Here is a 66,838-nt window from a genome sequence, read left to right on the forward strand (position 1 = left end):
GAGCGGATTATATAAGGATCTTCCCAATACTTTTCAAGTCAGAAGAAAGTTCAATAGTTCCCCCGCCCCTAGATTTTTGATATTTGTTTTGTATCCTTACCAGGGACGATTTTTTTTTCTTTTTTAAATGGGAACCGAACCCAGGGGTGATTTACCACTGAGATACATCCATAAACTCTTAAAATTTAAAAAAAAATTTTTTTTTAACTTTTGAGACCGGGTGTCATTAAGTTACTCAGGGCCTGGCTAAATTCCTGAGGCTGACCTCGTGATCCACCAGCCTTAACTTCCAGGATCACTGGGACTACGAGTGTGTGAGTTTGTGGGCCGCGGGCCTCTGAAGGGTGCGTAGGAGTTGGGTGAGTAGATCAGCAGCTGTAAAGTTGCCCTTGAAGAGGACGGTTGGGCCTCGGGAGGGTGGAGGCTGGGTGCGGGTGGGGGCAGAGCAGGGCCGTTCTGAGGGCGGGGTCTGCGGCGGGACGACCTCCTGGGGCGCCTGCGCTCCGCCTCGCCAGGCGTTTCAAAACCCCTGTGGCCTGGCAAGTCGGGCGTAGTAGGTGCTGCCCCGCTGTCGCCCACCGCGGACCGACGCCGGCCCCCGCGGGATCCTGGCCCAGCTCGACATAGCTCTCTCTTCGACGCCCCACGGGCGGGGGGTCACCATGGTCCACTTCTTGCACCCGGGCCTGACACCCCGGAACCTCCTCCTACCCGACGCCCAGAAAGATGCCCCAGGCTGCTGCGTGGTGCAGGTGAGAACTGCGAGGCCGGGAAGCCGGCCTCGGCGCGACTTTCCGTCGGAGGTGCAGCAGAGGCGCTCGGCGGGAACTGGTACGCGCGCGGGTGAAGTCTCCAGAGGCCTACCCCTAGCCGGTCCCGGGATGGCCGACTGGGTCGTGCACCTCAGCCGCGGGCCGGCGCGCTGACTTTGAGCTGTCGAGGCGGCTCCTGGGCCGGCCCCTCGGGGCTCCAACTCTGACCTTCACCTGGCTCTGGCCGCAGGCACCTGGGTGTTGGCAGGACGCTCAGCCGGCCCGCGGCAGGTCGAGGCGATTTTGTCTGGCTGGGCCCTGGGGGCCTCGAACCTTGAGCGCACCTCCGCGTGCGCCCTAGACCAGGCGTTCCCCGGAGACCTACCCTCTAGGGCCGAGGGACCGTGGGGAGACTGTCGGAATTGCCGGAGTCCACCTGCCCGGGTCTTTCAAACTAAAGCCACAGAACGTGTATTTAGCACCTGTTGTGTGTGAAGCATCGCATTTCCGAAATAAGCGTTAATCTCCTGTCTTCTGTGGGCAATTACTAATCCCACTTTTATTGATGTAAAGTTGGAGACCCTAACATTTAGATTCATATTCTCTCTCTCTCTCTCTCTCTCTCTCTCTCTCTCTCTCTCTCTCTCTCTCTCTCTCTCCCTCCCTCTCTCTCTCTCTCCCTCTCTCTCTCTCCCTCTCTCTCTCTCCCTCTCTCCCCCCCTCCCCTCCCCTGCAGGGATTCATCACAGCAGTGCTCAAACCCAGAGCCACATCCCCAGCCCTTTAAGTGTTTTGAGACAAGGTCTCACTAAATTGCTGAGGTTGGCCTTGAATTTTAGTTCCTTCTTCCTTAGCCTGCTGAGCCACTATGATTACAGACGTGTAGCACTATACCCGGCTAATTTTATTTATTTCTTCACCAGTTTCTGACTGAAATTTTTTTTCCTGCTCATGTTTGATTATAATTTAATGTGAGCTGAACTTCATAGGTGCCACGTTGTGTATATTTTTGTTTTCTTCCTTATTAGGCACTGTATTTGTGATGCATGCATTTTTTTTTTTTTAAGGTGCAGGGTGTCACTGCATTGCCCAGATCAGCCTTGAACCCAGGTGATCTTTCTGCCTCAGCTTTCTGAGTAGCTGGAACTGCAGATGTGCACCACCATGCCCAGCTCTTTATTTGATATTTTAAAAATGGTATTGTAACTTAAACAAATTCTGTTTTCTATCTGATTGTTGATTGCCTATAGCAGTAGTTTTTTTTTTTTTTTTTTTTTTTTTTTAACCTTGTACTCATTTGAGCATTTTCTAGTTAACAACAGTCATATAGTGGGCTGGGGATGTGGCTCAAGCGGTAGCATGCGGCCTGGATTCGATCCTTAGCACCACATACAAACAAAGATGTTGTGTCCGCTGAAAAATTAAAAAATAAATATTAAAAAAAATTCTGTCTCTCTTTTTTAAAAAACCAGTCATATAGTATAATTATACTTTAACAATGGTGAGTCTTGTCTTATGGGTAGATAGATTGGAAAAAGAATTAGAAGTGAAAGTGGAAAAACTGATTTGCAGATTTGTAGTACGCTAGGTAAAATAGTAGTGACTTGGGTTTAAAACTTATGGTGGGGCTAGAAAGGAGGAGATAGTCTAGAAATTTATTTCTGCCATTTGCAAGCAGGAAACAAATGACAGATTCAAAATAGGGATAATCCAAGGAGAGTTTAAGGGGCTGTTTCCAAATATAATAAGGGTCAAGTATGGAAAAAGTCATACAGTATTTTTAATTAAAAAAAATTTTTTTTTGTACCAAGGATTTAACCCATGGGTGGTTAACCAGTGAACCACATCCTTACCCCTTTTTTATATTTTATTTAGAGAGAGAGGATCTCTCTGAGATGCTTAGGGCCTTGCTAACTTGTTTTTTTTTTTAAAATATTTATTTATTTAGTTTTCGGTGGACACAACATCTTTGTATGTGGTGCTGAGGATCGAACCTGGTCCGCACACATGCCAGGCGAGCGCGCTACCCCTTGAGCCACATCCCCAGCCCCCTTGCTAACTTGTTAAGGTTCGCTTTGAACTCCTGATCTTCCTGCCTCAGCCTCCCCAGCCACTGGGATTACAGGCATGTGTCTTCATACCTGCATATAGTATTCTATGCCTGGTAATAGCAGTTTACCACCCAGAGGACCTTACAAAAGGAAAAAGGGCTGAATTTTAGAGGACTGGTTAAGGGACACTGCCAACCCAGGGTAACTTTTCAGAGAGCTAGGGACATATGCTGTAGTGAATTGAATTGTTTCCCCCCAAATATGTCTACAATCCAACTCCTGCTATCTGTGAATTTGACCTTATTTGGGAGGGTCTTTCTTTATAGATGCTATTGAGGTTCTTTTTTTTTTTGCACCAGGAATTGAACCCAGAGGTGCTTAACCACCAAGCTATGTCCCCAGCTGTTTTTTAAATATTTTATTCAGAGACCGGGTCCCCAGCCCTTTTTAAATATTTTATTTAGATTTAGAGACAGGGTCTCCCTGAGTTGCTAAGGGCCTCACTAAATTTGCTGACAGCTGGCTTTAAACTTGTGGTCCTCCTGCCTCAGCCGCCTAAGCCTCTGGGATTACAGGTGTGCTGCACCCAGTTGAAGTTCTTGGTAAGATCATCTAAATTTAGGATGTACTCCAAATCAACTAAATACCACTTATTATAGTGATAATCTCATAAAAGAAAGGTAACTGGAGCATATCTTAGTGGTAGAGTGCTTGCCTCGCACACTCAAGACCCTAGGTTGGATCCCTAGCACTTTCTGATAAATGAATATATTATATATAAAAGCAAAGAGAGGGAGATTTGAGCAGAGATATGGAAGAAGGCCACATAAAGATGAAGGTGGAGAGCAAAGTGATGCTTCAATAAGCTGTGGAGAGCTAAGAGCCAACACAGCTAGAACACTCAAGGAAAATTCTCCCCTACAGCCTTCAGAGGGGAATGTGGCCCTGCTGACCCGTTGATTTTGGAATTTTGTTCTCTGAAATTGAGAAAATAGATTTCTGTTGTTTTAAGCTGCCAGTTTTGTGGTAATTGTTTATTGCAGCACGTGGAAACTAGAATACGTTCTAACTTTCTCCTCCGTTCCCTCATCTTTGAGTTTCTTGTGAATCTGGGTGGGAGGTAAGTGGTATACAAGGTAGAATACATGGGATTTGCTGATGCATTGGATACTGGCTGGCAGCTTTGGTCAAAGACCAGGAGGTGTGGTAGATTCATCAGCTGAAGATACATAGCACTTTTGGAGCTGGGAAACACTGGGAAAGTTCATTTTTGTGCAGGATGAGTTGGAAATGTTTTCGTAACACAGTTAAGTGATACATCAGTAGTAGCCAATTGGATATCCAAGACTGGCTGAAAGAGAAGTCTGACCTGGAGATAATAATCTGGAATTCATTGGCTTTAGAGAGAGCATTTAGTCAGACAATCAGTAGTTATATATTGTAGAAGCAAAGAAAGGGCCTAGCACAGTGCTGTCCTGGAAAACTTTCTGTGATAAAGGAATGTTGTATATCTGCACTACCCAGTATGGTAGCCGCTAGCCATATGTCTCTTGAAATGTGGCTTGCCCTGAAATTTTTATTTTAATTTGAATGGAAATAGCCACATGTAAGTACTGGCAATCAAATTGGACAGCACAGTTCTAGGATGAAACTCTGAATATTTCCAACATTTAAAGTCTTCAGATAAAAAGGAGCAAATAAGGTAAAATAGAACAGGAAAGGAAAGGAAGGTGTTGCTACAGAAGCCAAGGAAAGTGTTTGAAGAAAGGAATGGTTAGTTATATCTGAATCTGCTGAAGAGAGTCACTATGAAGAGTATCAGAAAGTATCTGTTAGGCCAGGCACGAAGGCACATGCCTGTTTATCCCAGTGGCTCAGGAGGCTGAGGCAGGAGGATCACAAGTTCAAAGTCAGCCTCAGCAAAAGCAAGCACTAATCAACTCAATGAGACCCTGTCTCTAAATAAAATACAAAATAGGTCTGGGAATGTGGCTTCATGTGGTTGAGTGCCCCTGAATTCAGTGCCCCCCCCTCAAAAAAAAGTATCAGATTTTGTAATGGCAAAGGCAATAATGTTCTTGGTGGAATATGGAAAGCAGGGGCTGGGGTTGTGGCTCAGCAGGGATTGAACCCAAGGATATTTAATCACAAAGCCATGTCCCCAGCTCTTTTTAAATTTTATTAAGAGACAGGGTCTTGCTGAGTTGCTGAGGCTGGCTTTTAACTTGTGATCCTCCTGCCTCAGGCTCCTGAGCCGCTGGGATTACAGGCATGTATCACTGTGTCCAGCTACATGCCCAGATCTTTTTATAAAGAATTTTTATTTTGCAAAGGGCTTTGCTAAGTTGCTGAACTTGGAATCTCCTGCTTCAGCCTTCCTGAGTAGCTGGGATTAGGCCTGTGCCATCAAGCCTGGTCCCCATGTTTCCCTGCACCCCTCGAGACACTGGAGTTGAACTCAGAGCCTCACACATTCTAGGCAAGCTCTGTATCACTGGAACTGAGCTACATGCCCACCCTGTATATTTTATTTTGAGATAGGATCTTGCTAAGTTTCCCAGGCTGGCCTTGAACTTGTGATCCTCTTGCCTTAGTCTCCTGAGTGTGTGCCATCATGTTTATTTATTATTAATTATTCTGTGGTGTTGGGGATTAAATCCTGGGCCTTGTGCATGCTGGGCAAGAGCACCATTTAGCTACATCCCCAACTTCCATGGAAGGAATTTAAGAAATTCAAAATGCTGTGGAGGTCAGAGATGTGTTGCATGTTGAAGTTTCTGAAAAAGTTAGCAATCTCCAGCATATTAATCTTTTGGGGTCTAATATAGTACCATATCAACCTATTTTGGATGAGAAAGGGACCATGTGCCTCTAGAGTCTCACCTCCCTTTCAGTTCTCCATTCTTTTTTTATAAATTTTTTTTACTTGTAAATGGACTTAATTTTATTTATTTATATGCAGTGCTGAGAATTGAACCCAGTGCCTCACACATGCTAGGCAAGTGCTCTACCACTGAACCACACAACCCTAGCCTCAACTCTTTTTAAAGCACCTTTTTTGGGGGTGGGGGGGGAAGGCGGGTTACCAGGGATTGAACTCAGGAGCACATGACCACTGAGCCACATCCCCAGCCCTATTTTGTATTTTATTTAGAGATAGGATCTCATTGAGTTGCTTAGCACCTCGCCTTTAATGAGGCTGGCTTCGAACTCAGGATCCTTCTGCCTCAACCTCCTGAGCCACTGGGATTACAGATGTGTGCTACTGCGTCTGGCTTTTTATTTTTTTTTTAACTGGCATCTCACTATGTCGCCCAGACTGGTCTCCTACTTAGGGGCTTAAGTGATCCACCAACCTCAGTAACCCAAGTAGTTGGGACAATAGGCACACACCATACATTTAATTTTTTTTGCTCTGTTGGGAGTCGAACCAAGAACCTCATGCATCTCATGCAAGTGCTCTGCCGCTGAGGTACATCCTCTAATCCTGGTTGTGAACATCTTTGAAAGTGGGAATAGGCCTTTTTATCCTTTGTCACAGAATAATAACTTAAAAAAATGTACCTTGGGACTGGGGATTTAGCTCAGGGTTGGTAGGGTGTTTACCTTGCAATAATAATGCCATGGGTTTAATCCCCAGCACCACACACACACACACACACACACACACACACACACACACACACAAAGAAAAAAAAATGCATCTTGAAGGAATTACTTATGTGATCTCTGCTTGAAAAATCCCAGATATTGAACTGAAATTGAGATTTTTTAAAATCTTTATTTGTTTATTTATTTAACGTGGTGTTGAGGATCCATCCCAATGCCTCATGCGTGCAAGGCAAGTGCTCTACCACTGAGCTACAACCCCAGCCCAAGGTGGTTCTATTACATGTAAATCATTATTAGAGTAGGAATATAGGCATGACCACTTTTATGCTGAATATTTGCAGATGTGTTCTAACAAGGTTTGGAATTTGTTTGCTAGGAGGAGGCATCACCCTATACATTGGCCAACATCTGCATGAATGTCCTGATTGCTAATCTGGAAGAATTGTGTTCTGAGAAACCTGATGGAACACTGTGCTTTCCAGAGCATTGGAGTTTCCCTCAGGAAATAGCTGATCGATTCCTTGGGATGATGGTTTATCAAGGTAATAAGGTTCCTCTATAGACTACTCTCACTCTCACAGCAATTTTTTTTTACTATTTGAAAAGCACCTTTACATACAAATTATTTGCATTTTACTTGTGTGAAAGTTGAGTTTCAGTCTTTCTCAGATACTATGATAGAAATTGTTTTGATTCTAAGTTCATTCTTCTCTTGGCTTACCGGGTAAATGGAAAACTAAGTTGTCACTTGTCCATCTTATATTTTTCAAAATGCTCTTGCTGTAGTATCATCTCCTATTCTTTACATTATGGATATGAACGTGTGTGTGTGTGTGTGCGCGCGCTACTGGGAGATTGATGCTGGGGATGCTGTAATATTTTTTAATTTTGAGACAAGGTCTCACTAAATTGCTGAACCTGGCCTTGAACTTGGAATCCTCCTGCCTCAGCTTTTCCAGTTGCTGAGATTACAGTTATGTGCCTCTGTGCCCAGCTATTGTCCATTTCTTTCTTTTTTTTTTAATTTATTTTTTAGTTATAGGTGGACACAATATCTTTATTTCATTTTTATGTGGTGCTGAGGATTGAACCCAGTGCCTCACACATGGTAGGTGAGCGCTCTACCTCTGAGCCACAATCCCAGCCCCTGTTGTTCATTTCTTAATCAGATTAGTATTAATTCTCCCTGTTGAGTGTTTTGAGTTCTTTATATAGTAACACCTTTTCAGAAGCATAGTTGCAAATATTTTCTCTCATTTGTAGATTTGTTTCTTTTGCTGAACCCAGAAGTTTTTAAGTTTGTTGTAATCCTATTTGCCTCTTTTTGCTTTTTTGTTTTCTGTACTTCCAGTGTCCTGAAGCATTTCGTCTAGTACTTTTATACTTTCAGGTCTCACATGTAAGTCTTTAATCCATTTTGCATTTTTTTTTGTAACTGGTGAAAGGTAGGGATCAAGTTTCATTTTACTGTATGTGGATATATATATCCAATTTTCCTAGCACTGTTTTATTGAAAAGACTGTCTTTCTCTATTGCATTTTCTTAGCTCTTTGGTGAAATATCAGGAGCTATAGATAGTGTGTGTTGACTACTAGGTTCTCAGTTCTATTCCACTGGTTTGTGTGTCTGTTTTTATACCAGTATTTTTGTTTTGTTTTGGAGTGCTGGGGAATCTAACCTAGAACTTGAAGCCTGCTAGGCTGAGTTCCCTACACGGAGCTATACCTCCTGTCCCCATACTGGTTCCATTACTGTAGCTTTGTAGTTTATTTGAAGTCATGTAGTGTAATGACTTCTGCTTTGTTTTTTTGGCTCAAGCTAGCTTTGGTTATTATGAGTTTTTTGTGGTTTCTTAAAAGTTTGAGGCTTGTTCTTTTTTTCTTTCTTCCTTCTATCCTTCCTTCCCTCTATTTCCCCTCTTCCCTCCTTGTCTCCTTCCTTCTCTCTTCTTTGTATTTTTTTGTACCAGGGCTTGAACCCAGTGATGCTACCACTGAGCTACATACCATTACTATTTTAATTTTTTAACACTAGGGATTGAAACTAGGAAGGAACACTTTAACCACTGAACTACATCTCTACCCTAGGCCTGGTTGTTTTGTTTTGTTTTTGTTTTTTGGTACAGGGGATTGAACTCAGAGGGCACTTTACCACTGAACTACATCCCCAGCACCCCCATTTTTTAAAAAAATTTTGCAACAGGCCTTAAACTTGTGATTTGCCTGCCCAAGCCTCTTAAGTAGCTGAAATTACAGGCATGTTGCCACTATGTGTGTGTGCTTTAAAGAAACCAGTTGCTTGTTCTGTAGAGTTTTATACAATCTGGATTTTGCCATTATTAACTGAGCACATAATATATATATATAAAATATGTGTTATAGGTGATTGTAATGTCTTTATTTTACTTTATGTGGTGGTGAGGATCTAACCCAGTGCCTCACACATGCTAGGCAAGTGCTCTACCTCCATCCATCCTTGTGTGCTCTGATATTGACATGTTTCTCTGATCCCTGTATTTAGTGTTAATTGGATGTTTGATCAGATTCAGGCTATGTGTGTGTGTTTCCTTGTACTTCATTCATGGTTCTATGAAGTTTTTCTGGCTGATTGTTGCTATGATTATTATGTCTGTAGATGGATTATCATTGCAAACACCCAAAAGCAGGAGTTCTTGAGGTTAGAATTGTTGTGTTCATTTGCTGTCGTTGACTTTTCTGACTTAGTGTGTTTCTGATTTCTTCTTGTTTTCTGAGCTGTTCCACAGTTAGCTTTCTGCTTGTATATACCATAAGTAAGGTTTTATTTTGAATACCTTCTTTTTTATATATTTTTATTTTTTTAAATATACATGACATTGAAAACCCTTCTTACTTTGCACACTTCTTGGGTAATTTTCCTAGGTTTAGTTACTACTACTAATTCCCCAGATTTCTCAGCTTAGTCCTTTATTCTGAGCTTCAGAACCATGTGTCCAAATATCTCCTTGTTTTCCTGTTTCTTTTCTGGGTTGCTGAGTCATGATATTCTTTTAATTTTGTTCCACTCTCAGTGGCTGCTGCCTAATAAGATTTCTACTTATTTGGCTTCCCCTTAAAGGCAGTAAGGATTAAAGATTTAGAGCTCTGGCTTTAGAACCAGACTACCTGGGTTTACATACTTTCTTGACTTCAGCCATGGCACACTTAACAATGGGCACATATTCTAAAAAAGATCTGCCAGATGGGTGGTACCTACTAGTAATACCAGCGATTCAGGAGGCTGAGGAAGGAGAATTGGAAACATAGTGAGCCAGCCTTGGAAACATAGTGAGCCCCTGTCTCAAAATGAAAAATAGATAGGGCTAGAGATGTAGCTCAGTGGTAGAGTGCCCTTAAATTCAATCCCTAGTACCAAACAAACAAACAAACTGTGTGAACATCATAATTTACTTACACAAACATAGATAGATGGTAAAGCCTGTTGCTTCTAGGATATACACCCATATATCATGTTACCCAATTGAGTGCTATAAGCAATTGTGACATAATGGTAAATATTTGTATATCTAAACATAGAAAGATGCAGAGAAATTATTAGGTAAAGCAGGGAGGCACGCTTGTAGTTCCAGCTGCTCAGGAGGATTGTTTGCGCCTCGGAGTTTGAGAGGGCAAATCCAAGGCCATCTTGGGCAACTTAGCAAAATGTACCTCAAAAAAAAAAAAAGATGGATGGAAGGCTTAGTGTTCCATCCCCAGTACTGGGGGAGGGGGAAAGTGATCAGTAAGCAAAGAGTTATTTACATTTATATGTCATTTACATACCTGTTTGGTTTCATTTTTCATTTCTATAAATAAGTTTACTATAAATATCACTTTGGTCTCTGGAGTCCAACTTACCACATATTTTAAACTTGCAAGTTATTTAACCTCTTCAAGCTTCAGTTTCCTCATCTATATAATAATAGTAGTAGTAGTATATGTTAGTGCAAGAGTGAGATGATCTTGGTAAAGAATTTAGAACAATGCCTAGCACAGAGTGAGTGGTAAATGTAGTCTTTATTATTCTTAGCATCTGTCCGTCTGTTCATTCCACATTGCATCTTGGAAAGACATGAGATCTCATTGTCATTACAAGCTAGCTCTGCTTCTCTTATAGGCAAGCTGACTGATAGAACAGCAAGTATTTTCCAAGGCAACCAAATGAACCTGAAGATGGTAAATATCCAGAAAGCTAAAATCTCTGCAGCTGCCTTCATAAAAGCCTTCTGCCATCATAAGCTTGTTGAAGTAGATGCCACTGCAGTGCACTCTGACCTTCCAATCCCAGATATCTTAAGTGGACTCTGCAGCAATAGCTGGATCCAGCAAAATCTCCGGTGTCTGCTATTAGACTCGACAAGCATTCCTCAAGATTCAAAACAGCTGTCCTTTGGTCAGCTCACTGGACTTCGTATTTTAAGTGTTTTCAACGTTTGCTTTCATACTGAAGATCTGGCTAATGTTTCTCAGTTACCAAACCTGGAAAACTTGGACATCTCCAATACTCTGGTCACGAACATCTCTGCACTCCTTAACTGTAAGGATCGACTCAAGTTTCTTACAATGCACTACCTGAAATGCCTGACCATGACCAAACCACAAATTCTTGGAGTCATCAGAGAACTTCAATATCTGCGTCACCTTGATATTTCCAATCACAGGCAACTCAAATCAGACTTAGCTTTTCATTTGTTACAGCAGGAGGATATCCTGCCAAATGTTGTGTCCCTGGATATTTCTGGCGGCAGTTGTATCACTGATGGAGCTGTAGAGCGATTTATACAGCAGCGACCTGAAATGCAATTTGTTGGGCTCTTGGCTACAGATGCTGGTTATTCTGACTTCTTTACTACAAAGCAAGGCTTGAGGGTTTGTTCATAGAAATAAGTTTTGTTTTATTTGTTCAGAACATTGTTAAGTTCTTGCTGTTCACCAGAATGTGTACTTGGTGTTAGTTGCAAAAGCAACAACAACAAAAAAAAAATCCTTAAGATTTAACAGTTAATAATTATTGTGCACCCACTATGTGATAGGTTGTGATATAGTGGGTGCACAATAATTATTAACTGTTAAATTAAGATACAGTTACATTAAGATACACTTCCTGCTTCCATGTCTCCCAGTCTAGCTTGATAATAATTATAGCCATTATCGATTACCTCCTATGTGGCAGTGTTGTGCTTGCCCATTGTTATCTTCTTTAATCCTCCCATTTTACAGATGAGGAAAGGGAAGCTCAGAGAGATTTAGCTACTTACCATCAAGGAATGAACCATTCAATTTTAAAGCTGGTACCTGCATCCAAATCCAAATCTTTGTGACTCTTAAAACTTATGCTCTTTACCTCTCTTAAGAACTGAGGAGGGTTCTGGGGTTGTGGCTCAGTGGTAGAGTACTTGCCTTGCATATATGAGGCACTGGGTTCCATCCTCAGCACCACATAAAAATAAATAAATAAAAATGTGTTCATCACTAAAATATATATATATATATATTTATTATTTATTTTTTAAAGAACTGAGGATAGCCAGGCTTGGTGGGACACACCTGTAATAGTGCTAGCCATATTGATCATCTGCCTCTCAACTACATTCAGTTGTGTATGTGTGTTTGGAGGGGGACGTCCTAGGGATTGAACCCAGGGTTGCTGTTCCTCTGAGCTACACACTCAGCCCTTTTAATTTTTGTTTTGAGACAGGATTTTGCTAACTGGTCCAGGCTGACCTCAAACTTGTATTCCTCCTACCTCAGCCTCCCAAATAGCTAGGATTATAGGTATGTGCCATCAGGCCTGGCTCCTAGCAACACCAAAAAGAAATGTTTTGAGCATTGCCAGAATAAGTTTATAACTTTGGGCTGGGAATTGAACCCAGGGCCTTGCACATGCTAGGTGAACACTCTACAACTGAGCTGTATCTTCAGCCCATGGTGACAGTTTTTCTTTTTTCTTTTTTTTTTTCAGTTGTAGTTGGATATAATACCTTTATTTTATTTATTTATTTTTATGTGGTGCTGAGGATTGAACTCAGAGCCTCACACATGCTAAGCGAGTGCTCTGCCACTGAGCCCCAGCCCCAGGCCCAGTCCCTCTTTCTTTCTTTTTTTTTTTTTTTAAAACAGTGTAACTTTCTTTTCTTTCTTTCTTTCTTTTTTTTTTTTTTACTATTTTGTTTTTAGATGTTGATGGACCTTTATTTATATGTGGTATGGAAATTCGAACTCAGTGCCTCATATGTTAGGCAAGTGCTCTACCACTGAGTCACAACTCCAGCCCCACCCATGGTGTTATTTTGAAAAGCAATATATATATATCATATATATGTCATGTATGACAATAGAATGCACTTTTTGTTTTTTAGTGCCAGGGATTAAACCCAGGGGCACTTGGCCACTGAGCCCCATCCCCAGCCCTATTTTGTATTTTATTTAGAGACAGGGTCTCACTGAGTTGCTTAGCGCTTTGCCATTGCTGAGGCTGGCTTTGAACTTGCCATCCTCCTGTTTCAGCCTACCCAACCGCTGGGATTATAGGAGTGTGCCACTGTGCCCAGTTTAGAATGCACTTTGATACATCATATATAATGGAGTATAAATGTATATGTTCAGAAGTGTATTGTGTGTGTGTGTGTGTGTGTGTGTGTGTGTGTGTGTATGTGTGTGTGTGTGTGTGATGTTGGTGATTGAACCCAGGAGAGCTCTACTACTGAGCTATATCTATATCCTCTTTTCATTTTTTAAAATTTTGAGACAAGGTCTCACTAAGATGCCCAAGCCGGTCTTGATTTTGTAATGATGTTGCCTCAGCCTCCCAAGTAGCTGGGATTATAGGCCTGCACCACCGTGCCTGGCTGTGTAAAAGTATTTTGTAGAGTCACTAACTATGTTCACATTTTCTTCTTTAGGTGTTTGTGCCTGGGATGAACATGTGTACATGCTATACAAGAGTTTGACCACTGAGATACACCCTGAGCCTCAACCACTGAGATACACCCTGAGTCCCCTAGGTCTTTTCTGTCTAGACAGTTTTCTAGGATGGTAGTTTCAAGTATTTGTTCATTTTTCCTACAGAAACTTGTCTGTATAGGTTTGATATTCTTTCATTTTATTCTGTAATGATTCTCTAGATCTTTTTCTGCTTCTGCTTTCTGTTTTAAGTTTTTACTTGTTTTGACTGGGAATGTAGCTCAGTGGTATGGTGCTAGCCTAGCATTCATGAGGCCCTGGGTTGGATCCTGGGCACTGCATAGGATACAACTGTTTGAGCTGGATACATTTGGTACATACCTCTAGAGGCCAAGGCAGGAGGATTGCAAGTTTTAGGCCAGCTTCTGCAACTTAGTGAGACCCTGACACAAAATGAAGAGGTATAACTCAGTTGGTAGATTGTCCTTAGGCTCAATTCTCAGTGTTGGAGTCGCGGTGAGGTAGGGAAGAAGTCAGTTTTCCTGCTATATTCTTCTTTCTTACTCATTTTTTTTTTTTTTTTTTTGAGGAGAGGTACTTGGAATTGAATCCAGGGGTATTTAACCACTGAGCCACATTCCCAGCCCTTTTTATTTTTTTAGACAGTATCTCACAAAGTTGCTTAGGGCCTTGCTAAATTGCTGAGGCTAGCCTCAGAACTTGTGATCTTCCTGCCTCAGCTTCCCAGATTTCTGGGATTAGAGGCAAGTAGCACCATGCTATTCCCCATACTACATTTTTTTTTTTTAAAAAATTAAATCTATTCTTCCTTGTGTACCATGTAACTTAGTCTATTTGGTAAAATTTTATCTTTTTCTTTCCAGAATTTAATAAACCCTTGCTTTAGCTCCTTGATATTAATGATTTGTTTTGGCACTGGAGATTGAACCCAGGAGTGCTTTACCACTGAGCTACATTCCCAGACAGTTTTATTTTTTATTTTGAGACAGAGTCTCTCTAAATTGTTGAGGCCGACCTTTAACTTTTGGTACTTCTGCCTCAGTCTCCCAAGTCATTGGGATTATAGGTGGGTGCCACTATGCCTGGATGTATATATATATATATTTTTTTTCATATACCAAAATGTGTGTTAAGAATATTAAGTTTACTTAATATTCATACTTTACCTCTCTGACTAAAAATAAAGATATTGTGTCCATCTACAACTAAAAAAAAAGAATATTAAGTTTGGAGTGCTGTGCTATGGTATAATTGTCTTCTGATTTATTTTTCATTTATGGAAAGATTTTTTTAAGCCAAAATATGTAGGTTTTCATTTTTCTGACATTCTCAAAAATGTTTTATATGGAATTGGTTTTAATTTTTTCATTTTTGGGCATTTGGTTGATAAGGTTCCTAATTTAAAAGCAGTCTCTTGTCAATTTAGTGGAGTGAGATCATCCAATGGGTGATGATGTTATTTGTCATGGTAGAATGGTGAAGGTTTTCTTTTTCTTTTGCATGATCCTTAATCTCCCCTCCCCCATTTCCTTCTTTTTTCCCCTCACTACCCAGTAATGCTGTAAACTGTGTCATGTCTAGTTTGTTTAAATTCTTTGTTGATTTTATAGTTTAAAGAGATGATATGAGGGTGTTGGGAGTAGGGGTGGTTTGGAGTCAGGTGAACACCATTATTTTCCAGATCCAAAGTCTTCATATTAACTATTTAAAATGTGTTATTCAGGGATAGCATGGAAAATTATGATACTATATAAATAAGAAAGAAATGCTACTCAAAAAAATTAAAATCAATTCCTTTTTCTTTTTCTACTTTATGTTGCTGGGGATTGAATATAGGGCCTCACCCATGGTAGGCAAATACTCTACCAACTGAACTATATCCTTAGTCTTTTTGTATTATTTTACATGACCATTTTTCTAATTCTATAGGATTATTTGAGAAACATTATATTCATTCATTATTTTTGGTTGTTAAAAAAATTACACATAACTTGGGGCTGGGGACGTGGCTCAAGCGGTAGTGCGCTTGCGTGTGTGCGGCCTGGGTTCGATCCTCAGCACCACGTACAAAGATATTGTGTCCGCCGAAAACTGAAAAATAAATATTTAAAAATTCTCTCTCTCCCTCTCTTTAAAAAAAATAAAATATAACTCTTCAATTAATTATAATCTGGCTTTCAATAATTTAACATTAAAAAATTACACATAACTCATTATATATTAGTTGAGTATTTTTCTCTTGTTTTGCATTACTGAGGATTGTACTCAGTTGAAGTATCAATTGTAATATAGTTATAGGGAGATGGTATTTAATTTTGATTTCTCCAGTTTACTTCTTTGTTAAATTAGCAGCATACTTTACCTCTCTGACTAAATGAGAACAACTTTGTAAACCACCTGGAATATATCATTGAACAGCTCTTAATATTGTTTCAAACATTGGAAGCTTGGGCATGACTGGTAAAACCTATTAGTAATGTGCTTCTTTTTCAGGTTGCTGGAGGAGCCAGTATGGGTCAGATTTCCGAAGCACTGAGCCGATATGGGAACAGGTCATGTTTTATGAAGGAAGCTCTTTACAGGCTCTTTACAGAGACATTTTCAATGCATGTACACATGCCTGCTATTTTAAAGGTAACTATACCCTAGAAAGGAAGTTTTTTTCAGATTACTTGGTTCAATTAGATAAGTAATTGTATGTTTGATTTCTTTCCAGAAATGAGTGCTCCCTCCATATCTATCTCAACATCACTTATTTGCATGTCTTTGATGAGGCTTTTTTTAGTTTCATGTTGTTGGAATCCCTCACAGTGTTTGCCTGTGTGCACTGTTGCTCTTACAAGGCTTTACACTAAAGAATAAGAATAAGATATAAGTCTGGTTCATATTTGTGTTCTCTGAAATGCCTATTGGAATACCTTGAATGAAGTGAGGCCCAAGGAAAGATTGTGAAATTAGTTTTAGTGTGAGGAAATGGGAGGTCCAGAGAAAGGAGGCGACTTGTCCAAAGTCACACAGAAAGTTAATGACTGCCTTTTAATTAGAGAGTATTGATATAATACCTTAATGTCCTAAAAGAGTAAATGCTGAGGATAAGGAATATCTGTTACTGTTACGATAAAGAGCAAACATTTTGCCAACCAGAACAAGCACAAGGCAGTAAAAAGAATGTTGATGTTGTTCTATACTCTCAAACCATGTTTATCTTCAGCTTGTGGCTGTAGGAATGAGGAATCATCCAATGGATTTACCAGTGCAATTCACAGCTAGTGCTTGTGCCCTCAACTTAACACGCCAGGGTCTGGCCCAGGGAATGCCTGTTCGCCTATTGTCAGAAGTCACTTGTCTACTTTTCAAGGCTCTGAAAAATTTCCCCCATTACCAACAGGTAATTTTGATTGAAATTTTAATTGTGCTTTTTAAGATCAGGGCAAATACTTTACTCTCACCAGGTGCCCACACTGACAAGATGAGCTGGGTTCTAAAGAGCTGGCTGCAACATTAAACTAGGAAAACAGTGAAGAAATCACACAACATAAGGACATGAGTTTCTCAGATCTAGGGTGGGACTGATCTGCCACCTTAAGGGTCAGCTTCCACACTGGACAGCTCTGGAAAGAGTGCGCACCCAGACACACACACACACACACACACACACACACACACACACACACACAGGAGCTTCAGTGGAATGTTCTTCACCAAATAAGGCAGGGGATAATATTTCAGAGGTGAGTCTTATTTTGCGATGTCTTATGTTCAGCAGGTTGATTGACATCTTGGCAAATCACACCCATCTCAGGTGCTGTGTGCAATCACAGGCTGAGCAAGAGGAAAGGTGTACTTGTCGCACAACCCAGTCAGCGCGTAATGCCAGACCTGTCCCCTCAAAATATCGCTCCAATGAGCATAGCTCACACACACAGCCCATGGATGACTTGCAAAAAATACAAATGTGTATTTTTTAGTTCTGGTTTTTCATTGTATCAGAGAGAGAGAGAAAGAGGGGAAGAGAGGGAGGGAGAGAGACAAAATAGATAAGGAGTATATGATGTTTGGTATAGAAAAATAGGAACTACAGATAAGCAATGAGGTTAATTTTTTTTTTTAAAGAGTGAGAGAGAGGGAGAGAGAGAATTTTAACATTTATTTTTTAGTATTTGGCGGACACAACATCTTTGTTGGTATGTGGTGCTGAGGATCGAACCTGGGCCGCACGCATGCCAGGCGAGCGCGCTACTGCTTGAGCCACATCCCCAGCCCAGGTTAAAATTTTTTAAAAATGCATGCCTGTAATCCCAGCTACTCTGGAGACTGAAGCAGGAGGATTGCAATTTTGAGGCCAGCCTGAACAGCTTAGTGAGACTGTCTCAAAATAAAAAATAAAAGGGTTGGAGGCAAATAGCTCAATGTCAGAGTGCTTGCCTAGCAGACAAGATTCTGGGTTCAATTTCCAGAACCTCGTAATTTTTTGGGGATGTGTGTGTGGATTGAATCCAGTGGTGCTTTATCATTGAGTACATCTACAGCCATTATTATTATTATTATTATTATTATTATTATTTAATTTTAGGACAGTTTTTTGCTAAGTTTCCGGGCTAACCTTGAACTTGTACTCTATCTCAGCCTCCCAAGTTGATGGGATTACAGGTGTGCACCATTGGTATCCAGCTACAATACTCTTAGTTACCTGGGAAATTCAATTTAAAGCTACAGTGAGATACTGGTACTCCTTCTAGAAACTACTGCATACCCCTTAGACTGGACAATAACTAGAAGGCATCAAGTGTTGGCAGGGTATGAGACAATTGAAATTCTCATTTGGTTGTAAGAATGTGAAACGATACAACTACCAGTTCAACTGTTTGGTAATTTCTTTAAAAATGAAATGTACACTTTTATTCTACCCAGTTATTCCCACCTACGTGTTTAGCAAAGAGAATAAAATTATATGTCTATATAAATGTTTATATAGGAATGTTCATAGTACTTTGTTCATAATTACTAAAAAAAATTGGGTGAATAAATAAATTGTATATTGATATAAGGAAATACTGTTTGGCACAGAAAGAAATGAAGTTCTGATACATGCAACAGGGATGAATCTTAAAAACATTTGCCAGGCAAAATATTTTAAGAGTAGATACTATATGATTCCATTTGTGAAACCTTAAAAGAAAAAAAAAACTATAACTGTAATTTTCTGGGGTTGAAGCTGCCAGGATGGGGCATAGTAGAACTCTTTGGGGATGATAGAAATGTTTTTTTCTTGATTTGTGGTGGTGATGGTTACACAGGTGAATAAATTTGTCAGATCTAAATGAGTCTTTATGATAGGAATTGAGAGAGGGAGATAGATATACTTTTCTTTTTTTTTTTTTTTTTTGGTATTGGGATTGAATCCAGGTGTGTTTTGCCACTGAACTACATTCCCAGCCCTTTTTATGTTTTTATTTTGAGAGAGGGTCTTGCTAAATTGCTTAGGGCCTTGCTGAGTTGCTGAGGCTGGCCTTAAACTTTTGGTCTTCCTGTTTCAGCTCCTGACTTTCTAGCATGACAGATATCTGCTACTGTGCCTGTCCCAGTGGGAGTTGATATTTAAAAATATAATAAGGAAGATGATCTTTCTCATTTAAGAAATCTGTATTTTCGCCTGTTCTTGAAAAGTTAAAAGATCTGGCTCAATTAGTCTTCATTCCTGCATGGCAGTCATCAGTTGTAGGTTTAAAGGAAAAACTTGAAGAGAGCTAGGTACAGCAGTGAGCTACCAATAAGAAAAGCTCATTTTAACACCATCTAAACCATCTAATACATTGGAACCTGTATTTAGAATGGAGTATTACATTTACTCACAATTATTTTCTTTTTTTACTCAAAAGTTACAGAAGAATTGTCTTCTTTCCTTAACCAATTCCAGGATTCTTGTGGATGTTCCGTTTGACAGGCAAGTATAAATAGAAGTTGGTCATCTGATTGGGGTGCTGGCCAGTGTTCCTCTGAGCACTGTTGGCATTTGATTATTATTTGGCCAAGGCCTGATTAAGGCTCAGACAAGTTGTTTGTGCAGAAGGCTGTTTTGAGCCTAACACACAGTAGTGATCGGTGGTACTGTATTTGTAAATGTTCTCTCCCAAAGTGATTCCAGGACCAGGCAGTGGGTAAAAAATATGAGCTCCAAAGAATCAAATGCACTTGGACTCAAGTTCTAGCCCTTCCATTGTCTCTGCACATGTTTCCTCTGTTTGTAAAATAGTAACTCTTTTGAGGATTTGATATGATAATGTTTATAAATTATCTATCACAGTACATAGTTTAAGAGGTATTGGCCATATGAAGAATCTTAGTCATTTATTTTGTTATTGATTATTTAATAATAATTTAAAAAATCATTATCATCCTAGATGTTATAGAGGGATTCTTGGGATTCTTTTCAAAGCCTTTGTGATCTTCCAGATTCACGAGTTTAAAGCATTTAGATTAGTTAACTGCAGAAAGCAGAAAAATTAAGCACAGGCTGATACGAGCTTTTTGGCACTGTCCACAATTCAGATTACAAATTAATACCTCTTTGGAAACTCTTTAGACTCATCATAGTAGAAACTAAATGCTAAAAAGTTTTTTTGCTAGGCATAGTTGCACAGGGCTATAAACCCAGCTACTTGGGAGGCTTAGGCAGGAGGATCACAAGTTCAAGGCCAGCCTAGGCAACTTAGTGAGGCTCCATGTCATAATAAAAAATGAAAAGGGCTGGGGATGTAGCTCAGTAATAGAGCATTTGCCTACTACTATGTGAGATCCTGGGTTCAGTTCCCAGAAAGGATAAAAATAAATCCCCAGAAATAAATAAAAATTAAAAAAGGTTTCTTTGGATCTGCTTATCCAGTGTTCTGTTTTTTAAAAGGATATGTTTTAGTTGTAGATGAACACAATATCTTTATTTATTAATTTTTTAATATGGTGCTGAGGATCGAACCCAATGCCTCACATGTTTGTGTGAGGCAAGCTCTACCACTGAGCCCCAGCCCCAGCCCCAGTGTTGTATTTTTATTCTTTTTCTCTCGCTCTTTTTATTACCCCTTGGTTCTGATGATTGAATCCAGGGCTGCTACTTTCATGCTCTGCAGGTACCCTTCCTTTGATCTGCACCCCATTCGTACTCATTCTATTTGTATACTCTCCTATTCTATCTTATCTCCTAAATGCTCATTTTCATAGTTGAGGCTTTATAAGTTCAAAACTATTTTTGTTACAGGATTTGTTGGGGGAGGCTGAGTGATTTGCCATGTACAGTTTCACAAACTATGTAATATTGAGAAAAATAAACACTTCTTTTCAGGTTTGATGCTGCCAAGTTTGTTATGAAATGGCTCTGTAGGCATGAGAACCCCAAAATGCAAACTATGGCAGTGAGCATCACCTCTATTCTAGCATTGCAGGTATGTGACATTTAGGTCAAGATCGTGCTCTTCCTCCTCATATAGCTTGGATACTTCACTTTTTGCTTTTTACTTGCCTTTAGCTATCACCAGAGCAAATCGCACAACTCCAAGAAGAGCTCTTCATGGCAGTTAAGGTGGGTTGAGTTGATCTTCATTTAACTTTTGTAAAAATGCAGGTATTTTGTGAATGCAGCTTAAAAAAATAAATAGGTCTAAAGGCTCCATTAAAAAGAAATTGTAGGCTGGGTATATAGCTCAGTTGTTAGAGTGCTTGCCTTGCATGCACAAGGCCCTGGGTTCAATTCTCGGCACTACAGAAAAGAAAAGAAATTGTAAAACTTGTTCCCCAAGAGAAATTTCTATTCTTATAGCTATTTATTTACTTCTACTTTTCAAAATATAATGCTTAATTGCAGTTTCTTGATTTTTGCAGTTTTAGATATTTATTTTGTTACTATAATAAATAAAAATTTGGTTCTCCTACATATATTTCTACAGATTAATTCTTTCTGCAGTTCCCAACAAGTTTATAGCACAATTAAATCTGTAATCTGTATTTACATTAGGATTATGTGAACATTGCTCATTCAAAACATTTTGCGTCACTTTATTCTGCGTCACTTTATTCTGCACTTTTTTTTTTTTTTTTGATACTGGGGATTAAACTCAGGGGTACTCAACCACTGAGGCACATCCCCAGCCCTATTTTGTATTTTATTTAGATACATTTCTTATTTTATGCCTTTTGCATTGCCGTTATCTGTGGATACTTCAGTGTTTGATATCCAACCAATACATTTTTCCATTTATTGATGCATGTTTATAATAGTGATAAAGTCAAGGATAAAAACTTTCTTTTGGGCCTGTTCATTTCTGCGGTACTTGAGTTGTCAAGAAGGTGATATGAAGGCTGGGAGTGTGGCTTAGTGGTAGAGTGCTTGCCTTGCACATAGGAGGCACAGGGTTCAATCCTCAGCGCTGAATAAAATAAAATAAAGGTATTGTGTTCATCTACAACTAAAAAAAAAGAAGGTGGTTTGAAGCCAGGTGCAGTGGTGCATGTCTGTAATCCCACTGGCTCAGGAAGCTGAGACAGGAGGATCATGATTTCAAAGCCAGCCTTACCAATAGCAAGGCACTAAGCAACTCAGTGAGACCCTGTCTTTAAATAAAATACAAAATAGGGCTGGGGATGTGGCTCAGTGGTTTTGAGTGCCCCTGAGTTCAATCCCTGGTACCCACCCCCAAAAAACCCAAGAAGGTGGTTTGAGTTCTGGGATGCAGCTCATAGTGGTGGTTAGGGGTAGAGAAATGTATTTTTTTCATCAGTTGTGGATTGGATGGGATTACCTAGAAAGAATATGGAGTGTATATAGAGAAAAGAAAAGGATATACAGAAGTTCATTGGAAAATTAGGAGAAGCAAAAAAAGGAGTTTGAGAAGGAGCATCCAGAATGTGCTAGGAAACAGGAGAGAGAAGTGTCTTAGAATCCAAGAGGAAATATTCAAGAAAACTCAGGCAGTTGTGTCAGATCTAACTGAGTAGTTGAGTGAGATGACAATGGAATTGACTCTTGAATTTGGCATTATGGGAGTCATGAGACATCTTGGTAGGTCCTGTTTTCAGAGAATGCTGGGCCAAACAAGTTGAATGATGAACAGAGAAATGGAGAAAACTTTTTTATGTTGATTTTAATGAGAAGGAAAGAGAATGGTACTATGTGGAGTCAATAGTAATTTTTTTGTAAGATAGATATTTTGTAAAATATTAAGATATTTTGTGCCTATGAACAAGGGAAAAATTGCCCTAAACAAGACAACTTTTAAAAAATTTTTAAGGGGCTAGAGTTATAGCTCAGTGGTAGAGCGGTTGCCTTACACTTGTGAGGCTTTAGGTTCAATCCTCAGCACCACATAAATCATGAATGAATGAATGAATGAATGAATGAATGAAAGAAAGAAAGAAAGAAAGAAAGACAGGGTTTCTAAGTTATTGAGGGTGGGATCTTACTTAGTTGCTGTGGCTAGCCTCTAACTTTGCATCCTGCTGCTCTATTCTCCCAAATTCCCTGGCTTGTGCCTTGGCACCCCATTGAGAAAATAATTTTGATACCAAATCCTTGAGTTTGCAGGAATAAGATTTAGAGTAGGTATAAAGATGTTGGCTTTAGTGGAGTAGGAGAGAAAGCAGAGTACATTGATGCAAGTGTAAACATGCCAGTTTAGAAGACTTTGAAAGATGATATGAGCTAGGCATCGTGGCATATACCTATAAACCCAGATTCTTGAGAGATTGAGGCAGAGAAATTGCAAGTTTGAGGCCATCCTCGACAATATAGTGAGAGTCTGTCTCCCCACACTCTGCATTTTTTAATTGGTGCATTTTAGTTGTACATAATGATGGGATTTGTTGTTGTATTTGTACTTGCATATAATATAACAATATAACTTGGCAGTATCACTCCCTAGCACTTTCCCCCTGTCTCCCTACTCCCATCCCTTGGTTGTTTTCTGATGTCCCTTTGATTTTAATGAGATCCGCCCCCATCTTTCTTTTCGTTTTTCCTCTCTGGCTTCTACATAGGAGAGAAAACATAGAACCCTTAACCTTCTGAGCTATACTTATTTCACTTTACTTAATGGTTTCTAGTTTCATCCATTTTTCTGCAAATGACATAATTTCATTTTTCTATATGACTTTTGTTATGAATTGTGCTGCTATAAACATGGGTGGCATGTAACATTGTAATATGATGATTTTAATTCTTCTGCAGAAATACTAAGGAGCGGTATGGCAGTTCCATGCCTAGCCTTTTGAGGAAAGACCCTGTCTTAAAATAAAAATAGGGCTGTGAATTTGGCTCAGTGGTAGAGCTCTCACCTAGTTTGTGATAGGTTCTGTGTTTGTTCCTCAGCATAACCAAAAGGGAGAGATATGAAGGGATCAATGAGTGTAAAAATATGGTAATTAAAGTTTGAGGAGAAGAATTAGGAAATAACAGTCTTTGGAACAAAATATAGTTGAATGCCCTTTTAAAATTTATGGGCAGATATTGAAAGCACAGACTTTTTCAACCTTCAGAGTTTGGGGGAGGCATGAAGTGGACTGATAGTTAGGTTTAGCATTTATCCTAAAGTAGAAGTTGTGAAAATGTCTAGAAATGGTAACAGGACTGGATGCAAATAGAGCAAGGACTCCGAGCAACATAATGGGAGGAAGAACAGTGGATTTCCTAGAGAGACAAGTTTATTTTGTTTATTTAATACTGGGCTTTACATACACTAGGCAAGTGCTATATCCTGAGCTACATTCCCAGCCTTATTTTTTTTGAGAGAGAGAGAGAATATCTTTTTTTTTGTAGATGGACACAACACAATGCCTTTATTTATTTATTTATGTTTTTGATGCTGAGAATTGAACCCGGGTCTCGAGCATGCTTGGCGAGTGCTCTACCGCTGAGCCACAATCCCAGCCCCCAGCCTTATTTTTTTAAAGTGCATATTAATTGTACAAAATAAAGTGTTTCATTGTGTTATATTCATACTTGCATATAATAATGATATTTTCTACTAGAAAGACATTTTAGGTAGTGATAACAAGAGCTCAGGAATCAGATTTAGGCAGACAAGGCCCAACCAATTACTAGTCATATGACCTGGGATAAATCTCTGTGCTTTGACTCTTCATCTGGAAAACTGTATTAGCAATTAAAAATCAGACTTCTGTCATAGTGATACTACCTCATCAGTAAAGCCTGGGACCATGGCTTTGCCACAGTTAAATGTTTCAGGGATAGCCTCATTTCACTGCTCCCTTTCTTCCTTGCCTTTCCCTTATTCATAACCTGTTGACTGCCTAGGTGAATATCTTCTTCCTGCTACTCTTAGCTGTCACAACTTTATTTATTTTTAAAATTTATACCACTGGGCCACACCCTCAACCCTTTTTATTTTTTGAGACAAGTTCTTGCTAAATTGCTTAGGGCTTTGCTAATTAGCCAATATTGTTCTGGAACTTGTGGTCCTCCTGTCTCTCTACCTGCCCCTGCCCAGTTGCTGGTATTATAGGAGTGCCCTAGCTTACATATTACCTATATTGAAGGTTTCCCTCTTACCCTTTATATAAAGTAAAATTTGAAGCTTTTGTGTATTTCTTTAAGAGCATTTGACAAAACTAAAATACATTTTTTTTAAAGATTTGAAAACTTATTATTTATTTATATGTGGTGCTGAGGATTGAACCCAGTGCCTCACACATGCTAGGCAAGCACTCTACCATTGAGCCACAACCCCAGCCCCATTTGGAAACTTTAAAGAATATATATTTTTAAGTTGTTGGTGGACCATTTATTTATTTATTTTTAACTCACAGTTGTGGAGGCTGAAAGTCCAAATAGCATGGTGCCAGCTCTGGTGAGGGCTCCCTAGCTGCATCATATGATAAATGTCATCCTAGTGGGAGCTCATGCAAAAGGGAGAGAACACATGGCAAGGCAGGATGTTTGAGAGTGGGATTATTTATTTATTTTTATGTGGGGCTGAAGATTTAACCCATTGCCTCATACATGCTAGGAAAACACTCTACCACTGAGCCACAACTTTAGCCCCCTAAAATTTTTAGTTGAGGAAAAACCAAGTTTTTTTTTTTTTGTCTGTCTCTACTACCTGAATGAGTACTTGACTTACAGATGGTGTTAACTAAATGTATTCAGTCAATAAAAAGTAGAATATCTGATATATACTTGATAATGCCCATTTTTTGTGGGGAGGGGTACCAGGGATTGAACCTAGGGTGCTTAACCACTGAGCCACTTCCCCAGCCCTTTTTTGTATTTTATTTAGAGACAAGGTCTAACTGAGTTGCTTAGGACCTTGCTAAATTGCTGAGGCTGGCTTTGAACTCATGATCCTTCTGCCTCAGCCTCCTGAGCTGGTCTACTGAGATTACTGGCAATAATGCAGTTTGTTTGTTTATTTGTTTGTTTGTTTTTACCAACTAAGCACACTTATTAAACTTTTATCCTTCTGCCCTTTTTTTTTTTTCTTTTTTTGGTTATACTGGGGATTGAACTAGGAGGCCTCATGCATGCCAGGCAAGTGCTGTACCACTGAGCTACTACCCGTCTATATTTTTGTTTTCTTCAGTTAATCACAAAAAATCATAGGAGATAGTTAAAATATATTTTACTGAAAAAATGGATCACAAAGCTATTAAGTGATGAAACTTGGGTTTGAAACAGGGATTTGATTCTAACATCTTCTTTTTTCTTTTTTTTTAAGAGAGAGAGAGAATCTTTTAATGTTTATGTTTTAATTTTTCGGTGGACACGACATCTTTATTTTTTTAGTTGCCTGTGGTACTGAGGATCGAACCCAGCACCCCATGCATGCCAGCGAGCACACTACCGCTTGAGCCACATCCCCAGCCCCTAAACACTCTTCTTAATTTTGCTTTTCTTGTAATGGAAGTGGGCATTCAATAGGGCATCTAACCTCCTGTCTCTTTGTGTTTTAGGAACTTATAGCGATAGTGAAACAAAAGACTACTGAAAAATTAGATGATGTCACCCTCTTGTTTGCTTTGAAAGCACTTTGGAATCTTACAGATGAATCTCCAGCTGCCTGCAAACACTTCATTGAAAACCAAGGATTGGCAATCTACGTTCAAGTTTTAGAGGTGGGAAGATGGGATTGACTTTATATGTAAAAATTCTTTTCTTCATGATAAAGTAACCTATTTATTCTTTTGACAGACTTTTTCAGAGTCTTCAGTACAAAGCAAAGTACTTGGTCTCTTGGTAAGGTGAATTGTTTTGAGTTAATTTTAATTACTTTCAGAAAATTAACATGGATGTAGTACCTACCATGTGCTAGCAAATGTTAAAATCTATTTACATGTATAAACTCATTTAATTTTCACATTATCCCTGTAAAGTAAATAGCATTATATGTCAGCCAGTTATTGCTGTGAACAAACTGCAACTTAGTGACTTAAAACAATAGCCATTTTTTTTTACTTAAGAATTTGTGGATCAACAGTTTGAGTTCAGATCAGCTCTACAGTTTTTCTGTTGGTCTCCTGGGGGAAATTCATGAAACCACAGTCATCTGGTGACTCAACTGGGACCAGATGGTCTAAGGTGGCCCGACTTTCATGTCTGAAGTTGGGACTGGTAGTTGACTGGGCCTTGTGTCATCATGGGCTTCTTTCTGTGGTAGTTTCAGGCCAGCAATAGAGGGCCAAGTCCCATCGTACATATACTTTCCAAGTTCAGTTTACATCACACTTGTTAATATCTCACCAGCCAAAAGCAGATTCTATGGTTAAGCTCAGATTAGACTGGCCATCCTTTCATGGAAGGTAACAGCAAAATCACATTGCTACAGTGATAGGAAAAATTATGCTATGACTATACCACACAGTTATCATCCACATCTTAGACACAAACTCTTTGACACATGAAACTAGCATTTATCCTAAGTCACTTTAGTATAGAATCAAAATTCAAACTCGAGCTGGCTCTAGACCCTCTTGTATTAACAATCTTAACAATAATACATCTTTGTCAAGGTGATTTATATTATGTTTATATATATTTTTTCCCAATGCCTGCCCAGCCCCAAGGCAATCAATTTTTTAGAAATTTCTTTGTTTATATTTGTGTATTCTCTCATTCAAAATATTCCATAATTGAGAAATTTGTTTCCTAAAGATTTACAAAAATTAATAAAAATGTACCATGCACACCTTTATTTTGTCATACTGGGTGCAGTGGGAGATACAGACAAATAAATCTTTCCGGCTGAGTGTACATATACTTTCCAAGTTTAGGAGGTAGTGTTAGACCTGTGTACACAGCTCTCTCCTTGAAGACTGCATCTTGTATTGCTAGAAGAGAAGCATAAGTCCTGTGGGAGCCTTTGCTTCTAATCATAAACTTCTTGAAAATGAGGATTGTGACTTATGCTCTTCATGTACCTGGCACCTATAGGACTCACAACACAGTAGATGTGAAAGCCATCACAGAGAGGGATAAATGATTATTGTTGGAAATCAAAAAGTTACAGAAAAGCAGAAGGTAGGGACAAAGGTCATTTTTGGCTAAAGACAATATAATCATTAAAGAGATACTATGAAACAGAAAATTTCAGAATTGAAATTTTGGGAGAAACTGGAAAAGAGACTAGCAATGGGAAATAATACCAGAAAGTTGGACTAAAGCCTTATATATCTTACTAGCTAGTTAATAGCTAGCTCAGTGACAAGAGTACTTGCCTAGCATGTTCAGGGTCACAGGTTTGATCCCCAGCACTGTCCAAAGATGGGGGACAAGGAAAAAAATTTAGATTTTCCATTTTTTAAAATATTTTTTTTTGAGCCTTTCAGACTTCCAAAAGATTTATATTGTTTGGATTTAATGTCTAATAGACCTAACTCTTAAACTATCCTATTTACAAGGGTCATATCTCATCTCTGGAAAAAAAGGAGCTGAGGTTGAGGGGATTCTCAAAAACAGTACAATTTCAGCTCTACTTTCCTTTGTTCTTTTCAGCATACTAGTGTCCATGGTGTACTTTCTAGGAAGTTGCTGAAGCAATAGCAGAAGTTAGCATTGATTTAAAGTAACTGTTCTATTTACTTTTTTAAAAAAATATTTATTTTATTAGGTGTAGATGGATACAACACAATGCCTTTATTTTATGTGGTGCTGAGGATCGAACCCGGGTCCTGCCCATGCTAGATGAGCGCTCTACCGCTGAGCCACAATCCCAGCCCCTATGTTCTGTTCTATTTACTTTGACTGTTGGTTCTATCTCTTCAAACCTTTGCTTTTTCAGTTGTGTGGTTAGACCCCAAATGACTGACCACACATTTCAACCTCCTGTATTTGTTTCTCTTTGTAATGTCCTCTTCTCCTGGAGTGTGAGCAGGACCTGTTAACTTGCTTCTAACAGCTAGAATATGGCAAAGATGATAGATTATCACATCCTTATTATGTTACAATATATTTATGAATCCATCTTGCTAGTAAACACACTTTAAGGACTCTTGCTTATAACTTGAAAGGAGTAAAATATATTGAAGTTAGTAGTTGGAAAAGGGAGAAACCCACATTTCAAGGAACTGGGCAACCTCTTGGAACTCAAGGTGGCTTTTAGCAAGAGACTGGATCTCTCAGTCCTGCAGCCACAAGAAACAAATTCTGCCAGCATCAGTGGAGATTGCACTTGAGAAATTCAGCCTTAGGAGATCTCAGAGTAGAAAGAGGACCCCACCCAGATTCCTGTTCCACAGAAACAGTGAGGAGGTAAATTCATATTATTTTAAGCCACTAAGTTTATGGTAATTTGTTACACAGTATTGAAAATTAAATAATGCAACATAATAAAACAAATATTACCTGCCTATTGTTAAACTTGTCAAGATAATGTAACATCTAGCAGACCCCTGATTATGTTGTTTGTCAAGCCTGGTTTTGAGTTTTAATTCATGCAGTTATGAGTAATGTGAACCTGATTCTTGTATTAAATGAGAGATAAGGCAGTTAGAAAAAGACATTTACCTAGTAGTATGCCTGGTACTGAGCAAGTGCTCATCTGGTGATTTATTTGTAATGATCATGCTCATGCTAAAGGGGTGGGATTTGGGGATTAGGCTGTTGAGCCGGATTTGAGATGAGCAGTAGGAAAGAGAGAAAAGCTAATTCCTTACTCTCCTCCCTTCCTGTCCCTGATGTTCACTGCTTCATGTGACCTGTAGAACAACATAGCTGAAGTCAGAGAGTTTTCTTCCAAGCTGGTGACTGAAGATGTGATGAAGCATATCAGCAGTTTACTTCATAGCAAAGAAATAGAAGTGAGCTATTTTGCTGCAGGTATCATAGCCCACCTGACTTCTAACAAACAGCCCTGGCTCTTCCGTGACCTGCAGAGGAATGCTCTTCTCCAGGATTTGGTACAGGAACCATTCTTCTTTACAAAACAGTGTAATCTTTTCTTGTATATAACTTACTTTTATAGATCATTATAAAAAATGGGAAAAATACATATAGGAAAGAAGAAAATGGAAACTTACCCATGCTCTTTCACCTAAAGCTAACCTCTTGAATGCAAAATTTTGTTGCATTTCTTTTACTGTTTCTTTTTTTTTTTTTTATAAAAGTTACACATGCAAACAGTTGTGTATGGCTTTATGCAAATCCCCTTTCTCTTTCAGCTTTTTAAAAGTTATTTCTTTTGGTATTTACTTCCATATCTCTAAATAAGATATTATGGGTTTTTTGTTTGTTTTGGTTTTTTTTTTTTGCGGCGGTGGTGGTGGGGGGGTGAGGGGAGTGGGGGGGGTACTGGGGATTTAACCTAGAGGCACTTTTCTACTGAGTTACATCCCCACCCTTTTTAAATTGCTGAGGCTGGCCTTGAACTTGTGATCCTCATGCCTTAGCCTTTCAAGTAGCTGGGACTTACAGGTGTGGGCCATGGTGACCAGCCTTGTTGCTATTTTTTACTTTTAAGCATCTTCTGTCCATTAATTGACCCCAAATAGGAAAGAATGATTCTTATTCTTGCTATTTCTTGTGTCTACTCTTTCCTATACTCTAGCTATAAGTTTTTCAGTACATTTCAGAACTGTTCTATCCACTTCACCTTCTCAAGAGCCTTCTGTGTCTCTTCTATCTGGTCTGCTTGTTTTGTATTATCTGGTATACCTTTGTTACTGTCGTCCTAGGATATTCCTTTACTATCATCCTACATATTCCCATCGTCTCTCTTGTGTTGCTTCCCTATTTTCTGGATTACATGCCTTCCTGTTTCTTGGTTTACTCGCTCCCCAGCATATCTTCCAGTAGTTTCCTAAGAAGAGATGCATGAAAGTGAAATCTCAACTGTTTCTAAAGGCCTTTATCTTACTCTCACATTTAGTTGGTGAAATGGCTAGGTGTAGAATTTTTAGCTTTCAAATATTTTTCCTTCAGAATTTTTAAGTCTTTGCCAGGCATGATAGTGCACACTCTAATCCCAGTGACTTGGAAGCCTGAGACAGGAGGATTGCAAGTTCAAGGCCAGACTCAGAAACTTAGAGAGACCCCATCTCAAAATTCAAAGAGCTAGAGATGTAGCTCAGTGGTAAGGTGCCTCTGGGTTCACTCCCTAGTACTGGAAAAGAAAAAATTTCCCCAAATGAAGGAAACAAACTTCCAGAGTAATAAGTACTCAATGCAGTATAAGAAAATGAACCCTTATCAAGGTATATCCCTATGATTCCAAACTTTGAAGGTAAAGAGCTTTCTTTTTTTGCAGTACTGGACATTGAACCTAAAGGGTCACAAGCACTGAGCCACCTCCACATCTCTTCTTATTTTTACTGACACTGGCCTTTGAACTTGCCATCCTCTTGCCTCAGCCTCTGGAGTTGCTAGGATTACAGGCGTGTGTTCCTGTGCCCAGCTCTCTTTCTTTCATCCTTTTCTTTCCTTTTTTCCTTCCTCCCTCCCTTCCTCTTTTTTTTTCTTTCCTTTCCTTTTCCTTTTCTTTCTGATGTTGGAGAATAAACCCAAGACCTTATACATGCCAGGAAAGCACAGTACCACTGAGTCATGTGCCCAGCCCACTTTTTCATCTTTTAAAAATATTTGTTTTTTAGTTGTAGTTGGACACAATACTTTTATTTATTTGTTTTTATATGGTGCTGAGGATCGAACCCAGGGCTTCCTTGCACATGCTGCGTGATCACTCTACTGCTGAGCCATAACCCCAGCCCCCACTTTTTCATTAAAATTTTTTTTTTTTCTTTCTGGGGATATTGGCCTTCCCCAGACTGTGTTTTCTGCTTTCTATGTTTCCCTGCCTCAGTACTGGGGATTGAACACAGGGCCTTACACAAGTTACATAAGCACTAAGCTACATTTCCAGCCTTTTAAAAAAATGTGTGTGTGTGTGTGTGTGTGTGTGTGTGTGTGTGTGTGTGTGTGTGTGTGTGTGTGGTGCGTGTGGTGCTGGCTATAGAACCCAGGGCCTTGTGAATGCAAGGCAAGCACTCTAACAACTGAGCTATATTGCCAGCCCCATTCTTTAATCATTTCAGCCATCCTCCTGTTTTGAAGCCCATCTCTAGTTTCATTTTGGAAAGTAGCTTGTGTGAAAAATTTTAAATCTCCTAGGGATTGTGTTCAAATTGGGTTTTTGCGGCATTGGAGATTGAACCTAGAGGTGCTTTTAGCACTGAGCAACATCCCTAGCTTTTTATTTTATTTATTTATATTTTGGTATCAAGGATTGAGCCCACGGGCTTTTAACCACTGAGCTATATCCCCAGCCCTTTTTATTTTGACATAGGGTCTCACTAAGTTGCTGAGGGACTCATTAAGTTGCTGAAGCTGGTTTTGAACTTGGGATCCTCCTGCTTCAGCCTCCTGAACCTCTGGGATTACAGGCATGTGCCACCACGCCCAATTCTTTTTTTATTTGTAGACAGTCTCACTAAGTTGCTGAGGATCTTGCTGAATTGCTGAGACTAGCCTTGAATTTGGTAATCCTCCCAAGTTGGGATTATAGGCATGCACCACTGTCCCCAGGGGTTTGTTTTTCTTACCACACTCAGTTATTATATCTCCCATCTACTTTGTTCTTGGTGTTTGATTTCTTCTCTTATTTTTATTTATCTATTTATTTTTGAGAAAGAGGAAAAAGAGGTTTATTGCTTTGCTAGCAAAGGAGAAACACAGGGGACTTCTTGTCCCAAAGGCTTTTTCTATCCTTCAGCAGGAACAGAGGGCTTTTAAAGAGGTGATTCAAAATTCATTCCACATGTTTTCTGTTAGAGTGAGTTCTTCTGTTTTAAACCATTCTTACTATTCAGTGAGTGGTATTTAAGGATGTAGTGTAATTTCAGTTCAGTACCTTAAAAAAGAAGCCTTTATTGCATTCTTTTCTTCATGTATCTACATATGTAATAGTTGTCAAATGATTTGGTAAGTAGGTATGTCTAAATTTTGTCATTCCCATGTTTTGAAAATTTATTTTTTGTTTCAAATGTATTTAATTATAAATGACATGAAATAATCTCTTTTGACCTTTTATAAATGATGGAATATAATAATTGAATCTTTGTTTCTCCCTGTCTTTTGGGGAAAAGCATGCAACCATGAAGAATTGGCCAAGTCCAAGTTGTAAGATGTCAGCATTGGTAACATACAGGTAATTTCATTATGATGTGATTTTCTTCAAGCCTGTCCTTAGTGTGCTTGATTATATAGTAATAAAGTCTCAGTATCATTTAGCCTTGTGTTCAAATCCCACTTCTTTTCTGTGATACTGTGAAAGTCATTTCTAGAAATGATTCCATTTTCCTTAATTAAGAAGTGAGGTGGACAGTGTGCCAGATTGAGGAAGAAATGAACTATTGAATGTGTAGAGCATCTGACAAAAAATTCAGTTTAAATGATAGCTACCAAGGTATATTGCATAGTATATCTGGTTTGGTGAGGAATTGACTATGGGGGAAATGTTAAATTATTTTCATATTTCTGAGTTGTGAATTCACATCCTTGTACTTTTTAGATCTTTCAAGTCATTTTACTCACTCCTTGGCAACTTCTCTCAACCAGTGGTTCAGCTCTGGGGACTATGGGCCATGTGTCACGTCTGCAGTAAAAATCGTATGTATTCAACATATATTTAAAACAATAGCCCTCAGCTGTTTTTCTGAATAATGAATAAGTTCCATATGGAGTTTGAAATTTTTTTCATCTGTGTCTTTTGAACTTAGCTTTTTAAAAAGAAAGTGAAGTTGGGTGACCCAGAAGGCTGAGACAAGAGGATTGCAAGTTCAAGACCAGTCTCAGGCATTTAGCAAGACCCTCTCTCAAAAAACAAAAAGGGCTGGGAATGTAGTTTAGTGGTATAGAACACCCCTGTATTGGATCCCCATTATTGGGGGAAAAAAGAAATAGAATTTTTTTTATTAATATCAGCTATTTTAAGCCTGAGGCAGGAGGATAAGTTCCAGGCCAGCCTAGGGAACTTAGACCCTTATGCAGACAGACAGACAAACAGACACACACACACACACACACACACACACACACACACACACACACAGGCTGCAAAATTAATGATTTAGAAGTGGATATCCAACAGTTTAAAAAGTGGAAGTTATTTCCCCCATTCCCAATTCCTCAGGCAAGCACTGTTAACAATTTGGTAACTAGTCTTTCATCTATTTTTTAGTATATGCTCTACTAAGACTATGCTATTTATGCCAGGCATGGTGAAGTTTGCCCTAATCCCTGTTATTCAGGAGGCTGAGGAAGGAATGTAGCAGGTTTAAGCTCAGCCTCAGCAACTTAGTAATACCCTGTCTAAACATTTTTTAAAAGGGGCTGGGGATATAGGTTAGTAGCAAAGTAACCATGGGTGCAGATCTCCAGTACCAAAACAAAACATAAACATAAAATAAACATTTTTAATGAAAACAGACTTATTCTGTGCATGTCGTGCTATAGCTTGCTCTCTTTATCATTAACATTCTTATAACCATAGAACATTCTCCTTGTAATGAATGGTCTATAGGAGGTTGGGAGGCCAGGAGTCAGGTTGTTTTCCAGGTAGAGTAAATATTTTTGCATGTTTTGCTGTTAATCCTCCCTGTGGCAGGTTTGGTGGCGCACAACTGTAATTCTAATAGCTCAGGAGGCTGAGGCAGGAGAATTGCAAGTTCCAAACAGTCTCAGCAATTAAGGGAGACCCTCAATAACTTGATAAGACCTTCTCTCAAAAAAAAAAAAAAAAAAAAAGGACTGGGGATATAACTCAGTTGTAAAGGGCCCCTGGGTTCAATCCTGGTACCAAAATAAAAATCCCCTCTGAGACATTTTGGTCAATACGTTTGCTCAGGATTATTATAAAAATTTTGCTTTCATTACAAAAAAATATAGGCTATGATTTTATACTAGAAAACTTAAGAGACTATTTTTAGGAGTAAAAATGTAAGTATATTGATATATGTCTGTGTGTGTGTGTGTGTGTGTATAAAGTAAATACATAAAAACACAGACATTTTTTAAATACCATTGAAAATCTGAAAGCTAATTAAGGGAAAAGATATAATTCATATTGTCAACAAAAGCATAAAGTACCTAAAAGTGACTTCAATAAGTAATAGAAAACTATGAGAGATAATTTAAAATTCTGAAATAATTGAGATATACCATGCTCCAAAGATGGAAAGACTTATTAAAATATAGTCATTTCTAACTTGTGGCTATCATACAATTCAAGTGAATGGATGAGAGATGTGGGGGATCTGAAAGTTATTCTAAATTTCACCTGGCAGAATAAATAGGAAAGAATTAACAAAGAAAAATTATTTTTAGGAGCTTGTTGTAGCACTTCTATTAACCTGATTAAAAAGGTAATGTGCATGGTGCCAGACATATGAAAGTCAGGCAGATCAGTGGATCAGAGTGGTTCTGAAACACTCTAGTTTTTTCCTTTTTGGGTGTGGTACAGAACATTGAACACCTCACACATGCTAAGCAAGTACAATACCACAAATTACATTCCAGACCTAGTATTTTCAACTGTGACAGTAGCAACTATGACAATAATTAGAACTTTTGAGTTGTGTGACAGATAGTATTGTAAGCACTCAAAACTATTTAATCTTCACAACACCTAGAAGGGGGGTAGCATTAATATCATCAGCCATATATCAGATGAGAAAACTGAGGACCATGAAAGTAATTTACCCAAGATTAAAATATCTAACATGTCCCAGCGACAAAGTTCTACCCTAGATCTATACTGTAGGATGTAGTAACTTAGGTAACATTTCTTTGGAGGGTACATTGTTTCTCGTCTGCCTATTAAATACCGCTTCAATAAGTAATGAAACAGAAAAAGAAAGATGTACACTTGCAATAGTGTGGTAATTAAAACACAGACCCCAGAACCAGACCATCTGTGCTTTATTCCACGTTTTGCCATTTACTAACTGAACTTGAAAAAATTACTTAGTCTCTCTGTGCCTCAGTTTCCTCAGCTATAAACTGGAGAATGATACCTGCTTTACAGGGTTGTTATCAGAATTAAGTTGATTATATTTGTAAAGCATTTAGAATAGTGCTTGGTTGATAGTAAAAAAGTGCTAACATATATAGCATAGTATTTTTTTTTTTTAGAGAATTTTTTAATACTTATTTTTTAGTTCTCGGCGGACACAACATCTTTGTTTGTATGTGGTGCTGAGGATCGAACCCAGGCCGCACGCATGCCAGGCGAGCGCGCTACCGCTTGAGCCACATCCCCAGCCCCTATAGCATAGTATTAATACTAGCATAGAAAATAGTGTTTGTTAAAATACATCCTTTTGCAAGTATGTGAATTGGTCTACAGAACTCTTAGAATTGCTGAGTCAGAAGGTTATAAACATTTTAAAATTTGATAGGTGTTGCTAAACTGCTCTCTAGAGAGTTGATTACAAACATGCCTTCCTTTCAATAATGTATAAGAGCTTGCCCAGTTTTCCTATAGGTTTGTTTGTGGTGCTAGGAATTGAACCCAGGACCTTATACATGTTAGGTCAGCACTGTACCACTGAGCTGTCTTCCTACCCTATTTTTTGTTTGTTTGTTTTAATTTTTTTTTAGTTGTAGATGGACACAACACCTTATTATTATTATTTTTTAAATTTTTATGTGGTGCTGAGGATTGAACCCAGTGCCTCCCACATGTGAGGCAATCGCTCTACTACTGAGCCATACTCCCAGCCCCATTCCTACCCCATTTTCCTACCTTCTTGAAAAATTATAATGTTAATTGAACTTTTCGACTTTTCCCATCTAAGGAGAAAGTAATAGTCTTAGTTGACATTTCTTTTAAGTGAGAGTAGTCATTTTTCCTGATGAGAGTCATTTCCTTGTCTGTTAATACCATTGTTTGCTTTTTGTCTATTTTCTTTTTATTTGATTAGGTCTTTGTGATAATCAGTTGATATTTTTTCTGAGTTTATTGTCTGATTTTTTTTTTAGTTGCAGTTGGACACAATACCTTTATTCCATTTATTTATTTTTATGTGATGCTGAGGATCGAACCCAGGGCCCGGTGCATGCTAGGCGAGCGCTTTACCACTAAGCCACAATCCCAGCCCCTAATTTTATCATGTTTACAAATCAAACTTTTGTGGTGTATAGCCTTTGGGTTTTAGGTTTTGGTTATACTTAGGTTATAAAAGAAGTCTTTTTTTTTTCTTTCTGATATGGTTTCCTTTTAACATTGATGACTGCTCCATTTGAAACTTCTTGGTATGTGGTCTATTATAAATCTTGTTAAATATTCCATGTTTTCTGTACTGATAAGGAAACTTTTTTTTTTTTTGTACTGGGGATTGAACTCAGTGGCACTCAGCCACTGAGCCTCATCCTCAGCCCTATTTTGTATTTTATTTAGAGACAGGGTCTCACTGAGTTGCTAAGTGACTTGATAAGTTGCTGAGGCGACTTTGAACTCTCAGTCCTCCTGCCTCAACTTCCCAAGCTGCTGAGATTATAGGTGCCACCATGCCTGGCTTTTTTATTTTTATTTTGAGACAGGGTCTCACTAAGTTGTCCAGGCTGGCCTGGAACTTGTGATCCACCTGTTTCAGCCTCCTGAGTTCTTGGGTTTAAAGGTGTATGCCTCTACACCTTGCTTTGTTTTCATACTCTTAAAGACAGTTTAGTTATTGTTATTTTATGCATCCAATGCTTATTTCACTTTACTCAAATGTTTATCATTTTCTTTGTTCACCACTGCTTCTTTTACCCACCAACTTTTTTTCTAGGTTCAGGGTTTGATGGTTTATTAGAGATATAATCTCTTTAACTGAAATATGTGGGTCCTCCCTCCTATTTTTACTATTAAATAATGGTATAAGGATAGGTATAGAATTCTAGAATGACAGTTATTGTCATTCAGCCTTTGAGAGAATATTTTCACTGTCTTGTGTTGTTGCTATTATGTACTGCTATTAGCCTAATCATCTTTTTTTTTTCTTGTGGTACTGGGGATTGAACCCAGGGGCGTTTAATCACGAGCCACATCCCTAGTCCCTTTTTTAAATATTTTATTTAGAGACAGGGTCTCACTAAGTTGCTGAGGATGGCTTTGAACCTGCAATCCTTCTACCTCAGCCTCCCTAATTGCTGGGATTATAGGGGTGTGCCACTGCACCCACTTTGTTCTTGTGGCACTTCTATCAGACATGGATCCATCTTTGCTTCTTTTTCACATTTTCTTATCCTTTATTCTTTAAAAGTTTTGTGGTCTGTATCTGATCATCTTGTGTGCGTGTTGAATGAGGCTTGATTTTCATGTTTGTAGTTTTTTGATTGTGAGCTCACTTTTTAAAATATTTATTTTTTAGTTGTAGTTGGACACAATAACTTTATTTCACTTATTTATTTTTATGTGGTTCTGAGGATCGAACCCAGGGTCTCACGCATGCAAGGCGAGCACTCTACCACTGAGTCACAACCCCAGCCCCTATGAGCTCACTTTTTTTTATACTAAATTAACATATTCCTTCAGCATAGTTTTGTATTTGCACTTGTGAAGTACTTCAGAGGTTTTCCTAGGCTTGGGCGGATTTTTACATTAATTTTTTTTTTTTTTTTTTTTTTGTGTGTGTGTGTGTGTGTGTGTGTGTGTGTGGTGCTGGAGCTTGAACCCAGGGCCTTGTGCATGGGAGGCAAGCACTCTATCAACTGAGCCATATCCCCACCCTTTACATTAATTTTCCCAGTGACATTCAGGTAGTAAAATTCAGACTAGTTGGGACTGTAATTTTGCATTTTCGGGAAAGACTTCTCTTTTCCCTCTCCTTTACCCCTAAATAAAAACCAAGATTCTTCTCATGTCTTGCCCTTTGAGGGACCAACTTTATGTTCTGATTTTATAAGTTAAAATTTAAATTCCTAGATTGTTAAGACCTACAATCTCTTTCTGCTCCAGGTTAATAGTAGGTTGGCTTATGTGAGCTCATTCTGACTCTGAAAAATTCCTTTTCTTTGTACATTCAATCATGCATTTAAAATGCCAAAAAAAAAAGCTTTAAACCAATATGTTATTTTGCTCAGCATGTTGCCTTAACTTAAAGTGTGTATTTTTGTAAAAAAAGAAGTTTGATCCTCCTTTTTTTTTGTTTTTTTCCTGTCCATACAGGGGATTTCACACAGGGGTGCTTTACTACTGTGCTACATCCTTAGCCCTTTTTAAAATTTTTTATTTTGAAATAGGGTCTTGCTAAATTGCCCAGGTGGACCTTGTATTTGTGATTCTCCTGCCTCAACCTCTTGAGTAATTGGAATTACAGGCATGTGCCTTTGTACATGGCTAAATTTGCTTTTATTTTTTTTTAAGTTTTTATTTGTTTTAATTAGTTATACATGACAGTAGAGTGCATTTATACACTTTTATATATCATACATAGATGGGATATAATTTCTTATTTTTTGAGTGTACTTGCTGCAGAATCATATTGGTCATGCAGTCATATATATACATACAATAATAATGTCTGTTTCATTCTACCATCTTTTCTATCCCCACATCCCCTTTCCTTCCTTCCCATCACTTCCCTCTACCTAATCTTAGGTAATGCTATTCTTCCCTAGTACCTCCCCGCCTTAATAAAAGTTAAGATTAAAGATGTCTGAAGCAGGGCTGGGGTTATAGCTCAGTGGTAGAGAGCTTGCCTGGCATGCCTGAGGCTCTGAGTTCGATCCTCAGCACTACATTAAAAAAATAAATAAAAATAAAGATATTGTGTCCATCTACATAACTATGCTTTAGACATCTTTTTTTATTTATCTAGATGTAAACATAATAAGATGATCATCTGTTTTCTCATACAAACCAAGCATTATTTAAATTTTTACAGATTACCCTGAAATTGACTCATTTTAACTATTGATTCCTGGTCCAAAGGGCGTCAACCTTTATATATTGTATTTTTGTGTGTGTGCAGGGGCACTAAGGATTGAATCCAGAGGTACTCTTCCACTGAGCTACATCCCCAGCCCTCCTTAAAAATTAAAAAAATTTTAAATTTGGGGCCTTGCTGAGTTGCCAAGGCAGGCCTCAAACTTATGATCCTCTTGTCTCAGTATTCTGAGTCACACTATAGATGTGTGGCACTGTATCTGACTATACTCTTCTAAAAGGTGAATATGGTGATTTAGGATTATTTAAAATGCTGGATGTCTACAGAGTGTCTTTCATTTTCTTTTAGCTAGCAAATACTGCAAAATGTTAGTTGAAGAAGGAGGATTGCAGCTTTTGTATGATATCCAGGGGCACAGTCAGGCAAATCCTCAAGCACAGCAGATGGCAACTTCCATTCTAGAGGACTTCAGGATGCATTTCATGAATTATCGGAGTCTCCCTCTGAGTTGAAGACCCTTCTTAATCTGAGGGCTTCCAAGGTGCGCTCTGTTCCTCGTAACCAGGTCTTCCTTCCCTGTCAGTAACTGAATGTTGAAAATGTTTGTTGGTGTTTGTGTATTAGGTGTCTCATTGACCTTTCTTGTTGATTTTTTTGTAAATTATAAAAAAGTTAGATTTACATGCTAGTCATAATCCCTAATCAAGTTGGAATCATTTTATGGAAACCTCTTTAGCAGTAGTGTTGAAAAACCAGTTATTGTGGACTTTGTGGGGAGACTTGGGAGCTTGTGTTGGAATAGCTATGTTAGTTTTCTCTGACCCTGAACAGTTTTTCCACTTTGGGGAGTTTGTCAGTGAAACAGGACCTCTTTGCTGGGAAGAGGAAGGACAGACCTACAGGGAAATTTGGTATTTATGTTAAATTCCCTCATTTGTTATTCCTGGTATGTGAAGCTACCAGAAAAGAAGTATCTGAAGATGGGAAATAATATGTTTTCAAATGTTTTTTTGGCCAGGCACAGTGGTGCACACCTGAATCCTAGCTACTTAGGAGGAGGAGGCAGGAGGGTCACAAGTTTAAGGCCAGCCTGGCCAACTTAGTGAGATCCTTTCTCATAATTTAAGAAAAAGTGCTGGAGATATAGCTCAGTGGTAAAGAACCTCTGGGTTCAATCCTCAGTCCTCAAGAGATGGGGGAAAATATCTAGAAAACGGAACCTGTTGGAAGGGGAGAAAAGATTTTCTTTTTTTAATCCCCCCCCACCCCACCCCAGATACTAGAGTACTTTCCATTTGAGAGGTAGAGGGAAAAGAATATATATTTTATAGTTTGGGATTTTTTTTTTCCTTTTCTTAAACTTTTTTATGGGTGCTCTTATTCAGCATGGAGTCAAAGGGGTCACTTTTCTGAAATCAAGCCTCAATTACAGCATAAACTCTATCAGAAGCTTTTGTTTGTTTTGTCTTCAAAGCTGCTCTGAGGAATAAAGTATGAATTCCTTCCTTGTCTTATTATTGACAACTGATGAATTTGCTTTGTCATTCATCTGCTTAAGTTTTCGTTTTTATTCCCCCATAACAGGGATCAAACCCAAGGCCTCGCATGCTATGCAAGTACTTTACTACTGAGCTATATTCTCAATCTTCTGTTTAAGTTTTCAAATAACTAAACTAAATTCCTGTTTGATTATTAGCATATTTTAAGACTAGAGTTTTGTGCTTTTAGCTGGATTTACCTCTTAATTGAAGTATTGTGTGCCATCTTTGGGACTCATTGAGTATGTCGTTTTTAGTTACTCTAAAACACATTACATACTCTTACTCACCAGTTTCCTCGCAGATAAGTGTAATTTGTAACCGAATCCTTCTTCAAACTGCACCCTTTATCTCACACTCACTCTTCTTCTTCGAGTTTCTTGATCTAGTTTCCAGGTTTCCAGTACCTTGGAACATTGTGTTATTAGATTCTAACTTTTGCTAAAGGATGTGTCATGGGAACCAGTATCTTTTTTTTTTTTTTAGAATTTTTTAATATTTATTTTTTAGTTTTCGGCGGACACAACATCTTTGTTGGTATGTGGTGCTGAGGATCGAACCCGGGCCACATGCATGTCAGGCAAGTGCGCTACCGCTTGAGCCACATCCCCAGCCCGGGAACCAGTATCTTTTGAGATCCAACTGTGCACCAGATATTCTTCCAGTTTTGTCTCTTTCACAGCCATTTTCTGGGGTACATAAATTATTCTCCTCACTTAACACATGAGAAAAAGGAAGTTCAGAAAGGTTGTTACTTTCCTGAGTGGTCATTCACCTGGTGAGGCTGGTGCTGATTCTAAGGATTCAACTCCTCTGTGCTGTTCTTCGTACCAGAACACACATATAACCTTGGCACATTTGTATTTAGCAGCAAGTAGCACTGTTAGTGGTATGTGTCCCTGCCAGTGTTTAGTGACTCTGGGCCAGAGTATGTGCTAAGAATGCTCAGCCAGTTATAGGATGACCATGAGGTCACCTTGGTAGAAGAGGAGGAGAAGGGTATTGAGACTAGTGTGGATTCACGAATACTAGGTCTCCCCCAACCCCTTTATTTTCCAAGTGTGTTATCCTCTTGCTCACCTTTGCCCATGCTGTTCCCATCAACCTTCCTGATGGTTTTTTACCTCCACCCTGTACTGGGGTTTCAATCCAAGGCCTTGTGCTTACTAGGCAAATGCTTTACCACTGAGCTATATCCCCAGCCCTCAGCCTTCCTCTTATTCAAATGCCTGTTACTCCTCCAGGCTCATCTTCCATGGTTGCCTGCTCATTTCCCAACTTTCCCTTCTGTTCATCAGAATTAACTGCTCTCTTCTCTGTGCTACTGAAGGCCTGGAAAAGTCTTCGTGTCATTCTGTAGTTTATAAAATGCTTTCAGAGTAGTGATTTCACTTGTTCTCACTAAGTATTACAACATATATTTTGAATATGAGGGTTTTTACAAAAAATTTTTTTAGTTGTAAATAGACAACAGTACCTTTATTTTTATTTATTTTTCTGTGGTGCTGAGAATTGAACCCAGTGCCCCACACATGCTAGGCAAGTGCCACTGAGCCACAATCCCAGCCCTGAACATGAGGGTTTTTAAATCTTCACAACAGATTCATTTTATAGAAAAGGAAGCTGAAGCCTATAGAGGCTAAATGGTTTGTCCAAGGTCATATAGCAAGAAAGTGTCCAAGCTGGAATTGGCAGTCTAACTCCTGATACAGTGTTCAATCAATACTAGGATTTATTTATTCTTTCTTTTCCAGAGGAAAAAACGAGGGCCTTCTTAAAACCCCTTGCTGACTCTAGTAATTACCTGATCACTGAAAGCCAGGGATTCTCCAAAGTAAATCCGATACTAATCATTATGTAGCCAATGTGAGTAATAAGGAAAGTGGCAGTAGACACGTGATTAGCACCTTGGTATCAGGCACAACCCTAGCCATTTTATGTCCATCATCATCCTTGTGAAGAAACTGAAGGCCAAAGAGGTGAAGTGATGAGGGTCATCCTGCTGCAAACTTTCCATCTGGATCTTGCTCAAGGCATGCATGTCCTATACTTAAGGTTAAATGTCATTTGCCAACAAACTCTGGGGGCCTTTTCTCCCTGAAGGCTGCCATGCCCTCCAGCCGGTCCTGGGTTGGGATATTCTGCAACAGTGTATAGAATATTAGTTTTGGAGAAGCAGAGCCAGAGGCCAAACAGCTGCTTAAGCCTGTCCACCCCTAACAAGGCCAGGGTCCAAATGTTTCCATTATTTTTGTACTTGGATCTTGGATTCCTGGTCTCCTGGAGAAGACAGGGCAGTCTCTGGCACCTGTGCCTGCCCACCATGGGCACCTCTTGTGCACTATGCACATGCATGCAGAGAGGTCACCACCTCTTGTAGCAGTGTGAGGAGGCTGCTTGCAGCAAGAAGTCTAGCAGTGTAATTCTCACTAGGTTATACTGGTCCCAACACCCTGTTTCAGAGGATTTTGATATTTTCCTGAAAATCAGCATATTTTACTCACCCGAGAGTCAAGCCAAATAGGTCAGGCTCAGGTTTATAGCCCCTGCATTGGGCACAGTCTGTAGGTTTTAACCAAGCCTGACACCTTAAATCCAGCCTTGCCCCTATAGTGGTGACTGGTGCTGAGGATCGAACCCAGTGCCTCACACATGCCAGGCAAGCGCTCTACCTCTGAGCCACAACCCCAGCCCCTGTGTGGTCTCTTATAAGTCTATGGGCACTAACTGGGCAGAATGTACCACCATTAGGTAGTTGAACAAACAGTCTTAAGGGGTTTCCCTGGAAATACCTTAGAGTCAGACTGTTTGGGCTTCTTGCTTGGTCATGTATCACCCAAGGCTCCCCTAGTCTGGCCCACTGTCCACTAACAAGTGTTTGTGGACTAGCAACAGACACATACCTGGGCATAACACATCCCTTCAATGGCCATCCCTGATGTGATGTCCACCTGAAAGAAAGAAGTGCTTGCTGGATCAGCCTGGCTTTGTCCAGCTCCATCCACATGCACTGACAGCCAGCCCACTCTACTGCGGACACCAGCCTCTGGGAGCAGAGGGAACTCTATCTGGAGAAGGAATACCATTTATAACAGTGGCAAAACAGTGCTGAGAGAAATGGGGGCTGAGAACCATGGGGAGAGTTGATGATTCTTCAAAGAAGGGGGAGCAAGAGCTACACAGTCAAGCCAGAGTCCTTTCTTCCTTCCTGGCCACCTCACTATGCCCCTACCCTCACCCTGTCACCCCTAGGAGTTAACTGTTGGCTTCTTCCCTTAGGAAGGAGCCCCAGGCCTTGACCTGGTACATTCTCTATCCTCTCTTGTCCACTGACCTGTACTGTCCTAAAAATACTACATGTGTAGTCTCATTTACTTTTCACAACCAAGGGCCATTATGGCTGTTACTCAGCTGAGAAATGTAAGGCAGTAGTAGAAAGGTTCCAATGATAATAGTTTGTGGAAGAGCAGGGCTTTGGACTCGTGTGGTCCAGCACCAAACCTGTGCCCCTCTCTGCTTCCAGGCTAAATTGTTGTGTCTTCACTCCACCAGAGTCAAGCTGCTTAATTATATACCTCTGTGCCTTTGTTCATGCTTTAACCTTTCTCTGAAATTCTTATCCTTTTCAAGGCCCAATTCTAGAAAACATTCTTAAACCCAGTATTGCCCAGTGTAGTAGCCACTAACCACAAGTGGCTGTTAGAAAGCACTTGGACTGTTGATTAGTGTGTAGGGAAATTGGATATTTTTATTTGCTTTTCATCGAGTTTAACAGCATGTGACTAAGCTATGGATAGCCTCACCCTAACCTTTCTGGGGTGTCTTCTCAGTGCCATAATGTTCCATTAGTGATTTGTGTCTATATATTTTCCTTCCCCACCTAGTGGGTAGTGACCATATTTCATCTCTGTTTCCCACTTCCCAGCTGAGGCCTGGATTCAGTGTAAGTGAATTGGTTTCTAGGAATGGATTAGCTGCACCCAGTGCATCATGCTGAGCCCTGCACTTGCAGCCAGATACTGCCGGCACAAACCCAAGAACTTTGATTAGGAGCCACACAGATCCAGGTTCTTATTCTTCACTTCTTCTGTTATCTTGGGCAAGACATTTACACTTTCTGAACCTCAATTTCCTCTCCTCTCCTTTGGAGAGAGTTGAGGATAAAATGTAACCAAGAATATTGTCTGGCCAAACTTGCCATTTTGTAGATGGGTAAACTGAAGCACACACAGAGAGGGGTCAGGCTGGGAGTTTGTTAGATGAGTTCACTTCCTGAGTTCTTTTCAGCTGTGTTGTCTGGCTGTAAGGATGGGGAAAGTACTGCATCCCAGTCACAATTAACTTTAACAACTCAAGTCCTGACCTGGTGGAATCTTACCTCCATTCCTCGGTCAATGGCTACCTTGCCTAGCCGCACAGCAATGGGGGCCTAGGAAACAGAAAACAGTGGTTGAGGGAGGATCAGTGCTGAAAGGTTTGAATTGAAGGGAGTAACAACTTTATTGTAAGGTATGGGTTTTGGGTCTAGACATTTGTGTCTAGTCCTAGCTTGGGCCATTCTATTGTCAATTGTACTTCATAGCATTAGACCTGCCTCTTAGGTTGAATTTCCTTTTCTACAATGAAGGAAGTAGACTCTGATTCTGACCTTCCCCATCCCAACTGACTGGGTTTTTTGTCAGTCAATCCATCCTTCCAATGTGTACAACATCCCACAGTTTATAAAGTGCTTTCTTATCCACAGACTTGTCAAATAGTGCTACCCATCTTCCAGTCTGGTGTCTTCATTAGTCCCCCATTTTACAGATATGAAATTGAGACCCAAGGAAGTAAAGCATCTAGTTACATTTATATAGTGAGTCATCGGACTCCTGCTTCCTTCCTCTATCCCCCTCATCTCAGCAACTGCAAACCCCACTGTTTCCTTTTTCTGACTTTTACTTTATGCCCTTCTTATTCCTCTGTTCTCTTTGTTTGCCATGAATATGTTGTTATGTTGGTAACTACACAATAAAGAAACATCTTTCACTAAAGAAAGTAAAAGCCAGGCACAGTAGTGCAAACTTGTAATCCCAGCTACTAAGGAGGTTGAGGCAGGAGAATTCCAAGTTTGAGGCCAGCCTGGGCAACCTTGCAAGAACCTCTCAATGGGTATGGTAGTGTGGCACATGGCTGTAATCCCAATGGCATGGGAGGCTGAGGCAGAAGGATTACAAGTTCAAAGCTAATCTCAGCAATTTAACAAAGACCTAAGCAACTTCATGAGACTGTCCCAAAAAATAAAAAGAGCTTGGGATGTGGCTCAGTTGTTAAAGTGTCCCTGGGTTCAATTAAAACAAAAAAAACTTGTCTCAGTAAAAAGGGGTGGGGGTCAGGTGGCTGGTGATATATAATGAGTGGTTCAGTGGTAGTGTGCTTGCCTGATATAGTGAGGCCCTAAGTTTGCTCCCTAATATCAAAACAAAAAACCAAATTAGTTAACATTTAACATGTTTGATGTTCAAATAGAAAACATCCAAATCCCTTATTCAAAGTATAATGTATATTTGCTACTTAAGAGGGAAATTCAAGTGTAGAGATAAGAACTTTGCCTTTACAGTATTATTTTTAAAATTTATTTATTTTACAGTAGAATGCATTTGCATTTACAGTATTAATAGTTTAAACTCAACCATCTATCACACTGACCTTGGCACTCTCCCCATCTGGGAAACCTGTATCACCTCCACCATTCACTACTATCCACCCTTATTGGAAATTGAACCCAGGGCCTCACACGTGTTAGGCAAGTGCTCTCTCACTGAATTACATTCCTAAGCCTTTTTAAACTTTTAAATTTTGAGATGCCCAAGCTGGACTTGATCTTGCAATCCTCCTGCCTTAGCCTCCTGAGTTGCTGAGATAATAGGTGTGTACCACCATGTCCAGCTCTGGGAAAAGTTCATTCTGAATTTCCAGTAAAATAATGCAAGTTGAAGGTTGTTTCCCTGAAAACCCCGCCCCCTCAAGAAGGTCCCAGCTGTGGAATTCATGACTATAGTTACTATGTTTTGGTGGGCTGATGTTTTGGTTTACAGAACTACTGTTTTCTTTTTTGATACCAGGGAATAAACTCAGGGGCACTTGACCACTGAGCCACATCCCAGCCCCATTTTTTTTATTTATTTAGAGACAGGGTCTCACTGAGTTGCTTATTAATTAGCTTCTCATTTTTTGCTGAGGCTGACTTTGAACTCACAATCCTCCTGTCTTAGCCTCCTGAACCACTGAGCAGAACTACTTTTAAGTATTCAAATAATCAATAATTTTTATTAGTATGCTGCCATTATTTCAGTATACATGGAAATATAAATCATCTTGAGCTTCTGTTACCCAGTTTATACAAAAAGGCACTATACACAGTCTAGTTTGATGCTCTCAATGGAATCTGCCGCCAGCCACTCCTTGGAGTCATTCTGAACTCTGTATGAATTTGAAGACTTTCTGACCAAAAGTAATAAGAACCTTATAGCATTAAAGTGGTCCAGGAAAGGTCACCAGAATCTCCATTTAATATAGTGAAACACCCCTCACACTAAAAATGAAAATGAAATTCAATTTTGCGGGAAGCTACTGGGGATTTAATCCAGGGGTGCTCAACCATGGAGCCACATCCCCAGCCCTTTTTAGTTATTCTTTATTTTGAGACAGGGTCTTGCTAAATTGCTTAGGGCCTCGATAAGTTGCTGAGGCTGGCTTTGAACTTGCAATTCTCCGCCTCCGCCTCCCAAGTCACTGGGATTACAGGTGTGCACCACTGTGCCCGGTGAAATTCTGTTTTAAATGCAAGTCATTGTCAATTCCAAAAGTAGATAGTCCCTAATACCCAAATTTTAAAAAATCTCAGTTATAAAAGAGGATTATTTCAGTTTACAGGGAATTATTTTCTGTTTCTCTTTTTTTCAAAACAAAACACTATTTATGGTTATTGAAATGATCTCTGTTAGTGGTATGGCTCACATTTTTACAGGTTTATATTTTAATTGCTTTGTAATGTTTGTAAAGTTTTTGTATTTGAAATGGATTATATATTTGGCTTAAAGTTTTTAAAATTTTGTATGTTTTGCATTCTTAAAGTCATGAGTTTTTAATATTATGTTTCGTGCAAAATAAATACCCAAATACCAGTGTTTGCTTTTTTTTCTGATATTGCAATCACTTTTTGTGACCTTAATGAGCAAATCACTTAATCTTTCTGTGTCTATTTTCTCAAAAATAATAATTAACCCTACTGTTTTATTCTAGTTAATTGAGACACTGTATTAAAGTACCTAACATTGTGTCTGACAGATTAAAGGTACTTGGTCCAGGGTGCATCAATATTATTTTAAATTATTTAAACCTAACTACATTTTAGCAGCTTTTATGAATATGGAAACTTGAGACCTTATCCATCCCACCCTACCCCTCTTACCCCTCATGCCTCCTGTCTGTCCCACTTAGTGAAAAGCCAGCAGAGCTTCTCAGGGCCTTGGGTACCCTAGCCAGCCAGATCCTGGGTATCCTTACTGGAACTTTGGCCCTGCAGCTGGTAGGGTTGATTCTGGGTCAGGCCTAAATCTGTTCCCTAAGGAGCAGTTCTAAACCCTTTGGGAAACTATCTCCAGAAAGTATTGTAGGATTTTATTTTTATTTATTTTGCTATGGTGGAGATCAAACCCAGAATCTTGTGTATGCTAGTAGATAAGCACTCCACCATTGAGCCACACCTCCATTACCTTGAAGATTTTAGGAAATTAATGAGTCTTAACACATGTCCTGCATATTTTAAGAAATTAATTATGCAGTGTGTCAGGAAACATGGCACATGGTAGTTTTGCATCCACTTAAGAATCTTGCTTTTTCAGTCTTTGGGGATACTTAAAGGATGTTTTGTATTATACAGTAGCCACTGGCCACTTGCCTTGAGAATGTAGCTAGTGTGAGGAGCTAAGTTTTTTGATTTAATAACTTAGTATGAGTCTTCTGCCATCCTGGACAGCAGAGATGGGCAGCATTGCCATCATCCGATATGGACAGTGCTATTCTAATGGTTATGAGTCCACTGGATTTCAGCCCTAAAGAATTCAATTTTTCTTTTAATTCAAAATTAAAATTTGCTTTGATTTGTTTACTGAAAGAGTGGGAAAACTCCAAAGAGAGTTCATTTTATGTCTTTGAGTAAATGGATGTTGTGCAGCCCCAAGGAATACCTTTACCCTTAGGGCCTCCAATGTCCCTCCAGCCTGTGCTTGGCTGTCTACACACCTGGGGTAGAATCTCCTGAGCCAGTGCTAGTGCCCGATGGTAGGCAGCATCACCTTCCTTGTTCTGGTCCACGGTGTGATTCACTAGTCCCAGTGCGTGGGCCTGTACGCCACTCAGACGTCGGCCTGTGAAGATGAGCTCCTTCGCCAGGGCCACCCCCAAGCAGCGGGGCAGCCTCTGAGTCCCTCCTGCCAGGATGGAGGGTAAGTGAGGTTGAGAAGGGGGAACCCAGGGAAGCCCCATCCTGGTAATTGCCTGGATTTCTCAGAGTTGCAGATTGAGGTAGGATGGGAGGACAGGGCCCAGGAAAGCAGGCAGGGAAGGGCTTTGATGGTGTAACTGGGCAGAGAGAAGGTTAAGGCTGTAGGCAAGATTACCTGCCCCTGGGAGGAGCCCTCGAGTTGTCTCAATCAGTCCCATGATCGCAGAGGAAGCTGTTTAAATAGAGGAGAGTAAAGTACTCCCTCCCAATCCCATCCTTCATTGCAAATTTCTGTGGAGAAGAGACTCCTGCTTTGGTCTCCTCACCCCTTCAGCCACTTCTCTCCTCATGTGGGCACACCCATGCTTACCCAGAGTCTGCCTCTGGAAGAGCCCTAACCTGGAAGTCCAGAGACCCAGTCCCACATCTCACCACCCTCTGTGTAGTTGTGAGTCACCAGCAAGTCTCTGCCTTCCTGAGCTTCAATGATGGAAAAAAAAAAGGTGATTGTTCCTCTTCTGCCTGATTCAGAGTATAATGGTTTGAAAGAAGAACTGGGGTTCTTCTTTCAAGAAGATGCCTGATACCTCCTCTGTCTTAGTGGATTCTCTGTCCTATGGACCCTTAGCTCTGGCCTGTCCTAGAGTGTTGATGGATTCTGTTCCAATCATGGTTATACCTCCCAACATTTTTTTTTTTTTTTTTTGGTCACAGTCTGAGATCTCCCTGATGGTCCTCCTCCTAAGTTCTGCTTCCCCTGAGAAGCTTTATTTGATCCACATACAGGCCTCTCCTGAACTCCCTCAGCACAGAGCATCTGACCCATGCAGTGTAGGTAGAACGAACTGGCCGTGTCACTGCTTTGGGGGAGTTTCCCACTCTTAATCTCTTGTCATCACAGAAACCCTGTGAATTAATTGCCTGAAACATGTGAGAAGCAAAATTGGGGCTATGGTCTGGTACTTAGTGCCACACTACCTGGTCAATTCTTTGACATACTTGGTGTAGACAGAAGCCCCCTTCATGCCTGGAGCTACATATTTTTGAATGCTATGCCTGGAGTAACAGGAAAAGCTTGGGGGAGAGGTACCACCACATACTTACTACCTCCAAGAATGGCACTTCATTAACAAGTCAGCGACCTTGTAAAGCCATCAGCTGAGGGCTGGGAATGTGGGGATGTAGCTCAGTAATAGAGCACTTTCTTAGCATGTGCAAGGCCTGGGTTCAATCCCCAGTAACGCAAAACAACAAACAAATAAAAAAAACCCCATCAGTTATCTTCTTCCCCTTCCTCAAGGCTCAACTGCAGAACAAGTAGTGCCAACAGTGAATCTAAGGGCAATCAATATTCTGCTCAGTCACCTTGCAACTAGCTGGGCCAGTGACCAACTGCCTCTTGGCTCAATCAATGGTATAATCTGACTTGGACAGAACTGGAAGGTTGAACATGATCTCTGCCCTCCTTGGCTTCCCTTCTCCATGCTCTTTTTGCTGTCCTGTCATCAGTTGCTCTGACGTCTGTGTGATCATACTGAGGGAAGCAGTTCTCATAGGTAAAGGCTTGTGTTCCCTCTGTGTCTCCCCCTACCCTCCTTCAGCTTTTCTCTTGGAAGGCCAAGAGCAGAGGCTGACTACAGAACCCCAACAGCCTGTTTCACTAACCCTCCCCTCTTCACCCCCTGCCCATTACCTGCCACTCGAAGGTCACAGGCCAGGGCAAGCTCCAGGCCCCCGCCCAAGGCAAACCCATCCATAGCTGCAATGGTGGGTGCTGGGAAGGCTGCTGTGGAGATGAAGAAGGGTCAGGACCAAGACAGACACCCACCTCTGGTGAGGGGCAAGCTAGTTGGAATAAGGGACTCACTAGCCCTAGGTTTGGAGACCTCCCTTGGTACCTCAGCCAGGTTAACTGGGAAGTCAGTTTTGCCATGGGGAAGGGAAACAGGGAATGGAGATGCGAGTGGGAGATGGGCTGACTGTGCCCCAGCCTTTCTGTGTGCCAAGCCCTGTGCTAGGTGCTGGGAACCCAGACCTGAAGGTGTGACCCCTGTCCCCATGGGGCTCAGTCTAATGGGGAAGGCAAATGGACAAAATGACTGATAGACTGGTACTCCAATAAAAAAATCTTGGAGGGTGGGTCAGGAAGGCCTCCTGAGAGAGGAAGCATGGAGACCTTGAAGGAGAGTGAAAGTTCAGGAACCCAAGAAAGGGTATTCCTGGCAAAGATTCCTGCAACTGTCAAAGCCTAAAGGCCTGTTTGGTGAACTTGACTCCTCTGGAATGGCTAGACTTGAACCCTAAGAGTGGTCAATAGAATGGAGCACAAAGGCAGAAGAGCCAGGGTCCCCTCTGGGGTAGGAATGCTCTCTGCACCCTCTTATAGAATTTCTTGTGGCCATACCCAAATCTGTCTACACATGTATTCTCTTTAGAGGGTGGGTGAGGAGGGGCTGGCATCAGGAGTTTCCAACCCTGGACCCCACTCCCAGATCTCACCAATGTCATTCATCAAGCCTCGGAGTCGCTGGACAAAGACCCCCACCTCTGCTGCACTCATCTGCTCCCGCTCCTTCAGGTCCGCACCTGCAGATGGCGAGGGTTTGGTGCCATCCCTTGGGAAAATGGCTTGTTATGGAATCTAACCCTAATCCTTTAGGTGGCTAAAGGATCCAGCAAAGGAGTCTTGAGGTGAAGCAGCCAGAGAAGAAGGAGAAACACCAGGAAACACAGTCAAGGAAGCCAGAAGGAGAAAGAGGAGTGCTGAAAAAGGAGAGATGCAACAACCACAGCAAAAAGACAAATGAGGCCAGCGCAGTGGTAAATGCCTGTAACCCCAGCGATTCTGGAAGCTGAGGCAAGGGGATTGCAAGTTTAAGGCCAGCTTCAACAACTTGGAACCTGTCTCAAAAATTGAAAGGTCTGGGGATGTAGCTCAGTGATGAAGCACCCCTAGGTACAATTCCTGGTACCAAAAAACTCAAAAACCAAACAACAACAACAAAATGAATTGGACTTCATCAAATAAAATAACTCTTGTGCATCAAAAGACAAGAGAGTGCAAAGATGATCCATAGAATGGGAGAAAATATTTGCAAATCATATATCTGATAAAGTATTAACAGGGCTTGGGGTGTGGATCAGAAGAGAGAGTTTGTTTAGCTGTGTGTAGCCTTGGGTATGATAGCTGGCATATGTCTGTCTGTCTGTCTCTCTCTCTCCCCCACCACACACAAATTATTTCCTAAGATATATAAAGAACCCCTACAAATCCAGAACAAAAAAAAAGGATTGATTCAAAGTAGGTAAAGGACTTGAATACACATTTCTCCAGAGAAGATATGCAGATGATCAATAGCATACATAAAGATGCTCACCACCATCAGTCTTTAGAGAGATGCAAGTCAAAACCATACTTCCTATACATTAGGATGGTTATTATTTAAGAAATAGTGTTGGCATGGATGTGGAGAAACTGGAACCCTAGAATACTGCTGGGGGTAATGTAAAAGATGTAGCTATTTTGGAAAACAGTTTGGTGGCTTCTCAAAAACTTGAGTGTAGTAGCACATCCTGTAAATCCCAGCTATCTGAGAGGCTGAGGCAGAAGAATCATGAGTTCAAGGCCAGCCTGGGCAACTTAGCAAGATCCTGTCTCCAAATAAAAAGGGATGGAGATGTGGTTCAATAGTAGAACACCCCTGAGCTAAATCCCTGGTATCACAATAAATAAATAAAGTTACAATTCCAGTCCTACATCAACACTCCAAGGAGTTGAAAACAGGAACTCACCCAGATACTTGCATAGCAGTGCTCACATGGGGCATTATTCACACTGACCCCAAAGTGAAAAGCACATGAATTGGTAAACAGAATGTGTTTGGTAAACAGAAGTTCTGACACCTAGTTACAACATGGATGAACCTTGAGGACATTATGCTATAAGTGAAATGAGCCATACACAGAAAAGAAAATATTTCATGATTCTAGTTATATAAGGCATCTAGAATAGGCAAATTCATAGGGAAGAAAATAGAATAGAGATAGGTTGTCAGGGACTGGGGTTGTGGGAGATCATAGGTGCACATGATCCTAACAGCTCAGACCAAAGAGCTGAGCCATATTCTCTTGACTCCTGAGCAATCTTGACCCCTTCACAGCCTCTTCATGCTTCCCTCATGGTCCCTGTTTTCCCCTTCCCAACCACCATTCCAGAGTCAGTTCTCAGCTCAGCTCTCTTGATTTCTCACTGTGGACCTGCGTACATTTTCCCCTACCTTTGAAACTGAAGTTCATAGTGCTGGTTCTGTTGTGAGAACCAAATAACAGGTGCAGTGGACAGCTTTGGTCATATGGCTGTGTGACCCAAGGCAAGGAATTTTACTTCTCTTAGAATTTGCATTTGTAAACTGGAAATATGTATCCCTGCAGGCTGGTGGGAGCCCTGCAGGGGACAGAGAGGGACCCACCTGCACAGAACACACCCTTCACTCCACTTCTGAAGAGCAGGACACGCACTTTCTGGTCCTCCCGTAGCCGGGCCAGAGCATCCAGCATCTGCAGAGGGCATCCTGTCAGTTACTTCCTAGTCCATCCCCAGCCCCACCTTGGCGCCCTCCTTTCTTACCTCGCTGACGAAGATGTTTCCCAGGGCATTGCGGGCATGGGGTCTGTTCATCAGAATCTCAGTGATTCCTGCAGGGGACAGGGCAGCCTTGAGTGAGCTGGCTCTGCTTACCCACAGGGTGGTTGGAGGCAAGAGGCCTGGGTGCTGGGAAGCCTCTGCCCTTGATGATCAGTGGAACTTGGGGCAGGTCACAAACTTCAGCCTCAATTTTTCCAGCTGTAAAATGGAGACAGTAATCTTTGCTCTTTCTGCCTCTCAGAGGAAGTAGAAGGGCTTGTGAACCACAAAGCAAAATGGGATGAGGAACAGGAGACAACCACAGGAGCCCCTGCCTGCACAAATCAGCACCTTCAATTTCACAGCTCCTTCCATAATTTTCTTCCTTTCACAACCAAACCTCTTCCTCTAAAGAATTAAAATAAGGCAAAACTCTTATAATCACCACCCAGGATCAAGAACTGGAATTGTGCCAACCATTTCAGCAACCCCTCATGTGCCCAGACTCAGCCATAGCTCCCTCCTTGACCCCCCAGAAGTAACTCTTCTAACTTTTGTGTAATCACTTCCATATATTTCTTTATAGTTTCCTTGCCCAAGTATGATTCCTTAGACATCACAGATTAAACAGTGCTAATTTAAAATTTTTAATGTCCATTAAAAAGTTATTAGAATCCTGAGTCTCCCTCTAGCTTGGCCCTTCTCTCAAAAGCTATTTGTTGAGGAAACAGTAGGGTTTCTCAAAGTCTAGATTTTGCTGAAAATCATGAGGGCAAATGAACCTGCTTTTTTTAAAAAATATTTTTTTAGTTGTCAATGGGTTTTTATTTTACTTATTTATATATGGTGCTGAGAATCAAACCCAGTGCCTCACACATGCTAGGCAAGCACTCTACCACTGAACCACAACCCCAGCTCCTCAACCTGCTCTTCTGTCACAAGAAATTAGCAACTAAACCCAGAGGGATTTTTGTTTTTTGTTTTTGATACTGGAGATTGAACCCAGGGACTCTCTACCACTTAGTTACATTCCCAGTCCTTTTTATTTTTTATTTGGAGACAGAGGAATCTAACTAAGTTGCCCAGGTTGGCCTGGAATTTGTGATCCTCCTGCCCCAGGCTCCCAAGTCACTGGGATTACAGGTATGTGCACCACACTCAGCTTAAACACTTTTACAGTTTACAATAAAATTGAGCAGAAAGTGCAGTGCAGAGAGTGCCTATGTTCCTCTGTCCCCACTTAGGCACGGTTCCCTCACTAGCAGCATGCCCTACCTGATTGGTACATCTGTTACAATCGATGAATCTACCCTGACACATCATCCCTGGAGTTCCTAGTTCACACAAAGATTTGTTCCTGGTGTTACCCTTCTTGGGTTCTTTTCTACCAGGTTGTCAAAGTTCCTTTTTTTTTTTTTTTTTTTTTAATACTCAGGGGCACTCGAGCCATATCCCTAGCCCTATTTTGTATTTTTTAATTTAGAGACAGGATCTCACTGAGTTGTTTAGCACCTTGCTTTTTCTGAGGCTGGCTTTGAATTCGCAATCCTCTTCCACTGAGCTTAAAGTTTCTCTTTTTTTTTTTTTTTTTGCAATAGTAGGGATTGAACCCAGAGGCTCTTTACCCTCAAGTTACATGCCCAGCCCTTTTTATTTTTTGAGACAGGATTTCATTAAATTGTAGAAACTGGCCTCAAACCATAATCCTCCTGTCTCAGCCTCCCAAAGTAGCTGGGATTACAGGTTGCACAACCTCACCTAGCTGTACATGTTTGTATTTAACATGTACTGGCTTCTATATGAGACATTGATTCCAGAGACCAGGACAGACTCATGGAACTTACAATCTAGCGGAGAAAACAGATATTAAATAATTACTATTTGTAATATGAACTCATAGGGAAAAAAATGGATAAGCAGGTAAGGGACATGCTAAGGGGCAGAGGCAACCCCCTTGTAGGTCAGCTGATTCCCCAAAGGACAAAGTGACCTTTAAGTTGAGAACTGATGGAAGAAAGAAATCAGGCAAAAAGTTTGAGTGCACATGTGTGTGTATGAGTGTGTGTGCATCATGTACACATATGTGCATTCACATGTAAGTGCACATATGTGATTGGATGTGCATGAGTGCTGGTTGTCAGGGTGGGTGCAGACAGTCCAGGAGTGAAGCACATTGCAAGCAGAGGGAGCAGCGAGCTGAGGACCTGGTGCAGGGAGAACAGGGTGCCTTCCAGAACTGGAGGAATTCAGTGTACAGGGAGAGCCTGTGACATGGGGCCTGTCCCTGCTGATCTGCCTTTCTCTTCAGAGAACACCCCATGTTCATTTGTTATAGAGCAACAGAAAACTAATCTAGTCACCATGTCCTAACATTGACAGAAATGTTCCCCTCTCTGCTTTGCTTCCCTGTTCTGTCCTTCCTTTCTCTCTGACTGATTCTCTCATCTTTTAACTTTATCTCTTCTCCCATTTTTATGTTATGCCCAGAATACTGACTGCCAAATCACTGTTTTTTTGTTTTTGTTTTTTTGGTTTTTTTGGCTACTGGGGATTGGACCTAGGCACTTTACCACTGAGCCATACCCCAAGTCCTTTTAATTTGTTTTAAATTTTGAGACAGGGTCTCGTTAAGCTGTTGAAGCTGGTCTTGAACTTGCAATCCTCCTGCCTCAGCCTCCCAAGTCACTGGGATTCCAGGTGTGCACCCACCATGTCAAACCTGACTGCCAAATCAGTCTTTGGCTCAAGTCACAGCTCAAATGCACCAGCTCCATGGCCTTGGATAAGTCCCTTTACCTTCAGACCCTCAATGTCCTGATCTGTGAAGGGAAATAATTAAAAGATTGTCATGAGGATTAAAAGAGAAAGGTGTCCCTAAGTGTCTAGCCAGAATTTGAGTCTGCGGTAAGCAGGGCAAAATGTCCTGGGACTAGGGCAGCTCTGGGACCTAACAGAAGACTACTCCAAGTGGGAAGCCCTGAGAGGCCAGGCAGGAGTATTTGGCTTTCATTCATTCACTTGGCAACAATTTGCTGTATCACATGCCAAGTTCTGGAGAAACAGGACTCAGCCATGGTCCCTGCCTTCTTGCTGCAGCCTGGATTCTAGGAACATTGCCCTTTCTGCTCCAGTAGTGAGGGTGGCTCTGCAGTGTGCCTGTCTTCTCTTACCAAACCATGAACATTTCTGGAGCAGCTGACCAAGGTCATTTCTGTCTGGATGGTCTGGATCATAGGCTGGATGGTGTATGGGCAGGTCAACAGAAATTACTGGAAGGTAGTGTGGAGAACAACTGGTTTAACAACTTCTTACTATACAGAAGGGGAAACTGAGGTCTAGAAACAAGAGTGTTTGCTCAAGTAACAGCAGGATGCAGCTAGCACACCTCACCCACAAAGTGCTAATTGATGGGGTAAAGCTTTGTCTTAGAGGTTTGCCCAGGTTTGAGGCTATAGATTTGGTCTCCAGAATTGCAAAAAAAGCTAACAACCTATGAAGAAGACAAGCCCAGACACACAAAACTTAACTGGAGGCGGGACATGCAGCATGGCAGGGGAATTCCAGAAAGATTCATGGAGGCAGAAAGGAAGGGACAGGACCTTCTGGACACAGCTGGAACAAAAACACAGAGACAGGAAAGCTTTAAATGAGCCCATTGGAGCCAGGTGTGGTGGTTCACACTGCAATCACAGCAACTCAGGAGGCTAAGGCAGGAGGATCTCAAGTTCAAAGTCAGCCATGACAACTTAGCAATACCCTGTCTCAAAAGGAAAATAAAAAGATTGAGGAAAAAGGGTTGTGGATGTAGCTAAGTAGTAGGGTGCCCCTGGGTTCAATCCCCAGTACTCTCCCTCCCTCACACAAAGGCACACACAAGGTTAAAAAAAAAAAAAAAAAAGGAACCATGAAGAGAAGATGGAAAGGCCAGGCTGGGGCAGAGAACCCTGAATGCCCAGGTAAGGATTTGGAGTAGAATTACTCCATGAACTATAAAGAACAAAGCTGCTAAAGAACCAGCCACTCCCATTTTCCAGGACAAGTACAATGTGGCAATGCTCTGGTGCCATCTGCCCCAGTGAAGACAGAGCTGTGGCTTCTAACAAGAACACCAAATGACTCTTGAGTCACTTTCTGGGTAGTTCTCCTATGTGTGATTTCTTCCTCACATCTCCTCCATGACTTTTTCCTTGACTTCATTTTCTCCTCTGTCCCTGATTTTCATCCTCCTAAAGCCCTCTGGCAGGGGCAAAGGCTTAATCGACTGATTCTTGTTATTCATTTCTAGATGAAAGGATTCCAATATTTACATGTGAGTCCAAAAATCCAACTTACTGATGTACAAATCTGTTTGATGAATCAATGAGTAACTGGAAGAATCAGTGATGACCTCATGGTTCAGAACTTTGTAATCAGACCTGATTCTAATTGCTAAATCCTCTATGCCTCATTTTTGTTTTGTTTTGTGCAGGTCTGGGGATGAACCTAGAGCCTCGTGCATGCCAGGCAAAAGTTCTAACACTTAAGTCACATCCCCAACCCCAAAATTTTGTAATTGGATAGTGGGGAAAAGAATAAAAAATATCTCAAGGCAAGCACTGTTGCCAGTCTGTCAGTGAACCAAGCATGAGAATATGTGGTATTTCTAAGGTCCAGCAATCCTACCACTGAAAGTTGATTTAGTGGGACGCTGGTGGCCCTTGTGTCTATCAAAAGTGGCGGATGCACATAAAGGAATAGTATACAACAGCAAGGAACTAGATTTATGTGGGAAAATAGCTTTTTAAAACAGTGTCAGGGCATAAATAAGAAATACGAGATGTATAATGTACCGCTAATGGCGTAGATTAAAACTCAGACACAAATAGTTCATCAAATGTCGGTGGAAGGAGATGAGATTAAAGAGAAGCAAAGCCACCACAAGGATCTCACCCGGATGGCTCAGCGCAGCGGACTAAGGACAACGGTCAGCTCACGGAATGCACCCGAAACAAACACACAAAACCCGAACACAACATGCAATCAACGGTGGTATCTGCTAACAACCTGTTAACTTTCAGAGGGAAGCAAAAGTTTGAAGAATAAGCGCGCAGGGAAAACATGCGACCTGTCCCTGCACCTCCCTTCCCCGAGTCCCCGCACGCCGAGCGGGATTGGCTCCGCCGTCTCCGCCCCCCGGAACCTTGCCAGGATCTTTGGCTGGGAAAATGATCTGGTATTTTAACCCAATGCCATCCCTAAGCGACTCTTCCCCCCTCTCACAGAGACTGAGGTCATCAAATGGGGAGTTGAGGAGACCGACAAAGTCCCATCCCAGTCAAATCCGGGCATCCTCCTCGCCGGCCTTGAGCCACTAAGAGAACCTGGACTGGGAAGCAGGCAATTTGAGATCCAGTCCTCAAAAGCACTGAGCCCACAGGCCTTAGTAGTCTTCCCGCGTGCCGCGGGTGCGCGGGGCGTCGCTTTGGCCTTTGCAGCAGGGCTGGGCTCGGGGATCGTCTGTCTCAGCCCGGCCGACTCCTGGGCGCGCCCTGGGACGCGCTTTTACCTTGGTCGGGACCCGCCAGGGCGCGCACTTGGATTTCATGGCCCCCTGAAGTCCCATCGGAGGTGCAGCCGCGGACCCCAAGGGGCCTCCAAGGGCGCAGGAGCCGCAGAGCGCGCAGCATCGCGCGGGCTGGGAAGGTGCTACTTGGCTCCGCAGCTGCCTGGGCTCCGCTGAAGACGCGTAGTTCCGGCGGCGGGCGAGGCCTTGCAAACTGCTCCACCTACGGGCCGACGCAGCGCCCCTGTCCTTAGCCCAGGGTGGTGGTGGAAAAGCTCTGCTTCTCCTTGTGATTTGGGGCAAAGCTTTTGTCTGTGCTTTGATTCGAAAAACAAGAATAGCGACAGTGACTACCTCGTGGTGGCATGGAGATTGAATGGGATGTGTGACCTTTGCTTACACATATATGCAGTAGATATGCTTTCATTTAAAATATGTCATTCATTAGTTGAGTATTGTCTACATTCACTTACCTACCTGAGTCGCCTCGCGTTTGTGCCTCAAATATAATGGAGGGCGACAGTGAGGCCAGTGTCTCACCTCTCACTAAATGTAATGCTCCTTCCAATTTAATACTCAATAAATTGGCTCACAAAAAATACTTGTGAATTGCTAGCTTCTGTCTCCCGTTGTCCACCCAAACTCCCTTTACAGATTCTAGCAGGGCGTTGTTTTGAAAGACCCCCATATCTCTGTCCAAGGAGAATCACACGAAACACTGGCTGCAAAAGCAAGAGGTGGTTTATTGAGACACAGGCGCCTGCGGGTGCCCAGCAGAACCTCAGCCGGAGCTTTGGTGAACTGGCACACCGGGCTTGGGGATACAGAGATTTTTATAGGGTTTAGGACAGGTTTCGCGCAGGCGGGAAGCAACAGGTTTCTTATTGGTTTGTTTAAATCTAGCATATAGGCCACCTAGGGGGTACAGGTCTGCATTCTATTCTTTCGGTTCCTGCTTATCTGTTCCTGTGTATTCATTCATGCCCCAGGATGTGGGTGCTCTGTTCTTCAACCGGTTGTCTGGAAAGCATGCCTGGCGCCTGAACCTGTTTATGGGGTGCCTGGTATCTTGGTTTCATATCTTGGCCTTAGGTAACTGGGCTAGGGTCTTTCAAGGTAACTGGGCTAACTGGGCTAGGGTCTTTCAGTTTGGCTCCCATGTGGTGGAACACTCAAGAGTGTTCAGTGAATATGCTCCCTTCCCCTCACTTCCTACCCTTTATTTGTTGAAGACCCCAAAGCCACCAACAGTTCTGCCCCATGCTGTACTGTTAGGTGATCTAAAAATTCTCTTTCAAGTCCCTGCTATTTGGGGGGGGGGTCTCTTTGTCACCAATTAATACAGCCTCTTTAACAAAAATAGGATTACTGTTTTTTTTGTGTTGTTTGTTTTTGGTACTGGGGATTGAACTCAGGGGCACTCAGGGCCCAACCACTGAGCCACAAACAGGGTCTCACTGAGTTGCTTAGTGCCTTGCCCTTGCTGAGGCTGGCTCTGAACTCATGATCCTCCTGCCTCAGTCTCCCCAGCCTCTGGGATTACAGGTGTGCGCCCACCACAACCAGTGGGATTACTATTGTTTTGAGTCCTGGGCGAACAATCAACCAGAGATATTTTGGTTACAAATACCAGTTACAAGGGAAAGCTACCTAAAGTGGCTTAAGTAAGAGAGGTTTAGTACCAGGGTACAATGAGCAGAATGGGCAGTGGAAATGTCCTGGTTTGGGCTGCTATGCCAAGCATACTATGGGATGGGTGGTTTAAACAACAAATACTTCTTTCTCAGTCTGGGAAGCTAGAAAGTCTCAGAGCGAGGCACTACCAGTCCCAGTGTTGAGAGGGCTTGCTTCAGGTTTTCCCACCATTTTCTCTCTGTGGCCTCATATGGCAGACAGCAGAGAGGGTTGAACTCAAGCTCTTCTGTCTTTTATAAGGGCATAATCCTATTCATGAGGGTTCCATCCTCACAAACTAATTACCTCCCTGAGTCTCTATCTTCTGTCACCACAGTGGGGATTAGGCTTCAATACATGAATTGTCAGGGTGTCGGGGGTAGATATTCAGTCCATAAAAGGAGCCAGATGCCTCCTTTCTGGAGGTGCATGGTCTGACCCTGCTGCTTCTCCTGGGCACCTTTCATACTGAAGCTTCCACGTGGCTGTTCTAAGCTTCCTCAACTCTCCATGGCTTTTTTTTTTTTTTTTTTTTTTTGCCAGAGATTGAACCCAGGGGCACTTAACCACTGAGCCACACCTCCAGCCCTTTAAAATATTTTATTTAGAGACAGATCTCATAAGTTGCTTAGCACCCCACTAAGTTGCTGAGACTGGCCTTGAACTTGAGATCCTCCTGCTTCAGCCTCCTGAGCCACTGGGATTACAGGTATATACACCACTACACCTGGCTTCTTCTCTCCATGGTTTTTGAATTTAAGCATTTACCATCATCAAGCATCACAGATCAGTCTAAATCCATATTCCAAGAGGTTTTGGTGGGCCTGCATTGCCCAGGCACCCATTTTGGGTTCAGCTAGGAGATGGAGGCTGCATGTGGTTAAATATGATCACTAGGGCTGCAGAGAGAAAATCCCCTAGGGAAAGAATTAGGTCAGCTCCTCCACATTGATATGGAGCCAGGTGGGGGAGAAAATAAGTTTTTTTTAGAACATGATTCTTTTGAATGATGCTGACCTTCTCAGAGGAAATGGTTTGTGAGAGGCAGACAACAGCAGATAAGAGAGCCCAACAGAGGGGCCTGCAGTTCAGGATTGGGAGTACAGGGCTTGAACTTTGAGTTGGAACGAGGACTGCAGCCTGAACACTAGAAAATACTTGCTTCAAGACATTTATCACTATTAGAAAATAACTTATTTTTGTTTTCTTTACTAAAATAAAATTTCCATTAGAACATAGCCTTTGTTTTCTTCACTGCCAAGCACATAGCAGTCACTCAATAAATATTTACTGAATAAATGAGTGCCAGGCTCTGTTCTGAGGGCAAGGGTTGGGCTATTGTCCCCTTTCCCAAAGGATTACCCTATTTTGAGGAGTTCAGCCAGGTGGGCCTGGACACCTGCTAGGGTTGGAAGAGAGGCTGGGGTTGTGGGGAGAGCTTGGCTCTGGATGGCCAGGCACATATCTGGGATGGTGAGGATGGGTGGTGTCTTTCTGTTGCCTGTTTACTGGATCATATATGAGGGTTAAAACAGAATATGATTAAATCTTCTTTCTGTTTCCACATTTCACGTATTCTTTCTGGCTAGAGCATTCTCAGGTGAGACGAGGATGGGCAGTTGAGTCAGTTTACAGAGACCTCCTTGACTCTCAGGACTGAGACCACCCCACCAAGCTAGACTGGGGAGGCCTGCACTAGCTGTTGGCCTAAAGAATGTGAAGGAAGGGAGAAGGAGATCGGAAGAAGGCATGGGGCAAAAAGGAGTTAGAGAACTAGAAGTAGGGAATGGAGAAATAAAGAGAAAAGACAGAGGGACACATTTAAGGAAGAAATAATACCAGTTCTCCACAGTCATTTCCAGATAATAGAATGCAATACTTCATAATCCATTCTCTGAGGCCAGCATTATCTTAATACCAAAATCAGATTAAGACATTATATGAGAGGAACACTACGGATTAATATCTCTTATGAACACTGGCCAAAAAAATACTTGACAAAACATTAGCAAATAAAATCCAACAATTGTTGGATTATTATTATCCAAAGGGTAATAAACCATGTCCTAATGCAATTTATTTCAAATATCCAAAGCTGGCTCTTTTTTTTTTTTTTTTCCCAGTGCTGGTGATATAGCATGGGGCTTTGTGTGTGCGCCAGGTAAATGCTTTCCCACAGAGCTACATCCCTCAGCCCTCTGGTTCAATGGTTTAACTTTTGGAAATCAATGTAGTCTGCTATAACAACAAGCTAAAGAAAAAACATCTGATCATATTGATGACTGATGTAAAAGCATTTGACAAGGATACCTGGTGTGGTGGTGCACAGTGGTAATCCTAGCAGCTGAGGAGGCTGAAACAGGAGTTCAAAGCCAGCCTCAGCAAAGCTAAGTGCTAAGCAACTCAGTGAGATCCTGTCTCTAAATAAAATATAAAAAGGGCTGGGATGTGGCTTAGTGGTTGACTGCCCCTGGGTTCAATCCCCAGTTTAAAAAAAAAAAAATTTTTGACAAGGAAAAAAGGATTCTGGAAGATGGCAGAGTAGGAAGCAGAAGGAGTCTGTCTCCTTATCCGAACAACAATTACACTTGGCAGAATTGGTCTGAAGTACCTATTTCGGAACTCTTATAGTCTGCTGAAAACTTGAAACTCCTAAGGGAAGGTATAGACCATAAATGAAGTTGGTTTTAGTCAATTTTGTAAAATTTTTAAATTTTTTGTAGTTATAGATAGACAACATATCTTTATTTTGTTTATTTATTTATTTATTTTAATGTAATTTTATTTTTTTTAGTTCTCGGCGGACACAACATCTTTGTTGGTATGTAGTGCTGAGGATCGAACCCTGGCCGCATACATGCCAGGCGAGCGCGCTACCGCTTGAGCCACATCCCCAGCCCTATTTTGTTTATTTTTATATGGTGCTGAGGATCGAACCCAGTGCCTCATATGCAAGGCAAGTACTCTGTCACTGAGCCACAACCTTAGCCCCTTAGCCCTTTTAAATATTTTATTTAAAGACAGGGTCTCGCCGAATTGACAGGACCTTGCTAAGTTGGTGAGGCTGGCTTTGAACTTGAGATCCTCCTGCCTTAGTTTCCCAAGCTGCTGGGATTACAGGCATGTGCCACTGCACCCAGCCTGGATTCCTAGGATTTTAAATGAACTTCCAGGGTTCCTGTTTACCTGAAAGCTTTGGAACCTCCAGGGAAAATCAAAGGAAAATTTGGGGTTGAAGGCAAAAATGAGATTTGTGTCTTTTCACGTTCATCAATCCTGGGAATAATCAGGATCAGGAAGGAGAATGGCATAATTATTACTAGGAGTTAAAATCATGAGTTTTACTATCAGTCAACTTTGGCCCAAACCTTCTTGGCTCCAATGCTTGTTAACAGGCCCAAATTTGGGCTTTTGTTGCTCAAAAGTCAATGCTCGGGAGACATGAGCTGGTAGAAAGGAAATCAGTTTTATTGAACAGGTGGCCTGAGATAACCGAGGGGCTATTGTCTTCAAAGCCCCATTTTAGGGAACTCAGGGACACAAAAGGGCTTTTATAGAGGGAAAGGAAGGGGAGGGGCAGAAAGACTATGTGCTGAGTTGCACATCCAGGCTCCTTAACTGTATTTGTCATTCAAGGGGATATTTTTCTTTTTTTGCTGGAACATCCTTGACCTTCACTTCCTAGGCTGGCTTTTGAAAACAAATTTTTAAACAAACACATTATTTCCGTGCAAGTTAAACATGATTCCACTTTTAATTAAAGAACAATACAAGCAAGTCCTTGGCCCACATTTTTATGTTATCTGAGGACTGCCAGGTGTCTGTCCTGGGTTCTGTAAATCCAGAGAAAAGTGAATGATCAGTAAGTTTAACTGTGTGTTTCATTTGAGTTCCTTTTTCCAGACGAGCTAAACTTGCAGTTAATCATTAGGATACAAAAAACAGCTTTCACCAGAGAACAGAGGAGACAGAAAAAGGCAACATTTTTCATCCATTTGGCAGCTCCAGTTAGAGGTGTCCTCTAAGCCAAGCTGGAGGAAGACTCATATATTGCTCAGCAGCATGACCTCCAAAGTTAGTGATTTTTAAAATCAGTTAAAGGCAAGTGAAGCTGAAGGATTTATTTTTCCTTTAGTTACTTGCTTATTTTCAAAAGTCCTTGACCAAATTGCTTAACCTCCACCCTTCTTTCTTTGTCTGCAAAGTGGTGGTAATAAACCTTGACTGGAATCAAGAGCTGAAGGATTTATCTTCATTATCACCATTGTCACTGTGCTTGCCAGGCACACCACTGCCATAGGGTAGGTATTGTTATCATCTTCATTTACAAATGGAAGGAAGCCGTGAATCAGAAAGGTTAAGTAACTTTCCTGAGGATGGCCAGCTAGTAGCTTGGTTTATGTTTGATCCCAGGACTCCATAACCTTCTTAAAACACTGATACCGTTTTTTTTGCCTTCTAAATACTTATCACCCTGCCTGACTCGAAATAAATGTTGAATTGGTAATAATTAATTTGGAATGTCACTCAAATATTCCAGCTTTTGGGAGTCATCACTATATCCATTAAGGTTTTTTTTTATGTGTGTGTGTCTGTGTTTGTATGTTGGGGATGGAACTCATGGCCTCTCATGTGCTAGGTAAGCATTTTACTACTGAGCTAAGCTCCCAATTCTTCCATTAAAGTTTAAATAAAACGGGGATTTAACTCCCTTTTAGAGCCTAATGGGAAAATCTAAGTTTTCCCCTGTGTCTTTCAAGATTAATTGCAATTTTGGCTGGAGGTATGCTCAGTGATAGAGTGAATGTGTGAATGTTCAGCATGTGCAAGGTCCTGGTTTGATCCTCAGCACCAAAAAAAATAAAATAAATAAAATAAATGGGTTTATATTAAGCCTGGTCATTTCTGATGCTATGCCCCTGCTTTCAATGAATTAATTCATATTATGGATCATCTGGCCTTTCTTCCATATCTCTTCTCTGTAGCTTACTGGACATGGCTACAATTCCTTCACTTCCTAAAAAAACCACAGAAAGAAGATGCATGTGGTAGATTTTTACAGAAGGTTTGGGAACAAGTGCAAGACTTCACTTCTCATGTGTAAAAGAGGTTAATGCTAAATGTTACAGGCTGAATTCTGTCCTCCCGAATTCATATGTTGAAGTTCAGATCCCTAGTACCTCATGATATTTGGAGATTGGATATCTAAAGAGGTAATTAAGTTCAAATGAAGTCATGAGGGTGGGCCCTAATCC

The 66,838-nt window shown here is 40.8% G+C and overlaps 2 protein-coding genes and 1 long non-coding RNA gene across 9 annotated transcripts; 1 reads left to right on the forward strand and 2 right to left on the reverse strand.

The window, feature by feature from the left end:
- The first annotated feature begins 502 nt into the window (after nt 1-502).
- Zyg11a (zyg-11 family member A, cell cycle regulator) lies at nt 503-43,264 on the forward strand. The gene is made up of 14 exons (XM_078026266.1): nt 503-752; nt 6,792-6,957; nt 10,550-11,301; nt 15,850-15,990; nt 16,568-16,744; nt 19,236-19,300; nt 20,693-20,792; nt 20,876-20,929; nt 26,311-26,472; nt 26,549-26,593; nt 29,557-29,751; nt 32,932-32,993; nt 33,357-33,454; nt 40,066-43,264. The coding sequence occupies exons 1-14, from the start codon at nt 663-665 to the stop codon at nt 40,227-40,229; spliced, it is 2,271 nt and encodes a 756-aa protein (XP_077882392.1). The 5' UTR covers nt 503-662; the 3' UTR covers nt 40,230-43,264.
- On the reverse strand, nt 38,469-60,139 carry Echdc2 (enoyl-CoA hydratase domain containing 2). Of its 7 annotated transcripts, none has more exons than XM_078026262.1 (10): nt 59,913-60,131; nt 54,371-54,438; nt 54,213-54,300; nt 52,243-52,329; nt 51,437-51,526; nt 49,919-49,975; nt 49,542-49,729; nt 45,634-45,684; nt 44,159-44,206; nt 38,469-40,303 (listed from the first exon to the last, which is right to left on the reverse strand). In XM_078026262.1, the coding sequence occupies exons 1-10, from the start codon at nt 60,031-60,033 to the stop codon at nt 40,205-40,207; spliced, it is 897 nt and encodes a 298-aa protein (XP_077882388.1). In that variant the 5' UTR covers nt 60,034-60,131; the 3' UTR covers nt 38,469-40,204. The 7 variants fall into 7 exon arrangements, with proteins under 7 accessions (XP_077882388.1, XP_077882387.1, XP_077882390.1 ...); XM_078026261.1 differs by having other exon boundaries at nt 51,437-51,529; nt 59,913-60,128; XM_078026264.1 differs by lacking the exon at nt 59,913-60,131 and adding an exon at nt 59,297-59,428 and having other exon boundaries at nt 51,437-51,529.
- Nucleotides 54,754-59,514, reverse strand: LOC144368056 (uncharacterized). Its single transcript, XR_013427788.1, has 2 exons — nt 59,411-59,514; nt 54,754-57,979 (listed from the first exon to the last, which is right to left on the reverse strand). It is a non-coding gene; the product is annotated as an uncharacterized LOC144368056 (long non-coding RNA).
- Nucleotides 60,140-66,838: the final 6,699 nt, after the last annotated feature.

The sequence above is a fragment of the Ictidomys tridecemlineatus genome, chromosome 11 (assembly GCF_052094955.1).
Source record: "Ictidomys tridecemlineatus isolate mIctTri1 chromosome 11, mIctTri1.hap1, whole genome shotgun sequence".
NCBI lineage: Eukaryota > Metazoa > Chordata > Mammalia > Rodentia > Sciuridae > Ictidomys > Ictidomys tridecemlineatus.

Excerpts from the sequence above, each read along its gene's own strand:
- Echdc2 (XM_078026261.1), bottom strand. The coding sequence starts at position 60,033 with ATGCTGCGCGCTCTGCGGCTCCTGCGCCCTTGGAGGCCCCTTGGGGTC. Across the intron at positions 54,439-59,912 it reads CCTGGCGGGTCCCGACCAAG|GAATCACTGAGATTCTGATG; the intron begins GTAAAAGCGCGT and ends TGTCCCCTGCAG. Across the intron at positions 51,530-52,242 it reads AGGCTTGATGAATGACATTG|CAGCCTTCCCAGCACCCACC; the intron begins GTGAGATCTGGG and ends TCATCTCCACAG.
- Zyg11a (XM_078026266.1), top strand. The coding sequence starts at position 663 with ATGGTCCACTTCTTGCACCCGGGCCTGACACCCCGGAACCTCCTCCTA. Across the intron at positions 6,958-10,549 it reads TGGGATGATGGTTTATCAAG|GCAAGCTGACTGATAGAACA; the intron begins GTAATAAGGTTC and ends CTTCTCTTATAG. Across the intron at positions 26,473-26,548 it reads TCTACGTTCAAGTTTTAGAG|ACTTTTTCAGAGTCTTCAGT; the intron begins GTGGGAAGATGG and ends TTCTTTTGACAG.